The sequence below is a fragment of the Simochromis diagramma genome, unplaced genomic scaffold, assembly GCF_900408965.1.
Source record: "Simochromis diagramma unplaced genomic scaffold, fSimDia1.1 OVJJ01000395.1, whole genome shotgun sequence".
NCBI lineage: Eukaryota > Metazoa > Chordata > Actinopteri > Cichliformes > Cichlidae > Simochromis > Simochromis diagramma.
In genome coordinates this window covers 212,887-277,661 of record NW_024386844.1, presented here as the reverse complement: position 1 = coordinate 277,661, position 64,775 = coordinate 212,887, and the positions used below count along the sequence as shown (strand labels likewise).

Here is a 64,775-nt window from a genome sequence, read left to right as displayed (position 1 = left end):
AATAAGGTTGCTGTAGCAGCTGCTCTGTGCTTCACTGTCAGACACAATGTTTAAATCATTAACCCAACGTTATAAAAATCATATGTTTCACTATTTATGTTCCAGCACTAAACTGCTCTCAGTTTACTTTAAAAACATGTTTATATACAATATGACATCATAATATAGTCAGTTCTCTCATTTTTGCTGTTAAAGATTTAGTGTTAGAAAAATCACTCACTACAAATTCAATACGAATTCAAAATTTTAAATAGGATAAAGATTAAAATTAAGCATAAGCTAAAAAAATGGATCAAAAGATCCCTGAAATTAGTATAGACTTAATATTTGTTTTAAATCAATACAGTTATTTTTAAAAATGTAAGAAATCAAAGAAACAAAAAATATCCAAGAATATGTTGATACAATTACAATTCAAAGTAAATATTATTAAATGAACTTTTTAAATAATTCTTATTGTAAAAAATTATGTTAATTGTATTTTTTAAAATAATGAAGAAATAAATAAATGTTTAAATAATGAGATAAAATGCGAAATAACATCATTTCCATTCATTACACATTATTTCCAAACCTAAAAAAATCTAAAAAATCTAACAAATTGTAATAAATTTAAATACAAAATTTATATCCCAGAAAAATGATGAAGTGAATACACAATAAAATAAATCAAATCAAATCAAAATATTTAAGAGACACTAAAAAAATGTAAAAACAGGACTAAACAGAAAATAAAGGATAACGCCAGCATATAAACACAGATTTAGTTCTTTAGGTAAAATATTAATTCACCAGTTTTAAAGCCAGAATCTCTCAATCCCAAACATTGTTGATATAAATGAAATGATTTCATTTCATTTAATGATTTTTCTTGGTTTCTCACAGGCTAACAGTGACCAGCTGGTTTACCTCCATCCTTTCTTCTTCAGGATGTTTCCCAGAGTCGTCTCCGCCCTGAAACACAAACTCACACAATCAAAGATTTACATCCAGATTTCAGACAATCTTATAAATGTAAGATATTTAACCTTATGATAATTCATCTTTTGTGTATAAACTGAATCAAAGAAACTCTTATGAGAGAAGAACTTGGAGGGTTTATTATAAATAGAATCTGAGGCCGGGATGCTGTTCAGAGTTTACATGTATGTTTCATGTCTCTGAGAGCAGAGGCAGAGGGGGTTTTTGTTTTTTAACGTGCACTCTGCAACACCCCCCGGCGACCTCCACTGTGTCCATGCAGCCGCCCTGCAGCGGTCTATACATCCTTTCTTATGGACTAATTACGGCTGCGGTGCAGCGAGGTGGACGGGAACCAGCTGAGATCAGACGAGCAGACAGTCGGTACTGTACCTCCCCGAGGCGTAAACCTCCGCTGTGTCGAACAAATTCACTCCACTGTCGTACGCCACCGTCATCACGCTCTCTGCCATCTACACACACACACATTAATACAAGCACAGATCTGCAGAAGTGGTTATGTAATATGTGTTCATGCATTTAGCACACACACGCATCCCTACATTACTAACAGTGGACCGTCTGTCTGCACTGACCAAGTGAGGACCTCGTTTCTTTGGAAATATAACTTAAATCTATTTTTTTAATGTAATTTCAAACTAAAATGAAACCTGACAAACAGCTTTTTGATTTTTTCCTTCAAACTTTCCAAGCAGGAACTTTGATTTCCTGTCTCCGGAGCCTCGGTCGCCTTCAGTGGAGCCAAAAATGGACAGGTAAAGGAGGTGAAGCAGTTTTTGAAGACGTTCTTATAAAAGTTACAGCTGCTTTAACTATATTTATTTTTAACATTTAAACATGCTGACGTGACTCAACTATTCCCAAAATAATCACAGACGCTTCATCATTGAATAAATTTATTGTTGCATATAATACACCTCTGACAATAATAGATATATGAAGAGTAACAGCTGAACTGTAAATGGCAGAAAAAAGGTCAAACCTAGAAGAGTCACGTTAAAAGTATATACTGACTTCAAATAAATTCACTAGACATCCTGTAGCTTGATTTTACTGAACCCTTTTGGTTTGCAGGTCCTCCGTTGGTGAGTGGCAGTAGCCAGGTCCACATTTGTGTAGGTAAACAAACACACCAACACTTCGTACCTCGTCAGAGATCTGAGAACCAAATGTCACCCATGTTCCTGTGAAGACAGAAAAAAGTAACACTGACTGTGTGTGCTGGATATATGGAAATGTGCTTACAGTGTGTGTCTGCTGCAGCTCTCACCCAGTCCTAAGCAGGACACTCTCAGCCCAGATTTCCAAGATTCCTGCAAAACAACCAAATCAGCAGGTCCAGTGATGGATCATTACACCAGACTAACCCTCCTGTTACATTAACAAATAAATTCATTTATTTATGCATCATTTAAAGGCACAATTAGAACATCGTTCGCAGACTGTAAATGCTGTTTTATAGATTTGTTTTTGAACTACATGGATCTGTTTTCCACGCACATGCGCATCATTGTAGTTCGTGTCTCCAGATTCATATTACACAGTCATGATTCAGTTTTTGCTAAATAAATGATGACACGGTGTAATATGTCATGTGTTCATCTGAGGCTGTGTTTAGGTCAGAGTGTTTAATTTATGTCCTGATACGTAAACATTTAGAACTTAAAAAGGTTTAATTTCTTTTATACTTCACTGCACTGATCAGTGTTCATGGTTCCAGTTTGATTGATGGTTCGATCAAGTTTAGTGCTTATTTTTAATGGTTTAACAATCGATTTGTTCTTATTGCTGCTGCTGTTGTTCTTCATTGAGTTTCACATCCCGTGGACTCAAATTCCACTTTCTTGGTCTTCAGTTTGTTGCAGCGGTTCTTGTTCTGCTCTGCAGCCTCAAAGAGCTCAGCACAGAGACACTTGAACCAGAAATCCACCTTAGCAGGAACAAAGACTTCTATCATCACCGGTAAGATAGCGGAGCTGGGATGGCCACAGGGTGAGTCTCTGAGGATCGACACAGCAGCGACCTCATGGGCCTGCTGGCTGGGAACGTGAGATGGCTGGTGATTGCTTATTAATGTTTCAAAATAAGTTCATGGAGACTCCTCAGTATTCTTTCTTTTTTAATTCAGCCCATTTTACAAGCACTCTTTAAATGACCGTAACTCAGTTAGCATTTGTGCCAGAGAGATTTAAATGGTTTCAGAAAGAAGAGAAGACAAACTTTACGGGTATATTTGATGTAGAGCAGCGGTCTCCAACCTTTTTTGCGCCATGGACCAGTTTAATGCCCGACAATATTTTCACGGACCGGCCTTTAAGGTGTCGCGGATAAATACAACAAAATAAAACTAGTACCGGTACCGAAAAAAAGAAAATTTATTCATAACACACGTGAAAAGACCCAGGAAAACTGAGTAAACGATAAAAACGATAACAAAATAACGCTGAAAACCGATAAAACCCCTGAAAACTATACATTGCACACCTGAGCCTCAACTCTCGCGGCCCGGTACCAAACGACTCACGGACCGGTACCGGACCGAGGCCCGGGGGTTGGGGACCGCTGATGTAGATCATGAAGCCTTCTGAAGGTACTGTCGTCTGAGTACAGGCAGAAGAATCAGCTCTGCCTGCAGTTTACTGTGTGCGCTTCACTTTACCGTAACTCCTCATAACCACTTTGGGCTAGAATAAGTTGAGCTCCCAGTCAGAAATGGAGTCTGGAAAGTCCCATCAACTCACATTTCCAACTAAGCCAGAACAGCTCCAAGTTAACAATTCAAGATGGCGGCACTAAGGTCAACAGTACCAAAACTTTAAGGTGTACTTCTACCGTTACATACCTGTGACTCAGTAAGTAAGCAGTGCACTGGTCGGACTCTATGAATGTTCTGCACTGATGTTTTTTTAAGTGCAAAACAAATAAGTATTATCATGTATTGCTGGTGATACCTAAAAAGTCGCATGTTTCCTCGCTTTATCTTGAACACACTAACTCGGGTTTGACATCATTCCCAAGTTCAAACATCCGTGCTCCGATGTATTTAAGTCCACTCAGTCTGTATGATCATTAAAGGGGTAAATGGACTGCATCATTGTCCTGGACAGAGAAAGATGCTAGTTTCAGCTGGGAACAGTTGGGAGCAGTCGGGAACAGTCGGGAACAGTCGGGAGCAGTCGGGAACAGTCGGGAACAGTCAGGAACAGTCGGGAGCAGTCAGGAACAGTCAGGAACAGTCGGGAACAGTCGGGAACAGTCAGGAAAAGTCAGGAAAAGTCAGGAACAGTTGGGAACAGTCAGGAACAGTCGGGAACAGTCAGGAACAGCAGGTACGGCAGCAGGTAGCTCCGCATGTTTGATTAGGCAGCTTTATGCTGAATCCAACCCCAAAAGGGATTTTGAGATCTTTCACTTGCATTAAATACCAACATTAGCTTTGTATGCAGACGGTCAGCGTTGTAGCTTTATCGATGATTTGATCGCGTTAGCGTCTAATTGATTTGTTGCTCTTGTCAGGCTGATACAGTGATGACCACTGTATCAGCCTGACATATAAACCACACGCAGCATCAACAGCCTCCACGAGATTTCATTGGTCATCACCTTGTTAATGTGCTCAGTGGCAATAAAGCACACTGAGGTCATTCAGGGCCAGACTGAGGTCTGCAGCCAGGCTAACGAGGACTGCTGCCGCTGCAGTTAGGGAGCAACAGCAGGAAGATTTAAAGTCACTGTTGGAGTCAGCAGCAGTGCATGATGGGAGCTGTGGTCATCAGTCAGGATGATTTAAAGCTTTATGTCGAAACCAATCAACTTATCGCACAGTGTGATTACAGCAGTGCCTTTAATTTAAACAAACTCACTGTACATTCATCAACATGAGTGTGAGGTCAGAGGTCACAGAGCTGAGGCTGATTAACGCTGTGCAGATGGTACAGAACATACATGAGGGAGGGAGCGCATGTTTCATGTCAGGATAAAAAATACCACAAACAGCAGCTTCAGACGGCGCTGCTAAAATACCCCCAACAGCAGCAGCAGCTGACCAATCAGCTGTGTTTTTACTGACGTTTACAGTTTTCACACATCAAACACAGCCAGACACAAACATCCAAACATCAGCCGGCCGCTTTAGAAACACCTCCACCTCCCCTCTGTTCAAGTCTGGCTCTGATGAAATGACCTTCAGTCTGAAAACCAGCGACACGCTTCAGTGATCGAACAGAAAGAGACTCAATTAAAGTCTGACACGTAAACTGACTCGAGTAATTCAAGTCTGCAACACTCATTCACATCCAAGACCGAGGCGCTTGTGTTCGAGATCAAACAAAGGCTCACATCCAAGTGGAATAAGTACAAATCCATGACATTTACCTCTAAGTCTGAGGCAAGAAAACAAGATTCACATGCAAGTTACCAAGTCTTACACCAGCTCATTGAGGTTTCAACAATCAAATTCAAAGTCGAGTCTGAAATCATCAATGATGACTCAAATATGAGTCCAAGCTGAAAACATATTCATGTTAGTGTCCAAGTTAAAGTTAAGTCTAGGAACACGTCTGAGCTGAAAACATCCAAATTCACATTAAAGTTCAAGTTAAATCCAGCTGTTTTTAAAAACTGCGCTTCAAGTATTTCATTGAGTTATTTTACAGGAGTAAAGCCTAAAGTTAAGGACACATCCAAGCAACAATAATTACAACCCAAGTCCTGATTAAAGTCAGCAGTTTAAAAAACGCAGTCTGAGACCAAATTACTGGACAGAAGCTGTTTACAATGTGCACATCAGATAGATTACATTAAAGTACAAGTCAGGTTAAATAGATAATAATTTATATATATACATATTAGAGTCCAAGTTCGTTCCACCGTCTTCAAACAAGTCAGCACACAGTAAGACTTTATCATGCAGTTCAAAGGCATTATTTCCAAGTCTGGGTCAAGTCTAAAATCAATTACAGTCAAGTGAATCGTGCATGTAGTCCAAGTCCACAACCAAAGCGTGATTTAGACTTCTGCAGGAAATCTATACTGTAACTTGTGATGTAACTGGAAACCTCTTTTAACCCAGTGCTCTAACCTCACAAATCATCCAGTCATTGCATCGAGTCTGCCTTTAGCCGCATTCTCGGGAGGCTCACGTCAGGTGACGTGGAAGAATATGGGGCTAAAAGGAGTTTCCAGTTATGGCCTGAGTTTTGTCGTTGATTTCCCGCAGACGCATAATTCAAGCTTGTTTCTCAAATAAAGTCATTTTTCATCTTGAGACAACAGGATTCATACCAGATCCAAGCCACTGGTTTTAAAATGTAGTCTTAGCCCAAGACATGAAACCAAGCAACACTGTCATCAATACTCCTTCATAGCCGGATGTCAATAACGTGCTTCATTGTAATAAAGTCTTGTAAACCACACTATTTCTGTGCCTACGTGTGAGCTCCGGTCTGAGTTCGTCAGTCTTGCTCTGGCTGTGACAGTCCAGGTCCTCAATAATCACGTTTAAGAAAACTGGCAAGTCAAATGTGATTGATATTATATGTTTGATTGAGTCCAAATCATAGACGTTCATGCACACGTCTGAGACATTAAGGCCCAGGTTAGTGTCAGTAGAGTCCGAGTCACTTGTGCTTCAGTCAAAATCAAGTCATTGATGTACATGAAGTCAGGATCAACAGGTAGAAAGACACGGAGATTCCAAGTCATCGGTTTTAGTACCTGAGACCAAGCTTTCAATGCTAACATGAGAATCATAGTCAGCAATAGTCATGTCAAATAAACATCCAAAGTTTCATGTCCAAATGCAAATCCTGACAAAATCATTAGATGGGACACTTTTATGTCAGTGATGAAGTCCTGGTGTTAGATTTATGTCCACGTCCACTTTATTCTTGGTCTGGTACAAGCTCTGATCTTCATATGTGAGTCATAATCTGAAAGTCAGTCAGACGTCCGAGGTACTCGTGAGTCTGTGCCCAGGTTGGTGTCAGCTCACTGCATGTGCTTCATGTTTATGGTGACTGATATTAACGCCTGAGTCCAGGTCACAGTCCACGATGAATTCATCAATATTCAATCAGGATCAATTCTGAGCCTCGCTTTGAGTCATCAATATCTGAGAGACGAGTCGCCCTGAGACGCACACTCGTATCAATATCTGGCTTCAGACCATTAATATTTAACCCGACTAATCAGTATTCAGACTACATACATGTCACCTGATCGGCTCTACCAAACGCATCAATCAGCAATATAGAATCAATGCCAGGGAGGGGGCGGATCAATATCTCTGATCGGTTTGCTGTACTAGCTCGCTGTTGCTGGTCCTGACAGAACGACCCCGGGTACACACACACACACACACACACACACACACGTGTATGAAACATGAACCTGAGTCACGCTCTGCACCTGTCGGGTCACATGACCACCTCTTTGTGTCACTCTCACTGCCTCACCTGTACTTCATGTTGCTATAACGCCCGAGGGCCTCCTTCATGTGGGCGTGGCCTAGCAGGGTGTTCCGCTCCGAAGGCTCGGCCCTGACCTTTACCTGGCAGATGGGGGCGCTGCTGGTGTTCGCCGCCGCCCTCCGCTCCTTCAGCTGGTGCTCGCTGGCCCCTCCACCGCCCCCACCTCCTCCCATGTTACATGCTATGGACACCTGCATCCTGATTGCCGCGGTAACAAACCTTATGATTATACAAAGAGTTCTAAAGTCTCAAAGCATGATGAGGAGACCGCCGCTGCCGCCAAGGATGCCAGTCGCTATGGTTACGATGGAAAGAATTCATGAGTGGGATGTCAAGTTTGAGTCCACCCGCTGCGTTTGAGCCAATCAGCCAATCAAAGAGATGCAAACAACTTTCCTTCAGTGTGTCCGTCTGTCGGACACCACCGTCCCACAACAGGAGCCCCGAGGAGGAGCACAAGGAGGAGGAGGAGATGATGAAGAGCGTCCCAACAAAGAAGAAGAAACAGAGACGAGGGAACGCGATGCAGAGATGAACGCAGGAAGAAGAACTGGGCGTCCGTCCGTCCTCTGGACTGTGCCGCTGAGCAGGAGAGGGGAGAGAGGGAGCCCCTCCCCCGCCTGTCATTATTCAGAGCTGGTTGGCTGCACACTGGCCGAGCGAGCATTCAACAAAGAAAGAGAGAGAGGGAGCGCGAGGGCTGTCACTGTGCAGAGAGCACTGTGATAATTGCTACTGTCAGACAGCATCATGGGAAACATGCTGTTAATGTTAGCGAGCTGGAAGCAGCTGAAGGATCTCACCTACAGCCGCAGCACACCTGAGCCTCCTTCATCTGCATCGCATTTAATGAGAAACATGCAGATTAATGCCTGCAAGAGGCAATCGCGACCTGCAAAGAAAAAGAATTAAAAATGTCCCCTCATACATCAGCTATTAAACCCCGGAGAGCGATTGCTGAACAGCAGATAGACGCAAGCAGGAAAAAGCAAAAAGACAACTGTGAAAAAATAAAAAATGACAGAAAAAACAAACAATAATGGAACAAATTTGACAAAAAAACCCAACAAACACAGAAACAAGAAGGAGAAAAACATGAAAAAGGAATCAAATTGATGCAAGAAATGAAGAAAAACAACAACGACAACATGACCCCCCAACAAAAACAACCTTTACAAGGAAAAACAACAGCAAAAAAATGTAAAAACTCATAAAGGGTCCTAAAAAGCCAATTAAGTCTAAAAATAATAAAAAACAAAAATGATTTAAATGCTTCAAAGGCACAAACAGTTACATGGAGGGGACTTTTCCAACTACACATGCCCTCAAAGGGTCACAAAGCTAGCACAAGACAACCCGAGAGAAGCAAAAACGGGGGGAAAGCTACTACAAAAGAGAAAACATGGACAAATAAGAAATGTTTCAGATTTTCAGTGAAATTACAAGTCCATAAAAAAACTACAAACGTCATGGCTGCTTGTTTTTGCTGTCACTGATAACAAAACAGCACCACCTGTGGCCGCAGGAGGAACTACAAGACAAGCTCCTGAAGCTTGGAGGACTCAAATAAACTGAGAGAAGAAGAAGACACATGAACCCTTCTCGTATCCCTGATGAAAGTTGATTTTTGGCATTGTTTTAGTTTCTCAGGATGTTTCCTGCACATGACGAGATGATGAAGACCCTCCCCCACTCCTCTTCCTCAATCGGACACACTCATGTGCGTTCATAAATGCGCTGCAGCAGTGCATTAGATGTGAGTGCAGACTCGGCAGGACGCCCGAGGCCAAAGGTTTGGTGTCACTAATCTGGATTACAAGAGTAGCTGCACACTTAGACGCTGCCTCCATCTCTTCCTGCTCCATCACAAACACTTCACCACAGAAACGTGGCTCCACGAACCTCCGAGCGATCAGGAAGTATCATCATCAAACCTTCATCTTTGTCTGCAGGCTCCTCTCAGCAGAGACAGCCCGTCACATACACGCTAACGTTTACTAACGAAGGTTTCTGCCTGCATTCTGTCTGTTCGTCTGTTTGTGTTTTAATAGTAAGCAAAGTAGCTTTTGTTCTGCCATCATCACTCCTATGCAGAATTAGAATTATTAGTATAATTATTATTATTAGTAAATACATTTCAGTGTTTATTTTGAAAAGGCGTGTTTTTTTCTCAGTGTTTATTTTGAAAAGGCGTGTTTTTTCTTAGTGTTTATTTTGAAAAGCCGTGTTTTTTCTCAGTGTTTATTTTGAAAAGCCGTGTTTTTTCTCAGTGTTTATTTTGAAAAGCCATGTTTTTTCTTAGTGTTTATTTTGAAAAGCCGTGGTTTTTCTCAGTGTTTATTTTGAAAAGCCGTGTTTTTTCTCAGTGTTTATTTTGAAAAGCCGTGTTTTTTCCTCAGTGTTTATTTTGAAAAGCTGTGTTTTTTCTCAGTGTTTATTTTGAAAAGCCGTGTTTTTTCCTCAGTGTTTATTTTGAAAAGCTGTGTTTTTTCTCAGTGTTTATTTTGAAAAGCCCTGGTTTTTCTCAGTGTTTATTTTGAAAAGCCGTGGTTTTTCTCAGTGTTTATTTTGAAAATAGCACATTAATATATTTTTTAAAGCTGATAAATAATTTTAACTAATTCTTCATTCAGAAGTCCTATTTCAAATCTGTCCAATTTAAGTGCTTAAGTCAGGTTTAATGATTATTATTATTTTTTATTATTATCATTATAATTATTCACGCTATTTTTGTAAAACATTATTTTAATTTTATTGAATCTTTTTGAAAATAACACATCTCTGTTCCCATATTATATATTTTTTAGATTATTACAGGTTTAAGACACGTTTAGACATATTTTTTCTTTTTTATTACAGTGAGCATCCATAGAAAATACAATTCAAAACTGGAAACACTGACTTCTTTTTCTTCTGTTAGAAGTTTCATTGGAAATCTATCAGCTTAATGCTAAGTGGTCTGATGACTTTCAGTTATTAATAAAAATACATTGATGGAAAAACCAAACCCATTCAGAGCTGCCATTAAAGCAGAGTGTAGTTCTGAGTGATTTGATTTCTGGCCTCTACTGTTTTGTTATTATGTAAACATCTGTGTTGGGTGTAGTATTTAGCCAGTGGCACTAACTCTCCAGTGGAGACGTCCCAGTGGAAATCTGATGAAACACTGAGCTTATTTTGTTTTTTTAATGAGGTTTACATGGACGTCTGTCACCTGTTCTCTCACTGAGGATCACTCTGTACTGAAACCCAATGATTTTACAGAAGGTTGTCAGACACAGGCAGGACTGTGTTTGGTAATGTAGCGTGACCTCGGTCTGCAGAACAAACTGGTCTGTTCATCGACATATTGATCAGGTATCGGCTCGCGTGCTGCTGCCAGCTGCTCACATATTTACACTGTTTCAGTTTTATATATGATAACATTAGCTGAAGTCAGGGATGGTGCAGCGCTCACTCAGAACACACACACACACACCGAGCTGATAAACGACTGGAGCAGAAAGTCTTTAATAACAGAAATGTGACTCAGCAGCTCCAGGAGCCAATCAGAGTGAGCCGAGGAGGACGCCACACACCGGTCTGACCAGTAACAGCTGCTCTCCAGGTTAACCAGTTCAGCTATTTTCACATTAAAACCAGCTTATCACTGTAGCCCAGTAAAACCAGTTCAAACTGCCATGTGGTTCAAATTATGTGTTTCAGTGTGACTGTGCCCTCTGGTGGTTACTCCGTGTTACTGCACCTGTCTTTTATGTCACCTGTATTGCATGTCCCTCTGCTCCATGGTGATGTCACACTCCTTCAGGTAGATCTCAAGGCGTCGCCTCTCCATCAGCCTCCGGGCGGCCTCCAGGATCTGAGATGCCAACACCGACTCATCTTTCTCCTTCACATCCTTCTTCACTTCCGTTTTCTCTGCTTTCCCAGAAATCCCCCTGTTTACTTTGGGCTTCTTGCTGAAACCATAGAGCTCCTCCACTGACAACTTTCCAGCTTTTCCTGCTACGGCTGCTGAGGGTCCAGCGGCTCCTGCGGCTGACGCCCGACCCGCAAACATGGCTGACACTGAAATGATAAAACAGGCCTTAAGTCAGCAATTTAACCCAGGAACCCATTAGCTGTGTGGTATTGTTGCGTTTATTGTTCCAGGCTTTAGATCTATAATTTACAAGTTTGCAAAATGCTGCCTGTGTGTAGCTACAGTGACTGATCCCACAGTCTTACCAGCCTTCCTGCAAATGCGTACAGAAACTTCCAGAACAGAAAGCTAAACGTTCCAGTCGCTGATTTCTGTACTCAAGAACATCCTGTCATACAGAAGCTTTTTCAGCAAACTTAAAATGATCGTGCATGTACCTTCTTGACACATAACGATGCAGATGGGTCACACATTTGTAACAAAGGATAAGTACAGCAGCTTTCTAGTTTGAAAACTAATAAAATTACACCTGTATGGATGATGTCCTGCTTCGCTGTAACACAATTTACACATCTGAGCTCCAATGTAGCAGTTTAGACTTTCACGGTTTTCCCTGCTATTCCTGGCTGTTGTTTTAATACCAGCAGAATGATTTTGTCTTCTGCTCTAGGCTGTGGCTACTCCATAAATGACAGGTCGCTGTCATGAGGTTACCACAAGCCAACAGATGGTGCTGCTGTGGTTCTTGTATTCAGTTTAGGGTCTGGAGTCCCACAGGGCTCCATTCTTGGTCCTCTACAGTTTCATTTCTACATGTTTCTCCTTCATCAGCAAACACACAATCAGTTATCAGAGCTGTGTAGATGATGCCAGCAGCAGCTGCCTCAGGATTACAGCGTCACTTCAGATGCTGGAATTATATCAATCTGTAATAGACTCCACATTAGCTGTAGTGCAGATACCTGCTTACAGAACTTATTTTTATACTCATGTCTGCCTCAAACTGTAGCTGACCTGACCCTTACAGCTAGATACGCTTTCTGCTTTGTCAAACAGTTTTGTTGATCCTCGTCTACTTTTAACAGTCAGTTTAATCCTGATTTGTGCTCTACACACAAACTTCACCTTTAATGATAAAAAGCTAGTTTTACAGCATGTGCATGTCGTACCTGTTTGTCTGGTTCCTGTCGCCCGCAGCGTCCGTCCACCTTCATCTGTCTGTCTGTGTCCCTGCTGCTGCTCTCATATTAATCCCGTTGGCCTGATCCCACCAATCAGAGAGCAGATATCATGTCTGTCTGATTCAAAAAACCAAAAGTCTGAGTACAGATGTTAAACATGGCGTCCTGCCCATCAACCTCATGTATCTAGCTCTAATCTCACACACACACACACACACACACACTTAAGTCTTTTTAAATAGAGACAGTGGTAGAGTGAGATAGACAACCTGTCCTGGTTCAGGGAAGGCCCTGAATGCACCACGCAGCAGTGGATTAAACCTATTTGTGTTCCTGCGTCCTCTAAACGTTCATAAAGCCGAGGCTTCCTTCACAGCAGCAGCTCGAGTGACGTGTGTCTGATACAACAGTACACACACGGTGGAGGAAACATCTGTAAACATCTGTTGTGCTTTTATCTTCATCTGTGTGTAATCCATCACATCATCTGTCCGAGCGGCAGCAGCCTCCACCTGCTGTCCACAGATTTCATTTTAAACCCTGAGATGCAAACATCTGGCAGAGACGACACACACACACACACACACACGCAGAAGTTATAATAGCCCTGTGTTCACTGACACCTGAGGGAAACCCCCATGACCACAGGGTGGGGTTTTACGGCTGCCTTAATCTTTCACCTCCTCTCCTCCTCCACATCGAGAGGAGCTGGTTGAGGTCGTATGAGGAGGCCAGCCACAGGACATGATGGAAATTATTATCTCTTTATTATTTTTATATACAGATTGTTATATCTCAGACGAGTGAAGGGAAATTGTTTCACCTGCTCACACTGATTTTTCTTGCTCGTTGTGATTCCTGTGACGGTAACATTGATACTTTTTGTTTCGTGAGGTCAAGTTTTGCACATTTAACAGTGTTTTTTTCCATATTACAATCCTGGCAAAGGACCGTACCATTTTCAGGGGCAGGGATGTTAACCTGAGTCACAGTAACTGCACACGTTATTTAAAGCGTCGTAAACTCAGACATTTTAGGGTAAATAAATGTTTCTGTGGCTTTAATACTGAACTGCATGTGTCCATATTACTCAGTCACACCTGAATCCTGTGTTTAATCAGCACAGTTTAAGTCCTGTATTTATATTTCGTTTACACAGGTGATCCCACTGACACTCGGTGTCTCAGTTACAACACAGACCTGTTTGACCTCTATCTGCTGACACAGAGGTCATCCAAAGGACTGCGGCTGTGCTGAATGGGTGTGGATAAATCATGGATCCTGACCAGCCTCTGCAGTTTGTAGCTGCTCTGACACACACACAGGAAATCTTTACCAGCTCACACCACAACACCTGCTTGATTTTAGATTTAACATCCAGATTGTATCAGATTGTATTCCTGCCTCGCACAGGAATCCACCGAGTTTGAGAATAAGTAAAGTGTTTTAAATCTTAGTTTATTTTTACAAAGTGAGGACAAGGAGAGGAAATCTTTATAAGTTGAGGACATTTTTAGATTCTTGGACACTTTCCTGTAAAGAAACAAAAGCACAGATTTCTCTGTGAGCACAAAGATCAGTGTTTAAGAACCGTACAGATGTTGGAGAAATACGGACCTTTGTATCTGAACACACCAGGGACTTTTGTTTATGAGGACATTTTTAAGTCCCCACTTAATGGCAGAAATCCCTGTGAAGTGGGGACTTGAAAGATTTCTTCTTGAGGACAGGGTTTAGTCACTGTAGTGAGGACATTTCTACATGTAAGGACATTATGATGGATACAAAACTGCTACATAAACATGTTTCCTAGTCCACACATCTGTCTGCAACTGTCTGTCTGTACTGGTGATTGTTGGCAAGATGGTCCTCACGTGTGTGCAAAGACCAACGTGTGTGTTTCCAGCTGTTTGTTGGCAGTATGTTTTTCAGTGGGATTAGAGATTACACTGTGGACACACACACTCCAATCATGATGATGTCATCACTTCATCTGCAGCTCCGCCTAATGATGCAGCGTCATTTTTGCCTCTGCTTGTATTACCCACAATGCACTTGAAAAATGATCAAAAGCATCTGATAGAAGCTGTGTGTTTGTCTGATGAGTCAGTCGGTTCAGCAGGTTGTTTCTGATTGATTGACTGATCAGGTCTTCTTTGTCCACAGTCGTGTGTTCAGCAGGTCAGGCGAAGTGTTCAGGTGTTGATGGAGACTCCGGTATCGGAGCTGCTTCCTACAGCTGAAGGACAGCATGTGGAGGGGGCGGGGTCAGCTCGGACTGAATCCAGCTGTTAATCAGTCAGCAGACCTCAGGCCAGTTACATCACTCACGTGTTAACTGTGTGTGTTCAATCAGAGCTGGTTTCTGAGGGTCGATCACACGAGCGCTTCCACCATCATTCACACTGATTTCTTCAGCTGTTACAGGATCAAACTCTGGGTTTATCAGCAGGATGTTCACAGACTCACATCCATCACACAGGCCATGAGTCACGTGACGTGACAGACATAACGCTACACGCAATAACGAGGGTCAGAGGGCAAGTCTGCGCTATGCATTCTGGGTAATTCCCTCAGGCAGTGTACTTCTGCAGAGTTCACAAAGGCTCAATTTATCTGCTGTGCTGCACTTCGTGAGCTCACAGCCAGCAGCAGCGCCCCCCAGTGGTACCACCCAGTCAGCACAGTTTAAACCATCAGCTCTGCGCACACAGGGATCACTGCAGAGACATCATCATAAACTCCGGGTGTGAGCATCAGCAGAGAGTAACGACAGTTTCCAGGAAGTTCCACAGAGCTGCTTTTATTAAAGGTCAAAGGTCAGAGTGGCTTCATATACGTTTAATTCAAAAGACAAAAAAACTTCCTGCCAAGGACATGAAAGAACAAAATAAATACATTAAACTCTCACTGTGAACGTGTGTGTGTGTGTGTGTGTGACGCTCAGGCGGCTCGTGGGCTGTAGTACGGCAGCGCTCTGATGAAGGCGTCCAGTCGGCTGCTGAACAGCTCGCTCTCCAAGGTCTGCGTGGATGTACAAACCGGGTTCTTCACGATTAGCTCCACGTACAGCTGACACACACACACACACACACACAGTGTAAGTCTCTTTCACAATAAAGCCTGCAACACTTCCTGTTTAGCACAGACAGAAAACAGCAGCTCACAGATGATTATTATTAATATTATAATTTTGAAGTCATGGATTCAGAACAAAACCAAACTGACAAGATTTAAAAAAAAAAAAAAAAAAAAAAAACACACGTCAACATTTGAAGAGTAAAGTTTGTAACACACAAAGATCTGAACTAAAGAATTAAACGTTAATATGTGACAAATGAAATCTGTCAGCTCAACCCTTCAGGTGAATGAATTCTGGGTAAAAAAAACATTTTAGTTCAGCCTCAGTGTGATAATCTCTGGTCTCTCATGGACAGAATCCTGATGGTCGTTATAGAACGAGCAGATTTCTGTTTATATTATAACCATGATTCAACATGTTGTTCTCTCTCATTTTCCAACTTCAACTCTTAAAAGATTCTTTGAGAAAACAGATGAAATTTCACATAATTCAACGAAAAGCTGCAGTTCAGCCTGCTGGTTTTATAGATGAACCCACTCATAGGTGTGTGTGTGTGTGTGTGTGTGTGTGTGTGTGTGTGTGTGTGTGTGTGTGTGTGTGTCTCACATTGCTGTAGATGTGCTGCAGTGTGTCCCTGGCGTTGGTCACTGACAGGTCGGTGTTCAAGACGAACTTCAGGCCACTCGGTGTCTCGTAGTAATGAAGACGATACTTACTGGTCTGAAAGGACAGGAACCCCTCCTTCCTGAGCACAGATAAGGACCACAGACAGGAGGACAGGTGGACAGACAGACTATCAGGAGGACATATTGACAGGTGATGTGAAGGATACATGTCCAGAGGAGACATCTTGCTGACGAAGGAGCGGATGGAGAAGAGCATCCCGTACATCAGCTTGAACTCCTGCAGACACACATAAACACACCTTTCCTTCACACACACTCTCCGTGTCTGATTTATTGATTGCTGATTGGTTTTGAGGCTCACCTCCTCCTTGGAGATGCCCGCCTGCTTCTTGCGGTTCCACTCGTTGTAATACAAACAGTTTCCATTGCGGTCAAATATGTACAAGTTATGAACCGTCATCTGCAACACAGCCGATCACAAATCAATTAACAGACATCCACCGATGATCACTCAGTGGCTCGGGGTATGCCGAATCAAAGACGAACTCCTCCACAACATAAAAAGTGTTAACATTACTTTCTGTCCCGTGGGTATTCTTTTTACTGCAAAGTTTTAAATACCAGGGATAAAATTGCACATTTTTTATTGTAGTCTGGTCCTCCGCGATGCTCAGACGTAACACAACAGCCACTAAATTATCGGTTAACCTCATTGAAACACACCAGCTTTCTCTAATATGTTTAATTACTCCATTTAAAGGAGAAAAACACGTTAAATGTTTTAAAATAATCGTTATAATCAGGTTTAGTCGAAGTTTTTCTAATCCAGCTCAGTGTTTACCTTATCTTCCTGTTTCTCGCAGGACCCCAACTGCAGAGCTGTTCACTTAAGTGCCCGAATAAAACTGTTTCGAGGAAATTTATACAGCTAAGTTAGACTCTCTGAATTGAAAGAAGGTTAAGTTATTAAATCTAACTTGTAATTTAATCATATGCGAGTTGGTTTGTAACATGGATATTCCGCTAATAGCGTAAATAAAATAATGTTAGGCTTTATGCGCGGACAGCCTCTACTGAGTCCAGTTATTCATAGAGAGAAGATGGCGGCAGCACCGGTAATGATGCCGTACTTCGGCCAGCAAATTTCGTCCAAAAGTGACCTGGTTCCGGACTGGACCCGCCAGGAAGTCAGCACCGGGGTAAGTACGTGGTCTGTGGTGTTGGGCCGGACCGAACCAGGCCCGGTTCGGTCCCGGTGGAGCGTCTTTAAACGGCAGGTAGCGGCTGAATGAGACAGCAGTTCTGCAGCAGCTAACGGCGGCTAACGGTAGCTGTGTTTGTGAGGAGATTCGGAGCACAGCGGGACCGGACCGGGCTAAACTGGGGGGTAGAGTCCGCGGAGACACACGTGTATCGGGTGGTTGATGAAAGATATTTAAATAACTACAGGGACGCGTGGAGAGCTGGCTAACGCTATGGTTGCATTATGGGACAGACGTTTAACATTTCTTTGTTTTTCTCACTTGAGCGTTTTCAATGTGGCTTAAATGGCTTGTCCGATAATGAGCTCACCCGACAAACGAGTCATTTAACAGTCTGAGGAGGAGGAACACGGAGGGTGATGAAGCTGAGAGTTTAAACAGGAGAGATGCTGTTCGATAATGAGTGCAGGGTGTTTATCAGCCCGTTTACCTGTTTGTTTGTTGTCGTGTGTCAGACCACCATCATGGCCGTGGAGTATGACGGAGGAGTGGTGATCGGGGCCGACTCTCGCACCACTACAGGGTGAGAAAACAAACACTGAACACGTGATGATGAGTGCAGGAAACACTCCTTTAACCTCACCTGTCTGTGTGTTTGTTTCAGAGCGTACATCGCCAACAGAGTCACAGACAAACTGACTCGCATCCACGACAAGATCTACTGCTGCAGGTCAGTCCTGCTCACTGGGCTCCATCACAGGAACTCTAATCAGAGCACAGAAAACCTTTCAGAATAAAACAGCTATGTTTTTAATCTCAGGAAGCTCAGTCTTTCAAAATAAACTTGGTTAGAATCAGCAGTCCTCACAGAAACCCACAGTCTGCAGTCAGGACTTTTTAGGGACTCTGTAGCCTTGCAGGAACACAAAGTAACCGCTTTAGCAACCCTGAAAACCACAGAGACATGAAGGGATCTAAAGCCTGGGACCAAGTTTAGGATCTCTGGGCTTCTTATTAATTTTTTGTGCCACTATCATCTTAAATAATATTAACAAGAACTTTTCTGAAGAAATTTAAAGGGGCCTGCCAGTTGGTGCGCATCAGTCAAGCCCGAATTGCAGTTTCTGTTGACCAGTCAGGTCCAGCAGGCCTCAGGCTGGAGCATCAAACGGCTTACAAAAACAGTCTTTGTTCAATGTGATGGAAATTTCCAAAATATTGTAGGTTTCCCTGCAGGCCCTTAGTGAAGGTCTTTCTATCTGTTGCATCGTCTTGTGTGGGTTAAAGGTAAGTGTTTGTTTATTTATATATATATATATATATATATATATATATATATATATATATATATATATATATATATATATATATATATATATATATATATATATAAATAAAACGTTACTCCATCTAGTGTGGTACCAGCAGGGTAAAAGCTAATTATTGCTAATACGCTAATGGTAGCATGTGGGTTATCACTAGCATGTTAACAGGTTAACTAACATTAAGCTAATAGTAAGTGAACTGTAGCTTTTACATCAAAGTTAGCTGAAATGCTAATATTAACTGACATTAGCACGTGGGCCAGCAAGTTGTATAAAATGAACAGGAGTGCACGTTCAGCAGAACCTAAATGGCCTTTAATTGGGCTCCGACTGATACGCACCAACTTTCAACTTTCTGTAGAAATGTTCTTTCTAAAATGTTTTTAAAATGATAGCGGCACAAACATTTGACACCACTTTGTCGGATTTGAAGAAGGGGGGGGTCTGTTGAACCTTTGAGATGCCTGATGTTTCTGTAGCACCTTGAGAACTTGTCTGAGAAACTCTTGCCCTCCTGATGAGCGGCTCCTCAGCAGACGTCATGTTTGTGTTCTGGCTGCAGGTCTGGATCAGCTGCTGACACTCAGGCCATCGCTGAGGTCGTCGCCTACCAGCTGGGCTTCCACAGGTAACACACACAGCTTTGCACAGCCTTCCTGTCAGCTCAGGTGAGGCCAATACTCACCTGTGTCTTTGGCCCCGCCCACAGCATCGAGCTGGACGAGCCCCCATTGGTGGAGACGGCAGCCAATCTGTTCAGAGCGAGCTGCTACCGTTACAGGGAGGAGCTGACAGCTGGGATCCTGGTGGCAGGCTGGGACAAGAGGAAGGGCGGGCAGGTGAGACCGCACACCGCCTGGACACATGCGCTGGTGTAGTCCTTTGTGTGGCCGGCAGATGGTGCTGTTTCCACCCTGCAGACTGTAAAGCATCGTCTGTGTGTTACCTGTCTCAGGTGTACAGCGTCCCAATTGGTGGGATGTTGGTGAGGCAGCCGGTGTCGGTGGGCGGCAGCGGCAGCACCTACATCTACGGCTTCATGGACGCCAACTACAAACCCGGGATGAACAAAGAGCAGTGCATGGAGATCACCGCCGCAGGTAACGCACCGCCGCTGCTGCAAGGCATGCTGGGAGCTGCACTCCACAACCGTCTCGCTGACTCACTGTCTCTCCTCAGCTCTGTCTCTGGCCATGGAGCGGGACGGCTCCAGCGGGGGCGTGGTCAGGCTGGCCAGCATCTCGGAGGAGGGGGTGGAGCGACGCGTCATCCTGGGAAACCAGCTGCCCAAGTTCTCCACACACTGAGCGTGCTCCGTTCCACTCACGTGTCTGTTATGTTAATAAAGTTTTCATTTTGTCTCCTCACTGTCGTTGTCTCATTGATGCTAAAAGAACCACAGATCAATCACACCAATACCATGGGTCACTTTGTGGGTGCAGTTCCCCGAGTGTCCAGCAGAGGGAGACACAGACTCAGCAGTGAGCTGAGTGCTTACAGTCAGGGCGATTCTGGGTTTAAGTTTGAGGTCAAAGGTCAGATCCTCGGGGGGTGTGGCACAGCCTGAGTCTCCTCTCTGAGCGCTGCTTTGAAGGTTTTATCTCATGTGTCCGCGCAGACCGCCGTCTGTCCGTCTGTCTACAGAAATAAAGGAGTTTAAAAAAGTCGCCTTTCATGGAGGCGCTTAGAAACGCTTCAAGCTGTGCAACAGGAAGTGCAGCTACCCACTGTCTTAAAGTGCTCGACGGCTGAGTTGGCCTTTTCTGACTGAAACGTTTTCCGTGATGAAGCGAGAGGCCACTGTCAGTGTTGTTACTTTGAGGTGTCGTCTGTGGCTGATCTGCTGCGAGAGGAGACCAAAGGCTGGAGGGACGTTTCCACTGCCAGGTCACATGGGACGACCGACACTCACTGTTACTGAGTGAGAGAGGGGAGGCGTGAAGTCCACTTTTTCATCTGGACTCTTTATTAAGGAATAAGAAAGTGGATGTTCTCCGTCTCTTCCTGTGTTTCCCCTGCTTGCAGCTCCACCCCCTCTGCACACGCTCAGACCATCTCAGGCTCTGACGGACTCGTGCTGCTCACGCCGGTGTTGAGGTCGTTACGGTTTCTGCTTAGCAAAAGTTTTATTAGATCTTTTTACTTTATTTGTTTTTATTTCCAGGTGGGTTTTAATCTTATAATATTTTAAACGTTTCCTATTTTTTATGATTTTTTTAAAATCATTTTCTTATTTTTGTTTTTGTTCTTTTAATTAAAAAAATCCCTTTTCTCAGTTAGTATTTATTTATTCTTTATTTTTACTTTATTTCTGCGTTTTGTGTTTCCCATTATGGTTTTTTATAAGTACATATTTTATATTACCTCTATTTAACTTTTATAAATAAATAAAAATAATTTTTTTTTATGATTTTTATATTTTTTAACCTTTTTAATATTTTTTTTCAGTAATTAAAAATAAAATATAAATAATATTTGGTCTTTTTCATAATAGTTTTTCTGTCTTTTCGTTGTTATTTACTAATCCCTTATTTTTATTTATCTTATTTGTTTCAATCATTTTTAGTTAAAAATTTCTCTGTTTCATTTTTTCTGCAGTTCTGATTTTATTTCTTTTCACTTCTGACAATATTAAGTTTTAGGTTTTAAACTCTTAAATTCTTGATTTTTCCGATTTATCTGACTTTTTTTATTTTAGGAATTCTTTTTAATTTCGACTCTCTTGCTATATTTTTTTGTCATTTTAAATTCATTTTATTTTGTTTTTCACCTTTTCAATTTAATTTAATTGAATGATTATTTTTATTTCTGCATTTTGAGTCCTCGTGTCTTCCTCCGCTGTTGTGACATCACTGGGGGGCGGGACTCTCACCTGTCTGTCAGACGTGTCCGCTCGTCAGTCAGGTGACAGTTTCCCACAGGCCTCCTCTCCTCTGTTCTCTCCATCCTTCCTCCTCCTCCTCCTCTTCCTCTCCTTGCTTTGTTCTCCGGGCCGTTCACACCTCTGCCGACAAAGAGCAGAAACAAAGAGCAGCAGGAGGAGGAGGAGGACACCTGACTCTGTCTTTTGTCCTCAGACTGGGAGAAAGAGGAGCTCTCCTCCTTTCATCTCTCTCTCTCTCTGTCGGGACTGAATGTCTCTCGCCCGCTCTCACCTGTCTTCATGGAGCTGCAGGTGAGAAACTTCAGCCTGACTGTAACCCCGCCCCCTTTAACGTGACAGTTAAAACGGAAACCTGGATCCTCACCAGTCTGACCAGTTTAACTCCAAACATCCAGAAAACACTTCACCTCCTCCTCACAACAAACTGCTGGAAACTCTTCAACAGTCGTGCTGATGTTCGTTTTCATGAACAATCCGAGGTCGTGCCGCTGAGGATTATGGGATAGATTTATCTCCTGTCCTTCCCTAAAGGAGGCTCCAGTGTCTCCTCAGCTGAAGAATGCAATAAAGGAGGCAGTGCAGCTCCTTCCCTCCATGTTTGGGGAGTCACTGCAGGTGTGACTGTTTCTGCAGGAGGTCAGAAACTGCCTGAGAGTGAAAGCATGGCTGCTGAGGAGTGTCCTCCTCCTCAGGTGTGGATTCAGTTTGTCAGACAGGACGAGAGACATTTACATAACAAACACCCAGAGAGAGAGAGAGAGGAACCCTGCTTCAGTTTCTGCTGTTTTATCTTTAATGTGGAGAAAACGAACCAGAAACAACATCAGCACGATCTCTCTCTCTCTCTCTCTCTCACACACACACACACATGCACACACACATACACACACACACGCACAGGACTTCTCGTCAAGCTGAAATGTGACTTTTTCCCACTGTCAAGAGTACTGACCACTGATTAGAACCAACAGGAATAAATAAATAAGATAAAGTGTAATAAATGTGTAATAAATGTGTAATAAAGTAATAAAGCGGAGCACAGTGATGCAGATATGTGTCAGTATCATGTGTGTTCATCAGCTTTTTTTATAACTGATGATTCAGCCCTGATTAGAAAGACAACAGACAGATTAAAACACAGAAAATATGATTTGTTTACACTTTTATTAAAGCTGGTTTGATCATTTTGTTCATATTTTATTTAATTTCTATATTTTTTTTCAGGAGCTGAACTAGAGAAATTTTCTTAGGGTGGCATGAAAATCAAATAGGGTGGCAAAATGAAAGCTTTTAAAAAACACACATGTGCAGGTACATGTGTTTAAAATGATTCAAATGCAGTAGGTTTACACGTTTGATATAAATAAATAAATACAGTCTATAACTTAATTATTTTCTCAGCTCACATGAATGAACATCTCAGTTAAATAAAACGTGAGTTTTCATTGTATTTACTGTGTCGCCTGTATAATAAATAAACATGTAGCCATGGGGCGGTTCATTACAAACACAAGTCTCACTTAAGTTTCACCTTTGTTTGTTTGAAAACAAAAGATGTCATGAACAAAATTTGAAGCCAAATTTGTCAGGATTTGCTGGATGAACCCTCTGAGGTCCAGAATATAATTGGCCATTTTGACTCGCTTTGATTTTCCATTTGTATTTTATCCTTTCTCCGCTGCCTTGTTTGGGATCATTCTTTCCAGCTCAAACTCACGTGTCTGAATTTTCAGTTGTTTTTTAATTGACATTCTGTAGTAACACAACTGATCTGAAATCACACAAAAACATAAAATCCTACTATCAGTTATATGTTTTGTAAAAACCACATGTTTAGTAAATTATTTTCTGCACACATTTTGGTAAAAAATAAGCTTATAAACAGCTATTTATCTAAACATGCAGCCAATGCATCTTCCGTTTGTTGTACAACCATTTAAAATGTTACTAAAACTAAACTAAAACAATCAGGTGTCACGATAAGATGCCCACAAATTATGTGTGCCGGTTAAAACAGGACACAGGAGAACACCACGGGGATAAACCTTGACAACAGTCTGGATTTCGACCTGGAGACAGTTTACACTGCTTTGTGACATTCATTATTACTCTCATTGTCACACGAAAAAATACAGTGACTACACAACAAACTACACAAAACAACACAACACACTAACTACACACTTCGCGCTAAGCGCCACAAATCGGGCACATTGCCGCGCGTATAGATCCGTCCCTGCTTTTTTAAGGAATTTGAAGGTTTTGGTCGATTTGGTCTCCAGGTTTCAAAAACAGACATGCGCAGACACGTTCTCTCCACATTCCTTCACAGACTGTCTTCGCCGAGCCCCGCCCCCTTTGGAATGGCAGGCTCCTTCAGCCACTCACACTGCGGCTGCGGGTGTGTGGGCGTGGTCTCATCCAGAGGTGGAGGCAGAAAGTTGGAGCAGCTTTTGTTCTCAACTTTTTGTGCGCGTGTGAGCTGGAGCCGCAGACTGGAAGCACTGGGAGCGCTGGTGCGAGCTCCGAGAGTGTGTGTCCGCGCTGTGTGTGACTGTAACTGCGGCTTGGCGTGTGCGTGTGTGAGTGAGTGTCTGTGGTTCCGGACCCCCACCTCCAGCTGTCCCACCGACCCCTGCGCGCTCTCCAAGCCGCCTCTCGCTGCTCCTCAGACGGCCTCGCAGGCAGCCGCGCCCCGCTGCTCCACGCTGGAGGAGAGAGGAGGAGGGGATGGAGGAATGAGGGGGAGCCGGGTGGGAGCAGAGAGCAGGCTGAGAGCTCGGAGCGGCTGAAGGAGCCGGTGCCGTGACTCCCTCCGGCCTCCATCTTGGACACTTTGAGGACTTTTTTCTTTTTCTCGAACTTTTCGGCTCCAATGAGGCGCGCGCGGCCGGCGGAGACCGAGCCCAGCTGACGTCAGTGATCGGTGATCGATAGGTGCGACCGGGACGGAGTAATGGGGGCTCAGCGGGGCCCCGTGGCCCACGGCCGGGCCTCCTCCTGCCGCGGGCTGCTGCTGCTGCTCCTCCTGCTGCTGGCGGTGCTGCTGGGCTCCTGCAGGGCGGAGGAAGGTGAGTACTGATCAATACACTCGTTATCGACCACAGCTGCTGATCGATCAGACTGCATCGGCCCAGAAACGATGACGTAATGTTACAGACCCATCGATCCTCAGAGAGCGGTTCAGTCACACACCTCGGAGGGGAAACCGGACCCCTTTCTTCTTCTGTGGTTAATACGTTTTTACATTCAGCTCAGAGAAGTTTGACAAATATTCACACAAAAGTACACAAATGTACGACTGACGTGCTTTTACTGCAGCAGAGTCTGAGCGGCAGTGAAATCCGTCTTTACTGCAGTAAACTCGGGTTTCTTCGCTCCGTCTGTCCCATCAGCAGGTCTGTGTTCAGGGGTTTGACCCCGTGGTTTATGATAAATAGGATTCTTTGACACTGCACAGCGAGAAGACCTTGTGCCTGTAAGCAGGTGCAGGTAGTGAGCTGTGCACACCTTTACCTGCATGTTCATGAGTAGCTGACTAACTGCTTGGGTCCGTTGCTCATACCGAGGCTGCGGGTCAGCCTCCCCGCCTCTGTGAGCCTCTGCAGGGCGACGGCGTGGAGCCGTGTGGCTCTGAGGGTCTGATGAGGGCTGTTGTTGTGGCTCTGCGGTTTACTTCTTCACTCATTCTAAGGAGCCTCCACAGTAATGACATGTTAGCTGTGGCTGTGAGCGGGACACACGGCAGGTCAAAGGTCAAGGTCGAGGAAAACAGAACAGCAGACAGTTTGAGGCTTTAGGTGGAAACAGCTGAACGTGTTTGTGTTCTCACTGTTTTAGTTTTAACACAACACAAACGTAAAACATGAGAAAAATCTCAACTGTGACTTAAAGTTGCTGTTTAGAAGATAAAGTGCGTAGAAATGTTTGTGCTGATCAGATTAGAAATCAGATTCACTCAAATCCAACCTTTTGTATTTTGTGCGTTACAGTAAAACTTAAACTGAAAACTTTTGTGCTTTTATAAAAGTATCAAACATTTTGTTAACGTGTTTTATTTACATCATAATAAAATCTGAGAGAGCCAATCAGACATCAGGACAGCAAACACGGGGGGAAATAAATAAACACGTGAGAATAAAACGATAAGAAACGAGGAAGCATCCTGTTCACTGAGAAATAAACAGAAAAAATCAGTAGTCACTGAGAGCGCACACTCACAGTTTACCGTGAGCCTATCATCGGCTGTGACCGAGCAGGACGCCGTCCGAGCACGCTCAGTCGGCTCCAGCGTTTCTCTGGTTTTTGTTGTTGAGCTCTAACGTGAGAGGAGCCCTGGCTGAGCTGAGCTCCCACCTGGGCTGATGTGGTCACAGAGCGCGCTCAGACAGAGCTCTGGAGCTTTTTACTGCAGCTGATTTGAGGATTTATTGGTTATTGATCAGGAATCTTCTTACACGTTCAGTGCTGTGTCTGAGCAGCAGTAAAAACAATCATCCTTCTGTCATCACGCGACTCCACCGTGTTTAAATTCAGTTTTTAGCTTCAGGGCCATCTGGAGATAACAAATCAGCGTTAGCACTTTCAGGCTGTGTTAGCTCAGAGAGCAGAAGCTCGCCGGTTTATTAGGACCAGCTAAATGTGACACGGTTTAGTTTTCCTGATAAAGCGGTCATGTGATCAGAGAAGCTGCTGTTTCCAGAGCGCCTGTTGACGCCCCAAAAAACCTAAACCAGCTTTAAAACTGTTAAACATGCATGCTGATACCCGCTGAGGGGAGCCAGTTTAAAACCAACAGGCAGGAAACCAACAGTGCTGCAGCTGCTTCAGATCAGCATGTGACTGGTTACCAATACCTTATCTATCATGCCGTTTGGCAACACAAAGGAGCAGCTGACTGTCATGTGACCCCCCTCCCCAACAGGAAGAGGACAGGAAGTAGAGACGCAGGGGCCGAGGGTCTGAGAGCTGAAACAACAAACTGTTTGATAGCTGATAAATGGTTTAACTGCAGGGTTATTGATCTACAGATACCTGCTCGTTAGTGCTCGGTAACATTTCACTCATTAAAACCGGAGCCGAGACTTCTGGCAGCCATGTCATTGGTCAGGTAGTGCCATTAAAAATGCTCAAAAAGGCTTTAACAGCAAAAACTTAGCTACAACCCTAATAATGCAAACTTTAAGCCTTGTTACAGTTTAAACAGCTGAGTTATTAAGGCATTCATCCTCCTTCACAGTTGTGCTGTTAGAAACGAGCATAATTACATGTGAATAAAAAGTAGAGGACCGATAATGAAGCCCTGTGGAACTCCACCACCTGTAAAACAACACCTGTCTCCACAGAAACTCTGAACTAGGCCTAAAATGCTTTGAGTGACGGCTTCTGAGGTTCTTATACACACGTCCTCATGTTTCTCTAACACCTCCTGCCTCTGTCATTAATCTGCATCTCTGCCTGATTGTATTCATTTGTGCTGTAAACATGGACGTTTTAGTCCGAGGATGGAGTCGGCGCTTTAGTCTCGAGTGGACATTGGAGGAACTCACGACCGTATTAAACCTCAGCAGCCTCGTGAGCGTGTGTGCAGTCGACTGAAGTTTACACAAACAGACACTCAGGAAGACTTGAGGATAAATAAATAACAGATTCACACACACTCGCTCTTTAACGGCAGGTTAATCAGCAGCTGAGTGTGTTTGTGTGTGTGCTGGAAGCAGGATCATTGTTTCCTGCCAAACCAGAAAATTACCAGTTAGAAAACAATAGTGTGTGTGTGTGTGTGTGTGTGTGTGTGTGTGTGTGTGTGTGTTCAGACTCTGAAGGCTGTTTGAAGCCTCTCTGGGACTTTACTGTTTAACCCTTTGAAGGATCATCCAGCTTTGCTTCACCCGGTTAAGCTTCGCTCTCTGTGCCGGCTTCTCGCGCTCCACCTCTCAGCATAGAGGTTCACATGAAATCAGGAGTTTCTCACATAAAAACAGTGAAATTAGCTAAAGTGGTTAAATTAGACATCTTTCCTCTGGACTCTGGTGCCGCAGAAGCTTTTTTCTACTGTGGGTGTGTCCACATATTGTGCTCCATCTGCTCCCTGTCTTTTCTCTCCTCTTGTCTTTGTTCTGTTGTTCTTATTTTAACCCCGCGCACACACCAAACCTCCCCCTCTCCACCTCTTTCTCCTGCCTCCACCTCTCCCTCTCGGCGCCTTTCTTCCGTCCATAAATCCCTTTAAAGGCGCTGGATTTAATTTCTGACTGAGGATTTACATGTTAAGTGCCGGTTTGTTAATCTGTTGATTGGCCCTTTGGAGGTTTAGCCCTCACACTCACAATAAAGACGGGCATATGAGACCTGTGAGAGTGTCGCCAGGATTTTCAAAATAAAATGCAAGCCACATGTTAGGTTTGACCTTTCTAACAATATCAGCTGTAACATTTAAATGAGTGCACAAATGGTATGTCCAGAAAGAGAAGCACGTGAAGTTTTTAAAGAAAGTAATAATAATAATGTGTTTAAAATCACAAAAATAGGAATTTTGTTCTCTCAAAGTTAAAAGTGTTTGCATTTTTCAGTGTAAAAAATAACCTGACGAGGTAGAGGAGGGTTTAGGATAGGGCTGCTCAATTAATCAAATTTTAATCACGATTACGATCTGGGCTTTCAACGATCATTAAAAATGACTGAGCCGATTATTAGCCCCTCCCTCGTGTTTTACTCTCACGCTGCTCCGTGTGGCAAATCCAGCGCACCTCTCTGCATTTCGAACACGCGTCACAACAATTAAGAGCAGCGGTCCCCAACCCCCGGGCCTTGGACCGGTACCGGTCCGTGAGTCGTTTAGTACCGGGCCGCGAGAGTTGAGGCTCAGGTGTGAAATGTCTGGTTTTCAGGGGTTTTATCGGTTTTCAGCGTTATTTTGTTATCGTTTTGATTGTTAACTCGGTTTTCCTCGGTCTTTTCACGTGTGTTATGAATAAATCATCTTTTTTTCGGTACCGGTTTTATTTTGTTGCATTTATCCGCGACACCTTAAAGGCCGGTCCGTGAAAATATTGTCGGGCATAAACCGGTCCGTGGCGCAAAAAAGGTTGGAGACCGCTGATTAAGAGGACCCGAGGGAAGCTCGGAAAGCTAAGCAGAAGTTATTTGGAGAGGAGAGTGACTGCTGTTGGTTGAAAAGAGAGGTAAAAAAAAAAAACTTCAGTGGTGTTGCACACTATTTTATATTATTTTTTAAAGTCATTATTCAATACATTGTTATTGTTAACCCTTTACAGCCGGTTTTTTGCATATGAAACCAGAGGAGTTGTACTTACATCTTATGCCATCAGCTTGTCCTCGGTCACGGTTTCCTTCCACATAAAGCTTTGCAAAAATTGCATAAAAAGCGCTTGCAGGAACAAAAACATAATATTCCAGAAACACGCTGTGCCGATCCGATCAGCTGTTCTTAACACTTCCTACAGTGAAACAGACGTCAGCGCGAACTATCACATGTCGGCCATTTCCTGCCTGAAACCGGAAGTGACGTCATTTTCGCGGAAAATGTAGTTTTTTACTTGTAGGCCTTAAAAGCCTATACTGGTCATGTTTGACTTTTCTGAATAGTTGCTGGGATGCTTAGAACTCGAATTGCACTGCTGGAAATAGTTTATTTTGATGCACATGCTGTTTTCTTTGCAAATTTGCATCATAGGATGGTTTTTTCATTTTTTCCTGCAGTGTATATAAAAATTGCTGTATCTCCAAAATAAAACTATGAAGACACTCAAAATAAATTTCCTGTTGTTGTAAACTATTTTTTGCAACTTTTTTGTATTTAAAGTTTTGAGGGATAAACCTCTTAAATTTCTCCAAGTAGAAATATATGTAAAAAAACAAAAACGATTTTCAATTTTTTTGTAGTTTATTGCACTTTTTTGCAATTAATGTAGTTACTATGGACTTAATGCATACATATTATTAAAATATGGGCTATAACAGTTGCATAGCAACTTAAAATGCTCCCAAAAATGGCACTACAACATGTAAAAAAATAATATAAGCTCTGGCGGACTTGGTTCTATGGTAGGTCTTAAAGGGTTAAATAAATATCGTCAAATAATCGAGATCTCAATTTCAGTGAAAATAATCGTGATTATCATTTTTGCCATAATCGAGCAGCCCTAGTTTAGGATTGTAAACACACTAACAGTGAACACCCATCTGAGTCCCAACATTCATAAGAATCAGACACCAATAAAGCGTTCACATTAGTATTTGCTGTTACCATAACCGATATAATGTATACATAATAATATTGTAAAATTATTACATTTGAATTAATATTATTATTAAAGCATAATTTGAAAAGCTGAAGGAAAATATTTCATGTTGTGATGCAGAAGAACCTATCTCTGAGGAGCCTGGAGTAAACCACAGCATCTGCACATTTATTCACAGATGGTAAATAAACAGGCAGAACAACAGCTGAGAGCAAAGCTAAAAATATGTTTTAAAAGAGATATGATCTCAGTGTCTTCAGTTTGCCCACAAAATAAAATTTTTAGAGAATATATAAGATCATTTGCTTAAAATGTTACTGATACAAATATGAAGTTCCCCTTTAACGTTTGTGACATGTGCCCCAACACCCATCATTACATTAAAAAACATTAAAAATAAGTGTAGAAAAAAAAAACCTTAGTTTTTCTCTATATGGAATACTTCGTGGAAAACCGTCAGGATTTAAGAAATCTTCATCAGATGAAGTTTTGTTTGTAACCTCACCCTGTCCGGCGTGCTGTGACAGGCAGATATTTAACGCTTTCAGCTCTGTTATTTAGCAAGACTATAATTTTACATGATTTGTGGATGGTTTATATTACAGTGAAAGAGGTTAAACCAGAATGGTTGAGGACCAACAACAGAGCCCTGGGGAACTCCGCTGGTTAAAAGAACACATTCATTAAAAAGTAGTAATAATAGTAAAACAGTGGTGTTACCTGTTCTCAAAGCTGTGTCTCTGTTTCATAGTCAAAACAAGCTTTTCATAACTGTAGAAGCAGATTAAAATCTTTCATGTTGGAGCAGAGGGAAGATTTGCTTAGAGGACAATTTTAGGATTCTGGGAAAGCGTCCAGAGCAGCAGGAAGTCAAACTACCTTAACTGAGAGTGACGCACGCTGATGCTGTGATCTCAAGCTTTTTCTGACATACCTGTTTCTGAAGCTAAAAAAGTTCCTTCACCTCACATTTAGTCACCGAATGATTAGGTTCAGTGAAAAATGTCCATAACCAAGGGTAATTCTCTCAAACGCCATCAAAGCCTTTGATTTCATGTTACACCCCTACACCAACCCCCACAATGGCTTTATGTCCTCCCAGAGAGCTCCACCCCCCAGGGTGGAAAGCCTAAAGCTATAATGTAATGTCAAAACAGTCGATAGCTGAACAGCTCTGTAATCATCCCATCGAACCTTCCTGTTTCCATTTTTCAGCTCACCGCCTCCATCATTAAAACTGATTCAGAACACTAAAGTTTGAATCATTACATTTTCTAACTTCAAACCTCATCCAGAAAAGAGGATTTTAATGACGTTTCTAAATTTTCCTGTTCTTTCATCTTTTTGGAGCCTATACGATGAACAGTGGAAAGTTTTGGGAACCTTCACCCGACTGCTTTCACTAAGTTTAACGAGCGTCAAAGTTACGTAACCACGGTTCTATGAGTGTAGGCGCAGCTGACCAAGAGCTGGCGGCTGCTTTTGTGTTTGTTGCTTTTATGGTGAATTCTCACAGTGTTTGCTGTTCTCCATCTTCCTTCATCGGGTTAAGAAATTGTGTTTGTTCTGAGTTAAGTGGGTAACGGAGCCCACCCAGTAGTGTTTCAGCGATGTTTGGAAGTGCCTACATTCAGATATGTCAGATGAGGTTTTTAATTGCACAAAAGCTTTCCATCCATTTCAATCGAGTCATTTTCGATAAACAATATAATAAACTTAATGTGAAGGCTCTAGGATGGTTATTTTTTTAATTATAATAACTAGCCTGATAAACCCAAATTGTTTAAATGCATAACATCCAATCACTGATTGATTTACTTGTTTAAGTTATGTTTTGTCTGGCAAACATGTCACATTAAATAAATAACTTTGTTGCGGGTAAAACTGTATTATTGTAATGCAGAGAAAACACATGTGCAGTCTTTTTAAAGTCTTAAATATTTAATGTGAATTACCTTTTGAATGCACCTTACTCCTCTTTTCATTGTGAGTGCCTAATCTAGAGCCAGTTTCATGCATTTCAAATTAACCAAACAAAAACTAAACCACTTTCTACGACTGAAAATATCTCCCACATTTTGCCAAAAAAGACCTTCACCAGTGATTGGTAGAAGGAGCCCACAGATGCTGCGGCCTCCATGAATTTCGTTTTTCCTCGCGTAAATTACCCCCGGTTTCCCTTTGTAAAGTTCAGCCTTCAAACCTGTTGAAATGTGGGCTGGTTGTCAAAAGGCACAGAGGCAGAACTGGCTCCGCACTGGCATCACGTCGATGGAAAAGAGATAATGGAGTAGGCCCTATTTTTCTTTCTCCGCAAAAACATCCCTGGAAGAGGTCCTGCGGGGGCAGTTCCTGTGGTTGGAACAGTCACAAAGGTGCACTCTGACTTGAAATAACCTGTTTCCTGCAGTGGAAATCGGCCTCATTAGTGCAGTCAGGTATTGGCATACATTCAGTCATAGTTTCACTGTAGGCATTGGAGTAAATGAGGAAAAGAAAATTAATGTAAAACTCCATTTTTTTTTGTGGGGTTGGGGGGGAAGCTGCTCGGAGCTTGCACTTTGTTTCCTTGACTCTCTACAGCAGAGGTGAGCATGACCCACAGAGACACGGCGGACACACTAATGGGAACTACAGCAGGCTGAAATAAAGTGGACTGATCCTTTAAGGACGCTTTGAACCATCTGGATGCGAACGCAGTCAGCCTGAGTTCCTCCTCTACAGCTAACGAGTAACTTTCCATTCTCCAGACAGACGTCCTCAGGTGGTTTGATTTGTCCGCGGGCCAAAACTCCGATATTTTATAAACTGTCACATGTAAGAAGCAGAAATGTTCTCAGTGTGATTTCTTCCAGTTGACTGTTGGATAATCTCTGCAGCTGTCGAACATTTTTCCAACCGGATGGTTCAAAGAGTCTTTGAGGATTGAGTAAATATCACTAGCAGGGCAAGTTTTAACCGTCCTCCTATGTTTTCAGATGTTTTATGTGCTGATTGCTGAGGAGAACAAACAGAGCTGCAGCTCGTTGTGGAAGATTCCTGACATGTGAAATGAGTCAGAGGCAGTTCAAACAGCCTGAATCATCGATCGGAGTGTTGACAGAGAGAAGATAAGGTGCTCAAACAGAGAGCGATGAAGACGAGCAGGAACAAACACAACCTGAACATCTGTTCCTCCATGAAACTCTCTTAAATTATACAAACACTGTCTGTCTGCTGGCAATGAAATGTGTGTTTAAGACGTACAGTAAATATACACATCAGAAACAAGTAGAACCAATAGTGTCCAGTAAAGGCTTACCTTGTCTGTGCTCATTCCAGTGAAGTGCAATGATAAGATCCAGTACAAAGCTTGGTGTGGTTTCTCTAACTGACTATTCAGTTCAGCCTGTTGGCACTGGGTGTGAACCAAACCAAACACTTACTAGAGGTGGGAATCACCATACAACTCACGATACGATATTATCACAATACTTAATGCACGATACGATATTATTGCAATTTTTTAAAATATTTTGCGATATTCAAATTCTGTACATAAAGGTAAACTTTATCAATATTCATTTTATCTAATATCAAAGTCTCACACTCAGTCTTTCTCTCATTTCAGTCAGTTTTATTGTTGACAAACTGAACAGTTTGTATTACAGTCTAGTCCAACTTAACTGAATGGAACCATCTGGCACAATTACAGCTATTCTGAACTATGCAATTTATGAAAACTATGCAGCCCATTCAGCAACTGAAGAATTTGAAAGTAAATTAAAACAAAATATAATTTTACATTAAATAAAAAAGTTTTAAACGTAATTAAAATAAAACATGTCTTAAATTAAAATAAGTAAACTGTCATGTTTATTGCTGCCAAAAAAAAGTTAAACACATTTGGACAGTGAAGGAATGTCAGGATTCTTGCTCAGAAAAAGGATCAACATGCTCTGAAGTCAGAGCACAAAAACCTTTTTTGTAGCAAAATATCGATTTCTGCTGTCCCTGTATCGCTACATTATTAGCAAACAAAATATCACGATACTACACAGTATCGATTTTTTCCCCCACCCCTAACACTTACTGAGGATGGCGGACCTCAGGAGGTAGAGCAGGTCATCTTCTAATCAGAAGGTTGGTGGTTCAGACCCTGGCGGCTCCAGTCTTCATACCAAATATCCCCGGGCACGATGCTTACTCCACTAACTCCTCCACTAACTCCACCAGAGAGTGGTGTCTAGCTGCTTCCTTCCAGGAATTTACTGACATATGTGAGTCCTTATGTTGATGTTGTGATTATTCTTCCATCATACTGAGGCTAGGATCATTATTCTCTCACTGATGAATTTGAACATTGTGGTGAAAAAGCAGACGGAAGAAATCTATGGAGCTGAACGGACCAATCACAGCGTTTGCAGCTGTGGCGACGTGCATTTCCATTTCCAGGGAGATGCACGTCAGGTTACAGCGTAGGCTTTCAAAGAGGCTTGCAGTTACAGCACAGTTTTTCCCGCTGAAGCATAAATCTGTAGTAACTCAGCTGAACCTCATACCTTTGTCAGGAACACCTGGACTTTATTGGAACACGTGGGCGAACAGCCACACTGACCGTTTTATTGGAACTCAGCTAATTTGGACCTTTTTATCTCTCAGCGGTGCCTGAAGGAGCGTTTGGAGCAGAAACTGATTAATGACATCAATTTTAATGGGAAGATACCATTCCTCTGTGAATTAATGCCTCCTGCTGATGACATACATGTGAAACTGTCCTCTAACAAACTGAGCTGAGCCACACGATGATCCTGGCTGCAGTGTGATGACAGAGGGAGGCATCCACGGACCCACACTTTGTCCCCTCACCTTTTCCAGGCAGTGTATCCAAGCTCTGGCCCGTTTGATCTGCAGCTGTCTCTGCTAAAGTTAGAACATCCTTTACGGCCCCAAAATCAGCCATAAATCTGCAGTTTTCTCCACATCCTGCACCAAAGTTTCCACAAAAAGAGAACACGTCATTGACGTTTGCAGAATGAAAAAGCTCCATTGTTCTTGTTTGTTGTCTTTTAACAAGACTGAGCAAATGAAGTGACCCTCTGGAAGTACTTAAAGCACCGAGTGCGCGGGGTGTTTCATTAGTGCAGGCTGGTACGATGTGTGGTTTTTAGCCCTGATGTGGAGTCACATCACATGACATTCAGTACAAATCTTAATCTGCACTAGAGTCAAACGTTCGTTAGGTTTCTCTGCTCTTCCTGCACAGCCGGTCAGATGGTTGTTTTTAGATCTTTGAGATTAAAAATCGCACAAAGTTCAGCGAGCAGAAAAGCAGCAACTGAAGCAGAAGAAGGAGAGAGTAAAAGGCAGGAGAAGGAACGAGGAGTCGAGGAATGAGAGAGAAGAAAGGAGCGAGGAGGAGTGAGATAATCGGGTTTATTAGAGAGCAAGTCGCAGCACGAGACCACACACACCAACACACACGCAGCCCGACCGGCTCGTGTAAACATCCCGCCAGCGTTGTCATGGTAATTTCCGTGTCCTCGTCATGCACTCTTATCGCAGATGCACTGTTTACAGCGTGTGTGTTCCTTCCTTTGTATGTTTGTGAGGACCAGAGTGCAGCAGTGCAGGGACGTTTCTGCTGGTCCGAGGATCCAGACCCCAGTCCTCGCAAACACAGGACTCTGTGTGTGTGTGTGTGTGTGTGTGTGTGTGTGTGTGTGTGTGTGTGTGTGCAGTTTACAGAGTCTATATGGATGTAAACCAAACACACACATGCTGAGGCTTTAATTGGCTCAGGCTGCGATGCTGATTAGAAACGCGTGTGCATAAACTTTATTCGTCCTCTGCGGTCGAGACTTGGAGCTCATAACTTCGGCAGCTTCAGAAAAACGAGTTAATGTGGTGGCTTTTAGAAAATCAACAAAAAGGAGACGAACCTGCAGGCTCGGCGATCTCGTGTCACATCACCGCAGGTTTCTGCGGCGTTTGCTATCACCTGACTGCGCATCCAGCACTTAAGTTCCGAGGCCGTATCCCTGATCACATAGCATGACATCACAGCCCCGCGGTGTCAGAGGGAGCGGCGAGGCATTCAGGTGCTGCAGTAGATCAGATACATGAACCCGTGGACATCCTGAAGGGAGGAAAGACGAGAGCATACCAGAGGGGAGTGTCACTAAAACTGCTACACAACCTGAACCCTAAAATTATGTCAGCGGCAAAACCTGCTGTTCCTCTAACATCCCTGCACACCACCAGGCTAAAAATGTCCAACTGCAGTAAAAGTACTTGGACTTTGGCAAAGCCTGTGAACATCTGACATGCCGTCAAATAAAAACACTGCAGATGCTCTTTAGATTCACACAGAGAAACAGAGTCAGGCTTGTATATTTATAACAGACTAAACATAATAATACAACATGAGCACATGTGTATATGAAGCGTATATGAGCTGAAGCGTTTTCTGATCAGTGTTTGCTTAGGTGGTGGAGTTCCTCAGGGCTCTATCATCCATCCCTTTTGTTTTTAAAGCCACTACATGTTTATCACTTTATAAGTCAGTTTGGTTTTATAACTCATAACTCAGGCTTACATTTTGCAGCATTTGAAGTGTCGGGGCTTCCATGACTTACAGGCGGGTGTAGCTGCTAGCTTGTCTGCTAGGCTTCACCTTAGCTGGTACCTGAGCTGGACCTCTGGACTGTTTGTGTGCTCTTGGAGTCTTTTAGAGCATTTCTAATGCAGTTCTTTGACCAATGATATGGATGCTGTGTGGTTAATGGTGAGATTGTAGGATTTTAGTTGCTTGTTACTGAGCACGAAGTCTGTGGATGCAGCTCGATAGCCAGTCAAGCTAGCTGATAGCATAGCACTTGAACCTCTCGTGCTCTAACTGCACTAACATGGCAGCCACACTACTAATGTTGAGACTCAACTCTGTCTCTTGGTTTTTTGTGGTTTCCTAGGATTTATTAGTACAATAGCAGACCCAAAAGTAGAAGCACCGTAAGTGTTTCTACTGCTTTCCTAAGTTTCGAAGTTTATCGGAGCTCCCCGTGAAGAAATAAGAGGCCCGTGTGTGCGTGAGGAGACGCTGACCTTCTTCTCCTGAGCATATCACACTGGCAGAGGTCACATTTTCATCATGTTTTCCACTCTTGGCGTTGGAGCGTCTGCTGCAGCAGATTAATCATCACACAGTGAGCTCTCGACTCGGCGCTCGCTGCTCATCTGTGTCCGTGAGCTTCGTACAGGCGCCCTGAGACACCCGGGGAGAATTACAGACGGCTTCATTCCTCAGCTGCTGCCAAGCAGAACGATGGAAGGGCCGCTTTCCCTTTCTCCACGCTGTAATTACACACACACACACACACACACAGAGTCAGGCGCTCCAACTGTTTAAATCTGCCTGTCGGTTAATTAAAACGAGAAGTGACTGAAGCTATTAGAGCAAATGAATGACGAGACTCTGTGTGTGTGTGTGTGTGTGTGTGTGTGTGTGTGTGTGTGTGTGTGTGTGTGTGTGTGTGTGTGTGTGTGAGACGCAGGCAGGTCAGTGTGTTTTTTCACACCACTACAGATTATTAATCTGGTTAAAGAGAGCTGATGAAGTGTAACTGACGTGGACTCACAGACTCACAAACACACACACACTCTCTCCAGAGCTGTATTTGTGTGTGTGTGTGTGTGTGTGTGCGTTTGTCTGCCTGTTTTGTGAGGACCATGGTTAGATCTAGACCTTATAAGGACATCAGACCTACAAGTGTCCGTTTGAAGGTTCAGATCACAGACTGTAAGAACAGTTTTTCACTTTGAAGCCTGAACTTTGGATGATTTATTCATCCTTCAGTCTGCAGGTCGACGATCCTTTAGAAAAACAATATTTAAGATTGTATGGACGATTCTTTCTTCTTTCTTTGTCTTAAAGCTGTGCGATCAGAGGTTTTAATAGTTAGTGTGGACCGTCCCCCACACCTCTAAAGCTAACACTCATTTTACCTCGTACGCCACTTTAATCGTAAATGGTCCAGTGCAGCTTTAATCCTGGAAATACAAGTATAATATGTGTTTTTCCCCATGATAGAGAAATTCTGCTGTAGTAAATGACAGAAACCTAAAGTGTAAGAAATGAGTGTGTCAATAGTTCTGTAGCTCATTACTGTCATTATAAAACTGAAAGGTTTTGTTAGTTAACACAAAATCTCTTTTTTTGTCTTTTACTTAATTTACTGTGGACCCATCGTATTAAAAAAAATAAAAATATTTCTTTCTGATCTCTTTTAGGGCTGTTCGATATAACGATATATCCGATGACATTCACATTACGCTATCGTTTGTTTCGTAGTGTCACAAATGTGCATTTTTTGTATATTTTTTTCATCGTTTTATATGAAAAAAATACAAAACAACATCTTGTATGTATTTCTTAAGGTTCTCTCTTTCTCTCATATTTAATATAAACACACTGCGGACAGACAAGCGACTGTTTTTATGCGTTGACGGTAAAACCATCGCGTGGCTCCTGCGTCTGCTTGTTTATTTTCCACATAAACATTTCACAATAAAGCTCAAGATCCTGTTGAAATTTGTCTGCTAGGCTTCATTTTAGCTGGTACCTGAACTGGACCCCTGGACTGTTTGTGGGCTCTTGGAGTCTTATAAACATTTCTAATGCAGTTATCTGACCAATGATATGGCTGCAGTGTGGTTAATGCTGAAATTATAGGATTTTATTTGCTTGTTGCTGAGCACTTTGGCCTAAAAGTCTGTTGAAATTTTAAAAAATAAACTGAATCAAGTGAAAGAGTACACAGAGTGTTTACAGATGAAAAGCAAAAACCAGCCAGAGATTCACAGAATTTACAGAAAATGTAAACAATGTGTGATATATATCGTTGCCGGGACGATAAATGTCTTATATCGGGATATGAGCTTTTGGTCGTATCGCACAGGCCTAATTTCTTTGTTGGTCTGTTACTTGATTACTTTGCTGTAGTGTTATTAGCAGAGACAGGGAGAACTTTATTAGTTACACAAAGTGTGAAACGTGAAAATACAGTTAAAGGTCTAAACTTTAATCTAGTGCAGTCCAGCAGGCCAGATTGGAGCTTTAGAAGGCCCGTTTCTGGCCCCTGGGCCTTATGTTTGACAGCCCTGGTCTACACAAGATGCAACCTTTTTTTAACCGTATGCCCTTTGTAAATAAGAATATTATAGTCTGGATGAAGCCAAGTCAAAACAAAGTTATTATATTTTTTTCGGCACAGCCAGCCTGAAGTGTCTTCACAGTCTCCGTTCACGTGGAGACGTTCCTACACGACTGACAAATGTCCTCCGTATTTTGAATAAAGTAACTGTGAGAACTAATCTTTTAAAAAAGCAAATCTGTAATAATAACAAAGGCCAGTTTCCATAATATTGGATTTTATAAGCCTAAACACTCCAGCCTAACAAAAGTCATCGTGTGGGATTCATGTTATTTTGAAAGCATTCATCCATCACAGCCAATAGCTGCAAGCGACACAGACACTAAACAGGAAGTGAGCCACATAAAAATGTAAAAAATGTCAGTCGGGCCTCAAATGTTTCCACGCGCCTCCGCCCGCCTCACTAAGCCGTCACGATGATTTTATTGATGTATTTGTATTATTTTGAAGGCACCTGTCTGTCACAGTCAGCAGAAATGAACAAAGGTGCGTATTAAACAAGCGCTGCTAAAGAGGAAGTGAGATCACATCTCAGAAAACGCCCCCATCAGTGCTTCCAGCTGTGCTCGTGACACGCTAAATTTAAGCTTGCAGCAGAGCGGCGCGCTGATTTATGCAGAACTACAGCACCAAGACGTTTACGTTGTTTGGATGTAGGCAGTAACATCAAAGCCTGAGCTGAGGCCTGTCATATTAAAGGTGGGGGAACACCACCCTCCCGTGTAAATGAGTCCTGCAGCAGTGAAACCAGCACGCTTAGATTTATCGCTCTCTTTCTGCGGCTCTGAGCTCTGACTGAAAACAGAAATCCTCAGAAAACAGCAGCATTAATGTTGCATTTGTATGGGACTACTTTCTGCAGAGGACTGATATGAACGTATGGTGGTTGTGGAGGTCTAAGAGGCTTAGGAAGAGGGGAAAAGTGTGAGAAACGTCTGCATTTTTCACCGTGTGTGTCAGGGTTAAGCCTCCTGAGCCTCTCTCCTCCAACGCTGATTACACACCATCACTCACGGCAGATATTACACATGTGCAGGCATGCTTCGAATGTGTGTGTTTGTCGGGGTGTAGCCTGGTCTTCTTCACCTGTCCTCCTTCCTCCACAGAGACACACAGAGGGAGAAAGAAGCCCTTGTGTTGTATGACCGTCTGTGTTTTTACTTTCCCTGATTGAAGCCGCTGAAAGACCTCCTGTGGGTCGTCTGGCTGAACCTGCTGACTTCCAGTGAAAAATCAGAGCTCATATCAGAGCGCCGCCTTCAGCTGATCTGGTTCTGTTGCTCCGTCTGAGGCCTCCGTGAGTTTCTCTGTCTGCCGGAGTCACCGAGCGGTTCTGATGGTTTCAGGGGTTTGCTGAGCTTCCAGTGGTTGTGGACGCGAGTGCACAAGTTCACGCGGTTTTCCAAACGCTTTTTCAAAAGCTTTCAGAGACACCTAGGTGTTTTCAAAAGAGGTCGTAAAAGACGTGATTTTTAAAAAAGACTTTAAGGAGCTCTGGACACGTGGGATGTTTTCAAAGGGGCATTTTAGTAAAATTGAAGAGTTTTTGCATTAAATACAAGTGTGTTGGAGGCATCTGAGTGGCTGAGAGGCTTTGAGACACCTTGACTGATGATTTGAAGGCTTCAGGCTGACTTTTAGGAGGTTTTAAGCTTTATAAGGTTGGAAGAAGCTGTTTTACAGGTGGTTTGAAGAGCATTTAGGAGAACTTTGGAGGAATTTCTAGGGAATTTAGGGGCCTTTTTAGAGGTTTTGAAAAACTTATAGGAGGCTGCTGGGACCATTGAGTCTGAAAAGATTCCCAAGTGGCATCACTGCTGTTTGAGGAACTTGTTGATAACCTCGAGGGGTTTTACAGATAACTTTAATGCAGTTTCAAAACATTATATTTTATTTTTAAGAGGAATCGAGGGACCTTTAACACATCTAGGCTTCAAAGAACCATCAGGAGGTTGTTGTGTTCTTACATTACCAGTTTGTTGTGGTCATTTGGGCGACTGTTAAGAGGCTTTTCGAGATCTTTACAAGGTTGTGGGGGTCCATTGGGAGTCTCATGACTTGAAGGTATGTTGAGGACCTTAGGAGGGTCTTTTAAAAGGTTTTAAGCAAACTTTTAAGAGGTTTTAAATAACATTTGCAGCTGTTTTAAGAGGTTTGGAAACACTTCTAGGAGGCTGCTGGGATCTTTAAAACGGTCCAACAAGTCTCGAAAGGTCCCAAGTGACGTCAGTGCTGCTTGAGGACGTTGCTGACAAACTCAAGGAGGGTGTTTGAGGAATGTTTCAAGGGGCACAAGCAAGCATGTCGTTGGAGCATTTGAGGGGAGTGTGGTGACTTGCCTGTGGAGGACTACGTCGAGGTTTTAAAGGAGTGCTCAGTAGGTTTGCTGAAGACCTGCAGTGGGATGAACTTTGGGTGATTTTTAGAGGATGTTTTATTTGCCCGGGACTTGCTGACTGTTGCTGTCTGTGTTTCAGATGTGCTGATGAACACCAAGCTGGCCACATCTGACCTAAGATGGACGAGCTACCCTGCTGATGACTCGCAGGTACACATCAAAGCTAATCTGTTAGCTTATAGCTAACACTCTGCATTGCTGTGAATGAAAAGCTCACCTATGATCCGTCTCTGTCCTTAGTGGGAGGAAGCGAGCTCGAGGGACGATCAGCAAAACACTGTGCGGACCTATGAGATCTGCACCATCACTAGCACTTCTTCCTATTGGCTGAGGACGCGCTGGATCCCTCTGAAGGCGGCGACCACGGTCTACGTGGAGATCTGGTTGGTGGACATCACAGGTCGTTGATGTTGATTAACGCGGAGAAACGAATGTAAGCTCTGAACGTGTCGACGCAGGTTTTCCATGATGGAGTGTTCCAGTCTGAGGCAGCCGTGTAAAGAGACCTTCAACCTGTACTACTACCCGTCAGAGGCTGACGACGCCACGCTCACCAGCCCGGCCTGGATGGAGAACCCTTACATCAAAGTGGCGACAGTCGCCGCCGACCACCTGATGCTGCGTGACGCCAGGGGCCGCCCTAATGTCAAGGTGCTGCGGCTGGAAGGACTGCGTAAGGCGGGGCTTTACCTGGCCTTCCAAAGCCAGAGCGCCTGCATGGCGTTGCTCTCTGTGCGTGTGTTCTACAGGAAGTGCCCGCCCCTGCGCCGCGCCTTCGCCTCTTTTCCTGAAACCGTCCCCCACTCGCTGGTGGAGCAGGTAACCATAGCAACAGTGGAGTCTAGCATTCTTGTACATAACAAGCTCACCTTTGAGTTTAAAAATAAAAGCACTGTAACTGCAGCTTTTGTGTCTACGAGCTTTTATTTTGACATTCTGCTGCAGGCTCAGGGTGTGTGCGTGGAGAATGCCGTGACGCCGCCTGGCGAGCAGTCACAACCTCCCAGCATGCTTTGTGGTGAAGACGGGGAGTGGGTAGGACAGCCGACGTCCAGCTGCGCCTGTCGTCCTGGATACGAAGCAGGAGAGACCGACGTACGCTGCAGAGGTGAGAGTGCAGTCCATAAAACAAAAGACCTCCTGTTAGTTTTCAAAGTAAAAGCGTCGTCACTGAGATGGAACGAATGAATCCGGCACATTCGAAGGCCCGAGCCGAGACCTCGGGTTCACCGTCACGACTTGAACTCACTAACAGCTCCGACCATCATTTGTTTTACAAAGTAAAAGCTTCTCCTGCGCGCCGCTTCATTATCAGCACTTAAAATTCTTCGTGGTCAGAACTGCGAGTCCGAGTAAACAGAGAGGAGAAGCTGGAGGCGATTAGAGGGAGAGAGAGCGACGTGTTGACAGTGTGAGAGCGAGCAGAGCAGGGGCCCCAAAGTAAAGCAGGATAAAACTCAGCAGTAATCAGATTACTCTCAGTGTTACAGCTTTACTCAGTAAACACTTTAAATCTGAGGGAAATGGAAACATAAGAAAGTGTTTCTCTTCCCCACCATGAGCTCAGATCACAACGTTTGTTTACATATAACCAGATTATAACCAGATTACAGTCGTTGTCTTACGGCGTGTAAGAGGATTCCTGAAACGTATCAGCAAACAAGGATTACTGTTTCTGTAATCAGCACAGGCATCAGAGGAAGCCGTCACTTCCACAATAAGACCGCAATTGTTTGACAATAGACATCACACTGCTGCCAAACATTACATTTTGTAATGTTTTTATTTATGATTGTTATTAAAGTTATAATGAGAAGAAAACTGATCTTAAGACAAACAATCTGAAATAAAAAAAGCTTTAATTGTTTATATTTTGGTATAACTGTACCTGACTGTCTGACTGTGATACAATATTAGTATTATTATTATTATTATTATTATTATTAGTAATATTAGTCCTACAAATCTTATTAAAGTCAAAATAGTTACAATACAGAAGTTAAATTACTTAAATTACAAAAGGTTTTGAAGAAAAAAGTAAAATGGTGTTGATGGAGTTTACAATAAAGTTTGTTTAATATTGTAACAAAACAGACAAATCTGATGTGTATGTTAATTGTTTCAGCAAATCAGCAGTTTTATTAAAACTTGCAACATGTTGAAAAATAACTCTGTCAACAGTTACAAATAAATGAATGTCTCAGTTCATCAAGGTGATTACAAACGGCTGTTGTGTTTTTATATGAAATTCAACTGAATTTCTAAAACAATGAAAAGAAGGCGAAAATTGTATTTATTAACAAAATTAGTAGAAAGTGAGTTTTTAAAAGTGTAAACGTAATATTTTTATGAAAAACATCCAAAAAATGAAAGAAACTTCTGTTTTAAAGTTATAACGAGTCAAATGTTAAAGTCCTTTAATTAAGAAACATGTAGATTTAATTTAATGTTATAAAAACATTTGTTGCGTTTGAACTGAATATAATGAAAATAAGATGTGAGATTTTAGAGAAAAAGAGTTGAAAATATGTAGGAAACTTTGACCGAGATTACAGAAAAGAAATGATCATTTCTCTGATTCTATCCTGAAAGTCAATGTTTAAAACGGGTTTGTCATTGGCACACTTAGGACACTGTTAACAGTAACTATAGTAACTATTGTTAAGTAAATGACAGGAAGCGGTGTGGGTCACAGTAGAGGAGTGGCTGTGTCAACAAGTGTTCAGCTTCTTACAGTGAGTTTATAATCCACTTTTCACACACAGTCACAAACTGCTGCGCAGTGACTAAAATCACAGTCTGTGCAAACGAAATATGGTTCATGCTGTTATTCATGAAGCTTCACACCAGCTGAAAAACAGAGAAGCACGTGATTATTTGTCATTGAGATGTTCCTTTATTTACTTTTCAAACGTAGCTGAATATTCTGTTACTTTTAGTTTTAAAGTTGAAAGTTTTAGGAGATTTCTAAAATAGTTGTGTTACGCGTTGATAAATTGTTGTTAAAGTATTCGGGGAGTCTCGCGCCGTGCCGGCTCCTTCACGCCGCTCAGGCGTCCTTTCAGAATAAGACTGGCGGTGTGGGGGGATGGTGGAGGCCTGAAGGAGAAAGTTATTATTGAGCTGTCGTTGAAGTCGTGTGCAGCTGTTTACTTTAATGAGTAAGTGAGAGGGGTTGTGGGTAAACTGCAGGAGCAGCTGCTGCGGTGTTTCTCTGGAGGAAACGCGCTGTAATCGGAGTCCGTCCTGCCTCCGCGCTCGCCGCACGTTTCCGTCCTGTTTCCACACTTCCTCTCCTCTCCGCCATCGCCGCGGGATGAAAGCAGAGCGAGGTCGACGCGGGCCGCAGACGGCTTGGTTGTCCAAGTTTCCTGTTATTCTGTGTGAGGTCAAAGGTCAGCTGACTGCGAGCGGGAAGCGCTGCAGCGGCGACAGCAGAAGCAGCGACGTCCTCTGCTTGTCTCTGCTTCTGAGGGAGGGGGAGGGGCAAGAGCCAGGCTGAGTGAAGAGGTCAGAGGTTAACTAGCGCTGCTTAAGCAGAGTGTGTGCGTGTGTGTGTGCTTACACTCGTGCTTGGCAGGGGAGGCCAGTGATGACATCATGGCAGCACTTTCCACATCCTGTTGAAGCCAAGGTCACTTCCTGTCTCTTATTGTCTGTGAGGCTGCACTCCTCCCTTCATCCCTTCATCCCTCTGCGGTGTTCCTGATCCCAGCTCTGAGCATTACTCACATTCCAGGCCACAAACCCACAGAGCCAAACCTCTCTGCTTTCACTCTCTGCTCTTTTTAACATAATCATGTGTTCATTCTTTAATATTTCCTATAAATGAGCCATTTTTAGTTTCCAACCATTTTTAAACCTCAGTGACAGAAATCGACCTCTACGTCACAAACATGTTTCATTTCTAATAAAAGGCTCCAGATGTTCATAAACATCTGTTTGCTGGAGTGTGCATGAGCAGGAGAGGCGGGTGTGTTTCTTTGGGACTGTTTGATCTCTTTCGGGGACGACCACTGACGGGTTTGAGCTGTTTCTGGACGCACTGAGCTGCTTTTACTGCTTCGAGGTTCACTGTCATGTTTGAGTGGAACATTTGCTTTAGTTGGGACTCGCTGGCACGCCTGATACCTTCATTGTTGGTTTTAGTCCCATTGTTCTACAGCCTCGTCTTTGGCTGCCGTGTTAGAGCCTGAGGCCAGGAGGCAGCAGCCTGTGTGAGCTCTGATTAACAATACAACAGCTCAAATCTTCTCTGACTCAAACTGGTTGTGTTCAGACAACAGGTCACATTCAATGTTTTCACAATTTGTAGAACTAATTATTACTAAAAGCTCTTTATAAATGCAACTGCAAAGCAGTGTAACTACATTTTATTGCTTCAAAATAATGTTCGCATAATATTCGCGTTTTGGCTGCTGTCACATCAAATAAAATTCTGGAATTTCACACAAAAATGGAGCCCAGCTGTCTTTTAGTCCAATTAACCTCACAGCAGTTTATTATTGGTCAGATAATTGTATTAGAAATGCTCCAAAAGGCTCCAACGGCACAAATACAATCCAGAGGTCCAGTTCAGGCTGCCTGCCACAGAACCCACATCGCTAATAATTTAAACTTTAATCCTTTTTTAAGCCTAACCAGTTTAAACAGGTGCGGTACAAAAAGAGTAGACTCCCCCATAGATGAAGCAATAAACATCCAGTGCATTTACAAGCAGAATTAAATGAAACTTAATTAAAAAGTAGAGGACCAATAACAGAGCCCTGTGGAACTCCACCACCTGTGAGAAAACACTCTGATGTCAGCTCTGGTTTCTGTAACGCACATTAATCTGAGCTTTTTACTGCATTCAGAAAACAGTTGTTTGGATGTAAAACGCTTCAGGTCATACCTTCAGAGGCTTATTATACACGTGTAATCATGTTCTTTTTACTTAAACACCCTGCTGTTCTCTGCACTCTATGATTATACCTGGTCTATTGTTGATATAGGCCTCACTCATTAAACCACAACACGTCGCTCTGTGTGTAACTGAATCTTGTTATTTTTTATATCAGGTTGTAAACATGCTGTAGAGTTGAAATTTTAACATGGAAGTCTATGAGCACTGGCACGCTGCTGGAGCCCCTAGTGGACAATAGAGGAAGTGCGGTTTTTGTAGCGCTTCTGGAGATCTGATGTGTGTGCACATGTGGGTTCAGGCTGATGGTGAAGGTGGACAATCCCATATGTGTGTGCGCTTTTAGAGGTGAATGCTAATTCTAAGCCTTTGTCTCCAGCCTGTCCGTCCGGTCATTTTAAAGCCGAGTCAGGACCTGTTGGCTGCAGCTCCTGTCCAGCCAATAGCAACACAAGAATCCCAGGCTCCGCCTACTGCCCGTGTCACTCTGGTTTCTATCGAGCCGACTCGGACCCGCCGCACAGTGCCTGCACACGTAAGTCCCTCTGCTTTTCATTTATTTTTCTTTATTATTGTAATTTCTGACAACACTGAAACCTCTTGTCCTACATTTCCCATCATGCAGCTGGAGAGTGTCTTTCACTAGGAACTCGCCTCTAGTCTCCACAGACTGACGTGATGTAATTTGTTATTAAATAATCTGGAGACCACTTTAAACTCTGTGTAAACTCTGGACCACAAACACACACACACACACACACACACACACACACACACACACACAGGGCTCTTTGCCAACAAGCCTCCACGCCTCTTTAAGTACCCCGACCCACCCCTTTAACTACATCCCCTCAGGCAACAGCAATTAGGCAAATTAATAGGCTCATTACCTCTTTGTGCTTGTGTCCGTGTGTGTAATGTCGAGGTCTTACAGGTAACGACTGCACACACACACACACACACACACACACACACACACACACACACACACAGGTCTCAGGTTACTCTGATGTTTGTGTGGAGGCAGGAAGTTCTTATCTCTCAGCTCCTCCATCAGTCTGCAGACAAAGAAGAAAAACTCATTACGCAGGAATGAAAACAGGCCGCCTGACTCTCAGGTATCAGCCGGCCTGAGAGTTGCTGCTCAGGGAAAAAAACGTAGATGATGTTGAGCGTCTGACAGGTGATACTCAGCAGGCACTGACCTGTGACCTTTGACCTCCGCAGAGCCTCCCTCGGCTCCTCGCTCCCCGGTGAGTCAGCTCAATGACACCATGGTGACTTTGGAGTGGAGCGAGCCACTGGACCGCGGAGGACGACATGACCTGACCTACAGAGTCCTGTGCTCCACCTGCGGGCCCGCCACTGCCACCAAGGTACGCCACCGCCATCTCTGTCACCATTAGCACCAGTCTGAGCTGTCAGATCTGACCCCGCCCCTTTTCTTCTTTCTCCTCTTCAGGTCACTTCCTGCTTCCCATGTGGCGACAGCGTTCTTTACCGGCCGGCGCAGAACGGCCTGACCCAGCGGCGTGTCGTCGTCTGGGGGCTCCGCCCACAAACAAAGTACATCTTCACCATCCAGTCGCTAAATGGCGTGTCTGCACTCAGCCACTCAGAGCCAGCCTCCAGCAAGCTCAACATCACCACCAGCAGAGATGGTACAGATACACACTACATTACCCAGAATTCTTTCGTGCACACAAACGTAATGATCAGTGAATGATGGTCTGTGTTTCTGTAGTTCCTCCTCCAGTATCTGGTCTGAGGAGGGTGGAGGCCTCAGAGAGCAGTCTGTCTTTAGAGTGGAGCGTCCCAGTTGTGCACAACCAGTACAAGATCCTGGACTACGAGCTGCGCTACAGCCCTGAGGTATACACACATGCTGGTTTTTCTGTGTTGCGAGGACCCTCGTTAACGTGCATCACTAGGACCTCTATGCTAAGTTAACCCTGAAGTAGGGCTGCTCAATTAATCGAATTTTAATCACGATTATGATCTGGGCTTTCAACGATCATTAAAAATGACTGAGCCGATTATTAGTCCCTCCCTCGTGCTTTACTCTCGCGCTGCTCCGTGTGGCAAATCGAGCGCACCTCTCTGCATTTCGAACACGCGTCACAACAATTAAGAGGACCCAAGGGAAGCTCGGAAAGCTAAGCAGAAGTTATTTGGAGAGGAGAGTGACTGCCGTTGGTTGAAAAGAGAGGTAAAAAAACTTCAGTGGTGTGGAAACATTATGGGTTCAGTCAGACGTGGATCAAGTAGACACAGTGTGTAAACTTTGCTACGGTGTCGTAGCTGCACCACAGAGCAACACTGCAACGTTCACTAAACATAGATGTTTACATTTTTCATTTATTTCTTATATTGCAAACATTTGCACTGTTATCAGTATTTGCACACTATTTTATATTAATTTTTAAAGTCACTATTCAATACATTGTTATTGTTAACCCGAGCAGCACGCTCCGTTTTGTGTAACTTTTTTTAAATCCCTGTAGAACCGGAACCGTGTAAGCTAGCGCAATTATTTGTTTTGCATATGAAACCGGAGGAGTTGTACTTACATCTTATGCCATCAGCTTGTCCTCGGTCACGGTTTCCTTCCACATAAAGCTTTGCAAAAACTGCATAAAAAGCACTTGCAGCAACAAAAACATAATATTCCAGAAACACGCTTTGCCGATCCGATCAGCTGTTTGTAACACTTGCTAGGTCCATCAGCACGAACTATAGCATGTCCGCCATGACCTGCCTGAAACAGGAAGTGACGTCATTTTCGCAGAAAATGTAGTTTTTTACTTGTAGGCCTTATAAGCATATACTGGTGTTTTTAAAAGTCATGTTTGACTCTATGCATTTCTGAATAGTTTCTGGGATGCTTAGAACTCAAATTGCACTGCTGGAAATAGTTTATTTTGATGCACCTGCTGTTTTCTTTGCAAATTTGCATCATAGGATTGTTTTTTTGTTTTTCCTGCAGTATATAAAAATTGGTGTATCTCCAAAATAAAACTATGAAGACACTCAAAATAAATTTCCTGTTGTTGTAAACTATTCTTTGCAACTTTTTTGTATTTAAAGTTTTGAGGGATAAACCTCTTAAATTTCTCCAAGTAGAAATATATGTAAAAAAAACAAAAACGACTTTTAATTTTTTTTGTAGTTTATTGCACTTTTTCGCAATGAATGTAATTACTATGGACTTAATGCATACATATTATTAAAATATGGGCTATAACAGTTGTATTGTTGTATAGCAACTTGAAATGCTCCCACAAACGGCACTACAGCATGTAAAAATATAATATAAGCTCTGGCGGACTTGGTTCTATAGTAGGTCTTAAAGGGTTAAATAAATATCGTCAAATAATCGAGATCTCAATTTCAGTGAAAATAATCGTGATTATCATTTTTGCCATAATCAAGCAGACCTACCCTGAAGTTAACCTGGGCCCTGAGTCCATGTGAACTTCAAACCGAAGCCTTTTTTACGTTCTGTCTTTTAGTGTGTGTTTATAAAATATATCTAAAATTCCAAGAGCGTTACTTTGTAAAACATCCCATCTGGTTTTAGCAGGATTATCTTTGTAGAACTGGGTTTGGTTCTGTACTGGAGCGAATGTATGTCTGCATATGTTAACTCTCACACACACACACACACAGATTATAAGTGCAGATTAGATACGTTGTTTTGTCCTGTGAGGACCTTTGTTAATGCGTGTCACTATGACTCCTGCGTTACTCTAATGCCTACTCTTAACGTGTCCTTATCAGGATGGTGAGGAGTCGGTAGAGTGGCAATACGTGTTCAGCAGGTCTTCTTCTCTGGTGCTAAATGGGCTGCAGCGGGCGACGAGATACCGGGTGCAGGTCCGCGCTCGCTCTCAGGCCGGTTACGGCTCATTCGGTGCCGAGACCGGCTTCAACACGCTGCCTGACGGTACGAGGTCGCATGCTATTACATTTTCTTTAGAGTCTGAGAGGTGAGAACATTGAGATTCACTCCTGCGTGTTTGTTTCCTGGGTAGGTGTGTCCCAGCTGATGGTGACTGGAGTCTCGGCCTCTTTGGGGATACTGGTGCTCGCTGTGGCGGCCATAGTTGGCGTGTTCTGCTACCGGTGAGTGCGTGTGTTCAGGATGCACCCTCCCTGCTCCCCTCTGCAGAACAATAGAACACACTGACCTCAGGTTCACACACACACACAGAGCAGGGTGGGACATGTCGACTATATTAAGATGGAGAAACTCGACACTGTGAGAGCGATGGCGAGATACGGCGAGATAATCACATTCCTGAGAGAGCGACAGAACAAAGGATGTGTGTGTGTCTCCTGAGGAAACCAGAATCCCGCAGCTGCTCTGAATCTAAACAGCCGTCTGTACCTGTCTGTCTGTCACCAGGAGGAAGAGGAGCGCGCACATCCACGACAAGAGCGGCCACTACCAGATGGGCAGAGTGAGTCTGACAGCCAATCAGAGACAGAGCTACAACTCGGCCAATGAGCCAGTCTGATACAACGGTTTTAAATGAACGCGGCCGACTGACGATGATGATTGTGCTGTTTTTGTAGCGATGAAGGTTTACATCGACCCGTTTACCTACGAGGACCCAAATGAGGCCGTGAGGGAGTTCGCCAAAGAGATCGACGCCTCCTTCGTTAAGATCGAAGAGGTCATCGGAGCAGGTAACCCACACCTGTGTGTCTGCGTGGTGTAAACTTCTGTCACGGGCGAACTCCGCCCTCCAAGCCATAAGTTTTTGATGAAATTCTCATCAATCAGACCATTTCGGGTATTTTAAAAGAAACTGTGAATGCTCAGAGAGTGTTTTTACGAGTCCAGGAACCTTTTGAAGGAACGTCTGTGCAGCTAAAGGTTTTAGAGACGTCAGCCTTTTTGGGAATGCCAAAAACCTTTGAATGGTTTCGTGATTATTGTAATAAGTAAATCATTAAAGATTCAGGAACACATTATTAGTGGATATGGTGGAGTATATTTTGGGAATCTTGAGGAATTTCTCTGGGATCTGGAAGCATTTGTGGATGCTGTTCACCTCTGGAGCTTTGTTAGGGAGTCTGCACGGAGGCAGCAGCACGACAACAAAAAGCCCAAATATCTTCTGTTGTTTCTGAAAAGCCAAAACAAACTTATGGGTCTTAATAGGACTTTTATTTTGTAAAGTCTTCCAGATGTGTTTGTGACCTTTGACCCCCTCGAGAGCGGAACATTAACTTTCCCATGATGAGGCGAAGCTGTGTTCGCACTAAAAGAAAACATCAGATGTCATTTGTTCTCCGTCATGAACCCTGTTTTATTAAAAGTAAACACGCCACGTGCGCGTTTGTGCGTGAGTGTGTGCGAGGGCGTGAGAGAGCGTGATTGATTGAGTGTGTGTGCAGCTACTGTAACAGTAGTGCTCTCAGTGATGACATTGGTGAGATGTAACTGGATAGCGGTTGCTGCGGAAACAAGGGTGCAAACTTTTCACCGCCGGCTGGCGAGCGCGCTCAGACACACACGCAGGCCACATGTGCGTGAGTGCTGAGGGAGGTGTTGACGTGCTGGTATGCGCTAATGAGCCTTAAAGGAACATTACACCCCTCCAGTATCAATAACACGAGTCCTCTTTATTGAGTAGATATGGGGCTGCGCGGCGTCGAGGGTTCGGCCCTGCTGCGATTGGCTGTTTTCAGGTGACCGTGTGACCTCATTAGTTGCTCTGACACGTGGAGTCCCTCAGGGTTCTGCTGTGGGTCCTCTACTGTTTCCGTCTTCAAAGAACGCAAAGATCTGCCTCCACTTAGGGAAGCTTCGTTGCCTCCGGCCGGCGTGGACTCGCTCTGCTCTCACCTTAGACGACGCTCAGCGGCAGGTCTGTGTTTGGATTCTGGGGCTCTGCTGTCAGCCGATCTCTGCACCTCCAGATTTACATCCACCTGAACCTTTTTACACTCACTTTAAGCTCCACCTCCACCCTCTCATTTCCCGTGACCCCGCTCTGTCTGATTGGCCAGCATCCCCTCAAACCTCCTCCAGCTTTTCTTACCTTTACCTATTAGAGAAAACGAGATATGAGGCTGTTGTCTTCTAGCCTACAGGTGGAGGTGAATTTGGCAAGGTGGCTTTTCTTTTCTCATATTAGATATTTCTATGACATTAAGCCTGAAGGAAAACAAACACCTGGGAAAATACACCTGTGGAACGTCAGGTCATTACATTGTTGTTATGACTCGGCTGGATACACCTGGGCAGGAGTATGACTGTTTATTTTTACATTTGCTGTCATAACCATAGCCAATGTTACTACGTGATCTTTCATCACCTGCCCATGTGATTGTTTTTTAACAAAAATAACACCACCTCTGTGTTACCTTCCCATTTCCTGAATCAGGTGAGGACAGGTGCACAGACAGTGTTGTGTTCAGTATATCTGAAATCTTTTCACGTTGCAGTTTTATCATTAATCTGGGGATTAAATTTGAATAAATTATCCCCAGTGAAATACAGGTGTGTTCTTCCATTTGAGTTGTAACTATTGTAAAAGTAATGTAACCTGTGCCGTATACCTGTACAGGTGAGTTTGGCGAGGTGTGTCGTGGTCGGCTGAGGATCCCGGGCAGGAAGGAGAACTACGTGGCCATTAAGACCCTGAAGGGTGGCTACACGGAAAAGCAGAGGCGGGACTTCCTGTCGGAGGCGTCCATCATGGGACAGTTCCAGCACCCTAACATCATCCACCTGGAGGGAGTCATCACCACTTCCTGCCCCGTCATGATCCTCACCGAGTTCATGGAGAACGGGGCGCTCGACAGCTTCCTGAGGGTGAGAGGGGGACAGTCACAGACCAGCAAACCTGTCTGACCTTTTCCCTGTCTGACCCTCTACCTGTCTGACCCTCTACCCGTCTGACCTTCTACCTGTCTGACCTTCTACCTGTCTGACCCTCTACCTGTCTGACCCTCTACCTATATGACCCCCTACCTGTCTGACCCTCTACCTGTCTGACCCTCTACCTATATGACCCCCTACCTGTCTGACCCTCTACCTGGCTGACCCTCTACCTATATGACCTTCTACCTGGCTGACCCTCTACCTGGCTGACCCTCTACCTATATGACCTTCTACCTGGCTGACCCTCTACCTGTCTGACCTTTTCCCTGTCTGACCCTCTACCTGTATGACCCTCTACCTGTCTGACCCTCTACCTGGCTGACCCTCTACCTATATGACCCCCTACCTGTCTGACCCTCTACCTGGCTGACCCTCTACCTATATGACCTTCTACCTGGCTGACCCTCTACCTGTCTGACCTTTTCCCTGTCTGACCCTCTACCTGTATGACCCTCTACCTGTCTGACCCCCTACCTGTCTGACTCTCTACCTGTCTGACCGTCTACCTGTCTGTTTTCAGATGAATGATGGCCAGTTTACCACCATCCAGCTGGTGGGGATGCTGCGCGGCATCGCAGCAGGAATGAAGTATCTTTCTGAAATGAGCTACGTCCATAGAGACCTGGCGGCTCGTAACATCTTGGTGAACTCCAACCTGGTCTGTAAGGTGAGGGTGTGGCCCTGCACACCTGTCCGCTCGACTAATCTAAACAGATCTGACAGTTGTGGTTTTGTGTTTTTCAGGTGTCAGATTTTGGCCTGAGCAGGTTTCTGACTGAAAACTCGTCAGACCCGACGTACACCAGCTCTCTGGTGAGTAACTGTCACAGTCTGTCTCTTTATGATTTCTGATATCCTTATCTCAGACACAAAGGCCACACCCATCTGCTGTAAGGGACAGCCAATCAGAATAAAGTTGGCTTAAAGGAAAGAAGATGAAAGGGGCTCTTTGAGACAGAGGATGGACTGGGGGGGCTGGTTTCAGATAAAGGTTTACTTTGAACTGTGAATCGTGCAAAGCTGCTCAACTCGCATGTTGTTGCTACAAGTTGAGTTTTGTCTCTGATCATGACAGCTCTTAACAGGAAGTCTTTTATTCATCAGTAGATGATGAATGTTGTCTTTAAGACCTTCATCATCAATCACGTCTGTCTGGTTGGTCTTTCAGCTCTGTTTTGGTTCTGCTGGAGATCCTCAGGGTTCTGATCCTCTGTTGTTGAGCATTACCTGGGTGCTTTTATTGTGAAATTCGGTTATTACCTGACTGATCCAGTCTTGTTTTTTAGGGCGGCAAGATTCCCATTCGGTGGACGGCTCCTGAAGCCATCGCGTACAGGTGAGTGCCAGTACTGCAGGCTGGCGTAGTGGATAAAGGCTTCCTCTTCTTATTGTTGTTATAGTGTTCTGTAGATAATCATTTGATGAACTTACTGTCTGATTGCAGGAAGTTCACTTCAGCCAGCGACACGTGGAGTTACGGGATTGTCATGTGGGAAGTGATGTCATACGGGGAGCGACCGTACTGGGACATGAGCAACCAGGACGTAAGGAACAAAGTTATACATTTAAAACTTGATTGTTTGGAGGTTCATGGACGTGAAACTACGACTGAATCATTAGTGCTCATTTACAATAAAAGAAGCTGAAATTATTCCAGCAAAGGTGTCCAAAGCTGATGGTTAAAAAAGCCGTTTCATCAGAATGACAGAGTGCTCACTGCCTCTCACGCTTCTGCTTCATCAGGTGATAAACGCCATCGAGCAGGACTACAGGCTTCCCCCGCCGCCGGAGTGCCCCGCCTCCCTGCACGCGCTCATGCTGGACTGCTGGCAGAAGGAGCGAGCCAACCGGCCGAGGTTCTGCGACGTGGTGGCGTCCCTCGACAGGCTGATCCGAAACCCCACCTCCCTGAAAGTGACGCACCCAGAGGCACAGAGGTGAGGCTCGATGAAGGAGAGGGGGAGGGGGCCGGAGCCGTGGAATGTCATTCAGGCACCAGCTGGTGGGTTCGGGGTCAAAGGTCAGAGTGTGGCAGGGAGACAAAGGAATGTGGGGCAGCCAGCTGTGTGATTGACAGCTGTTTACACAAGCAGGTGCACATTCCTGGATTAAAACTCCAAATGAAGCCGTGTCCTCCTGACTGTCCACCTCCTCTTTCAGTGAAGGAACATCAGAGACACGAGGAGGAGGATGGAGATCAATGTCAGATAAGAATGAGATTGTTTTAACGGCGAGAGCAGAGGCGGCGTGCATGTTTGTGCTTTCTGAGAGGAATAAAGTTCCTGTAGTTTGTTAGCAGCAGATAGTAAAGCAGTACCACGGGTGGAGCAGCCGCTCCTCGTTCTGCTCCGCAGCCTCGGGGGCTCACTGTGGGTCTTTCAGGTTCTGGTTAAACTGTGCAGACCAAACAGGAAGTTAAGTTTCAGCTCGCCTTACGTGCATGAGTTCAGTTGCTGGGTATTTTGGAAATTCACAAATATTTGCCAAAGGGCGGAGGAGGAGTAAAGTGATGCAAGAATCTCAGTGCGAGGCTTCTGTGACACAGCGCGAAACTATTTTTTCTCTCTTTGCCAAAGTGGACATATTTTCACTTGCACGAACACGTATGTGGCACTGTTGCCTGGCACGGATTTCAGGTTGTTTTGAACACACCGTGAGAGCAACCCTCCATAGCAGGACGAGGACCTCCACCTGAGTCCAAGAGGTGGAGCCAGGTCCATCCACCACAGCAGCTGGCCAATCTGCCGAGAGAAATCGGAAAACAGGAAACCTCTGGGATCGGTGGTTAGCAAGGACTGAACTTTCAAAATAAAAGCAGGACAAGTCTCCTGTATAATAAGTTGAAGCAGTGATGCAACACTGTAAAGAAAATAATTTAATACCATAAAACCATCAGACTGGGTGTAACATGTGGTGGAAACCAGCAGGGATGATTTTATCCTGCTGTGTGACACGATCCTTCCTGATGTTCAAAGTAAAGTCATGTGCTTTGGATACAACATGGTAACATTTCTGTCACATGAACACAAACGGTTTCACATGACTCTGGGTCTGTCTTCTCCATCATCATTAAGTATGGGTGCCTTATAAAGCAGACGTTTCAGCCGTTTGTGTGGTCCGAAGCTTTCAGATGCAATTCCAAACAATTCTAACATAATCATCACAGCAAATTAATCTCAGACTCTGCACTTAGATCAGGACTGAAAGTGTGAGGCTCGTTGGAAGAGCTGACAGGAGAGAATAGGCAGGTTTGGAAACTATCTGAGAAAACTCACAAGACCAACGTCCCAGCCTGGAAGTGTAAACTACACCATCATGGTCGGAGAAAACCAAGTTGACCATGAGCTCCTATTCTGGAGTCTGTCTGACAGCCAAAGCTGGGTCATGAACGGGATAATGATCCCAAACACAGCAGCTCCTGGGAAAACTTTCTCCTTTACACCAAATTACACGTCTTTGATTTTAAGACTGAAAAAGGGGTTAAAATGTAAAGCTTAGCAGCATATTTAAGACCTACATGTCATTTTAAGGGTTTCGTGGCTTGAAGCCAGCACGCTCTGCTTATTTTAACCATAACAGAGCAGGAGAATAAATCTCGCGCTCACATATTCATGCCACATATTTTATAGGCTGCAGGTCTGAACACGCTGCTCTAATAATGACTCGCTGAGGAATGTCATGGTTCACATCTGCCCTGTCCTTTCAGCCTGTCCCATCCTCTGTTGGACCAGCGAGTCCCGCCTCCTCTGTCGGCATGCGGTTCGGTCTCCGAGTGGCTCCGAGCCATAAAGATGGAGCGCTACGAGCAGAGCTTCCTGCAGGCCGGATTCACCAACCTGGACATCGTCTCGCAGCTCAACACTGAGTAAGACACTTATTCTTTCTGTGATTGGCTGCCTGCCAGTCATCACTCAGGGAAAGCAAGCTCTATATTTTTATTTATTTATTTGCATCACCCTCTTTCTGTTTCCATAGAGACCTCCTCAGAGTGGGCGTGACCCTCGCAGGGCACCAGAAGAAGATACTCTCCTCCATCCAGACGCTCAGGATACACAAAGCTCCACCCACCATGCTCTACTGACCAATCGCAGCCTGGTCACAGCACAACACTCAAAATGACCCTGACGCTGTCCACCGTTGTACCCGATCCAGCCAATGGGAACGCTTTACAGCCTGAAACACTAACTGATGCAGTTTCAACCAATCAGAACGAAGGAATGAGATGACCGTTCTTTGGCGGGCTGGTTGAACCTCAGGATTTCTATTGGCTCGTCTCGCTGAACCACATCCCAAGGTTGCTTGTTTTTTTAAATCCACTCTGAACAGCAGAGCTCACAGAAATCAGCCAATCAGCATCCAGCACAGAAAGGATGTTGGAAGACTTTGGAAATTATTCCTTATGTGGACTCTTCTGATTGGATGTTCCTCCACTGTAAAGACTAAGCTCCGCCCCTTGCTGGGAGCATAGCTTTCCCAGCCTGTTTGATGGCTGGATTTCCAGGGCAGGAGGATTTTCCACTGAAGAAACACCAAGAGAGAAAAATTACAGGCAGAAAATGACTAAATTCTGCTGGAAACACAAGCAGGATACTTTGGTTTGTACTTCCTGTAGAAGAAACAGACCCTTTGCAGGATGCTGCCACTGTGACCACACAGACCTGAGAGCCTTTAAAATGAGCCGAACGGGTTTTACGGTGACGTGGCCGGTGTTTGAGTTTCTTCAAGCAGGAATCTGAACACACGTGTTTCTGAAGGACATCTTGGGAATGTGGGACATGCGGGAGGAAATGTCACAGGAATTCCAACGCACCGGTTGGTAATCTCCCTCTCAGTGGGATTATTTCCACACCCTCTCTCGTCTCCGAACAAAAGCTCGACGCCGCCCCGCTCCAGCTCCCTCCTCCCGTTTGATCCCTTAATGAAACATTTAAAGCAGCGTCACAGTCTGGGCTCGGAGCGCCGGCCTTCACGAGCTGCTTGTAACCAGAAAGTCAAAGTCTTGAATTGTGGAGCCTCAAATATGCGAAGCAGCTCAGTGAGTCACTGAGTTTCTCTCCCCTGTCCTCCCTTCAGCTCTGGTGCTGCAGAGCAGAAACAGCAGAAGTGCTGAAAAGCAGAAGTGTTATCAGCAGAAGTATTCAGGGTGTGACGGAGGAGTGTCGGCTGCTCCTGCAGGACCGGGTTAAAGTGTCCTGGCCTTCACTGCAGGTTTAGTGCATGCTGTTCAGGTGATGCTGTTTATTCCAGTTTACACACATCTTTTTTAAACAAAGACGTGGCCACTGTGACATCAGCTGCTTGTTTCTGGACCTCTGAATCTTCAGCTCACTGATGGCTGCCATCATGGCTCGTGGTCATCAGCCTCAGGTCAGCCTTCATCCACTGGTTTGTTTCTGGGCATAAATATTATTGCCTTTTCTCCCTCAGCATGAATTTTCCAGCATGATCTCATGTCCACAAACATGTAAAGTGTCCTGCTGCTGTCAGGAATCTGGACTGTAAATAAAAGATGAAGCTGCCCACATTTTAAATCAAACCGATCACATCTCAGCAGAAAAGGGCTCACGGAGCGCAGAGATCTGCTGAGCAGGAGGCTCGTTTCCTCGAAGACCAGACGAGTCGCCCCCTGCTGGACATTACAATAAACTCATCATTACATCATTACAAATTATGATCTGTTGGCACATTCAGGACATTTTTTCACACATTAAAATCTGCGGCCATATTTCAACATGAATGTCTTACATTCTCACTGGACGTTATGTCCATCAGAGTGAATCGGGAGTGCGTCGGTCCATGGGTGTCGAAGTCACAAGGTCAGTACTGCGGTGTGAGCGTGTGCAGGTGTGACAGTAGGTTCAGCCTTCTCAGTGATCGGCTTCCTTCCTCTTTTCTTCTTTACGATGTTATTATTAAAGCTCAGTTAAAGTCATACAGCTATAATTCTGTTATTGCGGCTTAATGTCTGAACGTGGTCGTTATGGAAACATCACTGCAGGCGCTTGTCTTTAACCCTTTAAGACCTACCATAGAACCAAGTCCGCCAGAGCTTATATTATATTTTTACCTGCTGTGGAGCCATTTTTGGGAGCATTTCAAGTCGCTATACATCAATACAACCATTATAACCCAAATTGTAATAATATGTCTGCATTAAGTGCATAGTAATTACATAAATTGCAAAAAAGTGCAATAAACTACAAAAAATTGAAAATCGTTTTTGCTTTTTTAACATATATTTGTAGTTAGAGAAATTTAAGAGGCTTATCCCTCAAAACTGTAAATACAAAAAAGTTGCACAAAATAGTTTCACACCACAGGAAATTTATTTTGAGTGTCTTCATAGTTTTATTTTTGAAATACACCAATTTTTATACACTGCAGGAAAAACGAAAATAAATATTATACTGCAAATTTGCAAAAAAGCAGCATATGCATCAAAATAAACTATTTCCAGCAGTGCAATATGAGTCCTAAGCATCCCAGAAACGACACAGAAAGTCATAAAGTCAAAGAGAACTTTTAAAAACACCAGTATAAGCTCATGAGACTATATGGTAAAAAAAAACTACATTTCCGCGAAAATGACGTCACTTCCGGTTTCGGGCAGGTAATGGCGGACATGCGAAAGTTCGCGCTGACGTCTATTCCAACGTAGGAAGTGTTACAAACAGCTGATCGGATCGGCAAAGCGTGTTTCTGGAATATTATGTTTTTGTTGCTGCAAGTGCTTTTTATGCAGTTTTTGCAAAGCTATATGTGGAAGGAAACTGTGACCGAGGACAAGCTGATGGCATAAGATGTAAGTACAACTCCTCCGGTTTCTTGTGCAAAAAAAATTATTGCGCTAGCTTACGTGGTTGCAGTGCTACCGGGATTTAAAAATAGTTACGCAAAACAGAGCGTGCCCACTCTGACCGGTTTTAAAGGGTTAATGACACTTGGTAAGAAACATGTGGTATTTCTTTACTGTGGGACGGCTGTAAAGAGGAAGTAATGCAGCTGAACTAGTCTGTGTGTTTAGATCTCAGCCGTCGTTCACACAGCATGAAGACCCCGTCAGTGTCCCTGCTCCTCGGTGAGTCCACACTTATCCAGCTCTGTGCACCCACAGCGTCCACACACCTGAACTTCACTTTAAACCTGCTCTAGGTTGAATTATTACGGCACTCTGAGCTGTGCTGTTAGAAAGAGGAACAGTGAAGAACAGGAAGGTTAGTGTCTCGTCTTCGTGCCCTTGTGAACTTTTTCACAGATCAAAATTCAGTTTTTCTGAAGTTGAACAGGAACAGAGACACTATCAAACTCACAACATCAGCAGACAGAAATAAACTTTATTTATAACTGAGTATCTGTGCTCTGACCGCAGCTTAGCTGTTTGTTAGGACTGATGTGGAGTCACATCTGGGATCGGCTCTTATTGTTTGCACGATGATGGACAGGCTGACAGCAGGGAGCAGGTGGAGGTATGCACAGGAGAGAAGTGTGTGAATGAGAGGGAGACAGGTGGACATGAAGGAAAGGGAGGCAGTGAAGGTGGAGGGTTCAAATACCGGGGGTCAACCCTTCAAAGCGACGGATGGTGCAGGCAGGGTGGAGACGAGTGTCAGGGGTGATTTGTCTCACACACACACACTTAGCATGTGTGAACAGCGCCCTGCTGCACTTCCTCTCTCTATGTCAACACTCACATATCAGCACTGCTTCATCATCATTACACTGATTATAATTATACAAGATTATAGTATAGGATTATTAAGATTAAGATTATTGTATAGGATTATTAAGATTAAGATTATTGTATAGGATTATTAAGATTAAGATTATAGTATAAAACTATTAAGATTAAGATTATAGTATAGGATTATTAAGATTAAGATTATAGTATAAAACTATTAAGATTAAGATTATAGTATAGGATTATTAAGATTAAGATTATTGTATAGGATTATTAAGATTAAGATTATAGTATAGGATTATTAAGATTATAGTATAGGATTATTAAGATTAGTTTGTATAGGATTTACTAGATAAGATTATGTATAGGATTCTAAGATTCGTTCTGTATAGGATATAGTATGATTGTATAGAACTATTAAGATAAGATATAGTATATTAAGTTCGTTTGTATAACATATTGTTAGCTATGTCGAGGTTATTCAGCTTAGTTATGTATATTTGTTGTAGTTGTTTGTTGTTTAGTTAGGATTCTTTTATTCGTTTTAGTTGTTGTTAGTTTTTGAGATTCTGTTGTAGTACGGGTTATTAGCTTCGTTGTTGGATTTCGTAGGATTGTATAGGGTTCTTAGTTGTATGTAGGATTTGTACGCTTCGTTTGTCTATCTTAGCGTGTTAGTTGGCTTATTCAGCTTCGTTATCGTATCGATTCTTGTTGGTATTGTGGGGGGTACCGGTATCGGTGCCACGATGGCACCGGTTCTGACATAACGGTAGTAACCAGACCGAAAGCAGCGCACATTTCGGTGCTTATTTCGGTGCTTTTTTTTTTTCCTGAGCTGTGATACACTTTAGATTCTAGCCATCTTTTACGTTTCCGAGGATAGTAGGCGGGGCCAGGTACGTACGTTCTTTTAGAGCAGAGCACAGATTAAAAATGACCAAGGCCAAGCGGTCAAAAGTCTGGCTGTACTCACAGCAAAATAGCAAACTCAGCAGCCTGCAACAAGTGCTTTAAGCTGATAATGTGATACTGTCAAAGGAGGTAACACCTCAAATCCGATGAAACACCTGGCGACGCATAGCGTTTTTTTTAAAAGCCGAGAAATGTGCAGCATTTGATAGCTTGCTGCGAGACCACACCGTGCACATCTACTGCGGTGTGGTGCCTGTTATCGAACCCGGAGTTAAAAACCCGAAGAGGAGAGTCCTGGCCCCTAGCCCTGCCAGTGTAGCAGAAATGATGAGGATGATGATGGCAGCAGCAGCCGTTCTTCTCTGCGTGAGTAGCTTAATGTTGTTCGTGTGTAATTTTCGTTGAGTAGGCTAACCACGTTATTACATTAATGCATGTAAGGTGAACTAGCAAACATCATCATAGCTACATGCGGCTGTCTTCTTGTTTGATGGCAGATACTCCCTTCACCCTGGCCAAAAAGGCTAAAATGACCAAAGAAAAAGTGGGAAACAGCTAAACATGAGAGGTTTTTGGACAAAGTTTGTGTTTTTTCCATTGTTTAAGCACTGCTTCCAGCCAAGAGTGATACCATATATGCCCCATAGCTGCAGAAAAGGCTAACATTGTTATCTTTTTACAAAAAAAACAGCTGAACATGAGAGGTTTTTGGACCAATTTTGTGTTCTCCATTCTTTAAGCACCGGTTTGAGCACCGGCACCGTTTCAAAAGTACCGATTTGGCACCGGTATCAGATAAAACCTAAACGATACCCATCCCTAAATTATAGTATAAAACTATTAAGATTAAGATTATAGTATAGCACTCTGTGTCAGCTCTGTGAGGATGCTGAGTCCTTTATTTGACTCTTGGGTGGATGAGCAGTGATCTCACACTTTCTAACAAATGAGACCTGCTGTGATATTTGGAGACGGTGGAGCTGAGCTGAAGGTGTTCAGATGTTCTGCCAGGCAAGAGGAACAGAGGAAGAGCTCAGAGGAGGTTCATGGATGAAGGAGGACATGCAGAGGGTCGGTGTGACAGAGGAGGATGCTGGGATAGAAGGAGATGGAGGCAGATGAAAACAGGGAGCAGCTCAAAGGCTTCCTGATAAGAGGCGATAGATGATCAGCCTGGTCTCACTCAAGTACTCACTGTGACGGAAAAGGATCCAATTACATCACAGCAGAGACAGGAAATACACACATTTCACACATTTGAAAAGTTTAATCAGGTTTCTGACCTAGATCATGCTGGATTCAATGACCTCTGACCTTTAGTGACCTTTGTCCTGTTGCAGTTGCAGGTGTGTGTGTGCTGCTGCTGTTTGCAGTCACTGTTTCTGCAGGTGAGTTGATGGAAGTGAAAACAATCAGTGAGAGTCCAACAAGAACACAAATACACTTACTCTGTGTGTGTGTGTGTGTGTGTGTGTGTGTGTGTGTGTGTGTCTGTGTGTGTGTGTGTCTGTGTGTGTGTGTGTGTGTCATTCAGCTCTAGCCTACGTGCCTCCCTCTCCTTCGGTGTGGCCGGTCGTACATTTAGTGGTCTTCCTCCCGTTCGCTCTCTCCACGGTGGTGATGCTGTCGATTGAGAGCAGACTGATTGCAGGTACGAGTCTCTCTGATCTTTCACAGCAGATATGTTTGTGCTGCAGGTGCTGAGGCTGCAGGAGTGCAGGTAGGACTCACACAAAGGTAGGAGTCTGTAGATCAGGTGCTTCTGTTTGGGGACCAGTTTTCTGAAGGTGACATCAGAGCTGATCGAAGAGACAGTCTTCTTCTTTTATTTACGTGACCATGTGAATAAATGGAGAGAAGTGTGATTTATTTACTTCGTAGGATATGATGAAAGATGCGCGTGATCAGCTTTGCCCAGAATACAGGATTTAAGAAGCAGGTTGGCAGGTTGAGCTGCACATGCTTGAAGTTACACAACACCCTTATGGTACCGTCCTGCCAGGATAACACAGCACAGAGTCAGAGGTGATGCCTGTCGGCACCGGGCCAAGCATCATTAAGCCTAAAGCCGGTCCTCCTCTGGGACTTGAACTGGAGTTGGGAGTTTGTTTAAACTGGTCGTGTTTAGTCTGTGTTCACTCGCCGCAGGACGTCCTCTGGTTGTCTCCATGGAGACGGCCCTGCTTGATGAAGAAACTCAGGAATTTGGCGAGGACTATGATGAGATCGCTGCTGATGTCATCACCGAGCATGACTTCTGATCTACAGCGAGCGCCGGCGCTGCATTCAGACTGCAAACATGATAGACCTGCTCCTGCTGCATGTGACCAGGTCCTCACAGGTCTCAGGTGTTGAATGAGTTCAAGGATGTTTTTATCTTATTCTGATATTTGCTTTGCTGTTAGATTTGTTATGCTTAATGTAAAATATGTTGATCTGTGTCGTCTTTAATATTCTGAATGCTGTAATAAAGTTTTCATACTTTGGGATAAACAGTCTGAGTTCCGTTCTCTCGCTGTGACTTTGTGTTGCTGCAGTGTTAGTGTGAGCTGTTTCACATCAGGGAGAGTTTGAGCCTGACATTGAACAACCGTAACACATCTGCCTCTCCAGTTACAGGGAGGCTGTAGCATGTCCCAGCTGCCACAGGCTGAGAGGCAGGCTTCACCCTGGACATTAACAACTACTCAGACTGGCTGATTTACATAAAATCCACCAACCAGCCAAGAAAACATCCATTAAGTTAGCTGGACTCGGTGGTTTTGAATGATTTTACATATTTGACCATGATTAGACATCTGAAAACTTAGATCACAACTACCAAAGCTCAGGTCACATTGAGAGAAACCCTCCAA

At 43.7% G+C, this 64,775-nt stretch overlaps 3 protein-coding genes and 2 long non-coding RNA genes across 7 annotated transcripts in view; 3 read left to right on the top strand and 2 right to left on the bottom strand.

Annotated features, from left to right (window-relative positions):
• Positions 1-644: 644 nt before the first annotated feature.
• On the bottom strand, positions 645-3,043 carry LOC120732019. Its single transcript, XR_005695480.1, has 4 exons — positions 2,252-3,043; positions 2,128-2,165; positions 1,354-1,433; positions 645-954 (listed from the first exon to the last, which is right to left on the bottom strand). It is a non-coding gene; the product is annotated as an uncharacterized LOC120732019 (long non-coding RNA).
• An 11,598-nt stretch (positions 3,044-14,641) lies between these two features.
• Positions 14,642-18,732, bottom strand: LOC120732017 (trafficking protein particle complex subunit 1-like). Of its 3 annotated transcripts, XM_040029399.1 has the most exons (6): positions 17,104-17,212; positions 16,624-16,722; positions 16,469-16,539; positions 16,243-16,381; positions 15,473-15,626; positions 14,642-14,652 (listed from the first exon to the last, which is right to left on the bottom strand). In XM_040029399.1, exons 2-5 carry the CDS (start codon positions 16,720-16,722, stop codon positions 15,498-15,500), a joined length of 438 nt encoding a protein of 145 aa, XP_039885333.1. In that variant the 5' UTR covers positions 17,104-17,212; the 3' UTR covers positions 14,642-14,652; positions 15,473-15,497. The 3 variants fall into 3 exon arrangements, with proteins under 3 accessions (XP_039885333.1, XP_039885334.1, XP_039885332.1); XM_040029400.1 differs by lacking the exons at positions 14,642-14,652; positions 17,104-17,212 and adding an exon at positions 17,955-18,732 and having other exon boundaries at positions 15,342-15,626; XM_040029398.1 differs by lacking the exon at positions 14,642-14,652 and having other exon boundaries at positions 15,342-15,626.
• On the top strand, positions 17,270-20,156 carry LOC120732015 (proteasome subunit beta type-6-like). Its single transcript, XM_040029397.1, has 7 exons — positions 17,270-17,461; positions 17,980-18,047; positions 18,129-18,194; positions 19,352-19,417; positions 19,499-19,628; positions 19,745-19,889; positions 19,969-20,156. The coding sequence occupies exons 1-7, from the start codon at positions 17,306-17,308 to the stop codon at positions 20,094-20,096; spliced, it is 759 nt and encodes a 252-aa protein (XP_039885331.1). The 5' UTR covers positions 17,270-17,305; the 3' UTR covers positions 20,097-20,156.
• A 3,957-nt stretch (positions 20,157-24,113) lies between these two features.
• Positions 24,114-57,870, top strand: LOC120732018 (ephrin type-B receptor 4b-like). The gene is made up of 21 exons (XM_040029401.1): positions 24,114-24,744; positions 41,606-41,676; positions 41,767-41,909; positions 41,985-42,345; positions 42,472-42,634; positions 46,809-46,964; positions 47,657-47,805; positions 47,892-48,090; positions 48,174-48,301; positions 50,210-50,375; positions 50,464-50,554; positions 50,841-50,896; positions 51,008-51,121; positions 53,011-53,258; positions 53,848-53,994; positions 54,072-54,140; positions 54,614-54,663; positions 54,772-54,871; positions 55,071-55,264; positions 57,034-57,192; positions 57,303-57,870. Exons 1-21 carry the CDS (start codon positions 24,630-24,632, stop codon positions 57,406-57,408), a joined length of 2,985 nt encoding a protein of 994 aa, XP_039885335.1. The 5' UTR covers positions 24,114-24,629; the 3' UTR covers positions 57,409-57,870.
• A 4,931-nt stretch (positions 57,871-62,801) lies between these two features.
• Positions 62,802-64,775, top strand: part of LOC120732020 — a 2,081-nt gene continuing 107 nt past the window's right edge. Inside the window, exons 1-3 of the long non-coding RNA XR_005695481.1 lie at positions 62,802-63,308; positions 63,455-63,571; positions 64,069-64,775. The exon at positions 64,069-64,775 is cut by the window's right edge and continues 107 nt beyond it. This is a non-coding gene — a long non-coding RNA (uncharacterized LOC120732020). The remainder of the gene's footprint in view (positions 63,309-63,454; positions 63,572-64,068) is intronic.

What these genes read in the sequence shown, in the direction of transcription:
- LOC120732017 (XM_040029400.1), bottom strand. Translation starts at nt 16,722, where the DNA reads ATGACGGTTCATAACTTGTACATATTTGACCGCAATGGAAACTGTTTG. An exon ending in CGGGCATCTCCAAGGAGGAG is followed by an intron (nt 16,540 to 16,623) that starts GTGAGCCTCAAA and finishes GTGTGTCTGCAG; the next exon opens with GAGTTCAAGCTGATGTACGG. An exon ending in TGCAGCACATCTACAGCAAT is followed by an intron (nt 15,627 to 16,242) that starts GTGAGACACACA and finishes TGTGTGTGTCAG; the next exon opens with CTGTACGTGGAGCTAATCGT.
- LOC120732015 (XM_040029397.1), top strand. Translation starts at nt 17,306, where the DNA reads ATGTTAGGCTTTATGCGCGGACAGCCTCTACTGAGTCCAGTTATTCAT. An exon ending in GACTCTCGCACCACTACAGG is followed by an intron (nt 18,048 to 18,128) that starts GTGAGAAAACAA and finishes TGTTTGTTTCAG; the next exon opens with AGCGTACATCGCCAACAGAG. An exon ending in ACAAGAGGAAGGGCGGGCAG is followed by an intron (nt 19,629 to 19,744) that starts GTGAGACCGCAC and finishes TACCTGTCTCAG; the next exon opens with GTGTACAGCGTCCCAATTGG.
- LOC120732018 (XM_040029401.1), top strand. Translation starts at nt 24,630, where the DNA reads ATGGGGGCTCAGCGGGGCCCCGTGGCCCACGGCCGGGCCTCCTCCTGC. An exon ending in GTTGGCGTGTTCTGCTACCG is followed by an intron (nt 50,555 to 50,840) that starts GTGAGTGCGTGT and finishes TGTCACCAGGAG; the next exon opens with GAAGAGGAGCGCGCACATCC. An exon ending in GGGACATGAGCAACCAGGAC is followed by an intron (nt 54,872 to 55,070) that starts GTAAGGAACAAA and finishes CTGCTTCATCAG; the next exon opens with GTGATAAACGCCATCGAGCA.